This window comes from Schistocerca gregaria, chromosome 3 (genome assembly GCF_023897955.1).
Source record: "Schistocerca gregaria isolate iqSchGreg1 chromosome 3, iqSchGreg1.2, whole genome shotgun sequence".
Classification (NCBI taxonomy): Eukaryota; Metazoa; Arthropoda; class Insecta; order Orthoptera; family Acrididae; genus Schistocerca; species Schistocerca gregaria.
In genome coordinates, this window is record NC_064922.1 from 769,616,686 (window position 1) to 769,688,774 (window position 72,089).

The window sequence follows — 72,089 nt, forward strand, 5'->3', positions numbered from 1 at the left end:
AAAGGTGTTACTTCCATCACTTCACATTAAGTTGGGGCTGATGAAACAATTTGTAAAGGCATTGCCAAAAGAAGTGTTTCAGATAGCTTCGTGGACAGTTTCCTGGTTTATCCGAGACAACGCTAAGGGAAGGGATCTTTGTCGGACCAGACATTAGAAAACTAATGACAGATCCCAACTTTGTGGACAAAATGTAAACGAAAGAAAAGGCAGCATGGACATCTTTTAAATTAGTTATTACCAGTTTCCTAGGAAACAAAAGAGATCCAAACTACAAGACAATCGTTGTCATCTATGTAGATATATTAGGTAGTAAATACTCTGCAGGTAATCGTAATTTTATCATATTTCTTTCTTTATCATATTTCTTTTCTGCATACGTGCTGATGCGATCTGTGATAGTTTATACAAATGGAAGGAAAACTTTCTCTACTTCATTCTTTTTCATTAGATGCTTAGACCTTTTAGAATGCTGTGTCCTGCTTATCTCTTTTGTCAGAGTAGTCGTGTCTTCTGTAGGCCTTTCCTGAGTGACCGTGCTCGTCCTCCAAGTAGCCTGGTTCACAGACCCTTTTAGCTCGGTCCAACAATGTTTTGATCATTTCTGATTTTCTGCTTGGGATAGCGACTGGAATCTCTGTGAAGGTATCTATCTGACAGAACATTGAGGCATAAAGTCTACAGAAAGCCCATTCCCGTAGATAAATGCAGTCACAGAAATTCTAATTATAATAAATCAGCAGTAGCCACTCTCATAAAGGACACTAGCCATCTATTACAAGATATTGTGAATGTTCTTCATATATTACATAAAATGGACAAGGGACACGAAATGGGCATAAACGAAGAATTATTAATTTCAGTTCACAACACCGTACATCGTAACGTGCTACTAAATGATCATCTAGAAAGTAACAATATTAATTTCTCCAATACTTCTCCAATGTTGGATGCTTATTTTTTTAAATATATTGTCTTTAACAATAAAAAATTGTCGTCATCAGTTAATCAAATATCTAATGCGTGATACGACATAAATGCATCTAGACAGAAATCTGTTTCACCGTCACCGCATATTATTATGTCAATAATTGAAACTAGTGTATCTTAGCATTTAAGAATCTTTGGAACGATATCATACTTGTACGTGAAAGAGTTAAGTCGTGATCTGTTTGGCTCTGTGCAGTGCACCAAAAGAAATAATCTAAATATGCAAATCACTTAATGTGCACACTTAAATATTATACATCTGCCTGTGCAGGATTGTACTTTGACACTTAACCTCACCGACACACACAAGAGATGAAACTATTCGCGCTTCAGATTACTGTAATGCACATGAAATTAGATGATGGCAGCCTGTTGCTGAAACAGAACTTTTTACTAATTAAATATTAGTACAAAGTGACTGAAGCAGCAGAATGTTTTTTATAAATACGTTTTCTACTTGACTATAGACCAAAAAATATGCTTTTGTTGGTTACAACAAATGCTAAATGAAATAATTACTTATAAGGTGATTACACGTATCACATAATTCAAATACAAGTTAGTATCGCTTCTATAAACGTTTGTATCGACTACTACAATAATCAAATTTCTCTACACTCAGATACATTTTGGGCTAATTAAAATCCTTACTAGTTCAAAGACTCTGTCTTTTTCCATGCAGTTTTTCCCTCACACTGTAGAAAAAGTCTGTGGTGTGAGATAATTTTGTTGATGTGGGATACCACTCCTTATTTCGGTCTGTCAGATGATACTCTATCTGAATAGTTCTCTGTGTGACACAGTCACCCTTCGACAACACCACTGTAAAAGTACATGCATCGGAGATCTGACTTCAACTAATTAATATTTGTTCCCTAATTGAGAGGCTGAAGTTGACTTAACATAATAGATTCCTCAAACCTCAACTATCTCCCACATAAATTACTTTATAAAAGACTTTAGCCTCTGATTTCTACTGAAATTCAAGATGTTGAGTATGATTACACAGATTTATTACCATGAAGACAAGTGTGAAATACAATGAGTCAACGTAATAACACACAATTAAAGAGAACACGAAAATTGCTGCAGTGAAATTGACAAGAATGTGAAGTTATGGTGTCGTACACCACGGTTCTCGATTGGAATGTGGATAACGCAATCGCTCTATAATTCACAGGACTGACGAAGGTTGTGAGTGGCAAAGTACACACTAGTGCGCCATACGTTCGTTGAACAGCGACTGCTGCTGTTTGCAGGGACGACCGCTGCACGCGGTCAGCAACTCAGCTCCAACATTCCTACTGAGCCGGAGCAGCACGGTGCCTACGACTTAGCATCGGGAGTCTGCAACGCGGTGAACAGTGCGCCACAGCGATGATTCGACCGTCGTACCTGAGTCACCGCTGCTCGATGCCGGGCCCGAAGCTGCGCCTTCGAACTGGGCACGAAATTTTAAAGCTTCACGAGCCAAGACTCTCAGCCACAAACTTCGTACAGGTTTGCCTCCTGGCAACAAACTGAAAATCGACCCGAGGTGCTCTGCATCTAGCCCCAGTGTATGGTGGACCTTGCAGCTGCCACACAACAGTTACAATTCTGACAGCCTAATTACGACTCCTCTCACGTAGACAAATCGCAATTCATGTCCTCTCCTCACTGCCTGCAAAACGCAAACCCCGCCTTCACCTTACAATTTCCGCAGTGCGACTCCTTCTATTCTGCTCTGTTAAGTGTTTTTAAAATCCAAGTACTCCACGTGGAGCAGCTTCAAATTCCGCATTCCAGAAGTAAGGGGCCGTGAATTGTGTATTTTTAATGCACCGTACTGCCTTCGTCCAACAGAAAGGCAGATCCTCTTCAACCAATCTTCTCTCTATGTGAAGATGGTTCAAAATGGTTCAAATGGCTCTGAGCACTATGGGACTTAACATCTGTGGTCATCAGTCCCCTAGAACTTAGAACTACTTAAACCTAACCAACCTAAGGACATCACACACATCCATGCCCGAGGCAGAATTCGAACCTGCGACCGTATCGGTCACACGGTTCCAGAATGTAGCGCCTAGAACCGCACGGCCACACCGGCCGGCATGAAGATGGTATCTGTTCTTTCGGACATGTGCGGAAGAACAGATACCATCTTCATATAGTTAAGGCTAACCAGCCATTGACCTTCTTCTGTGCGGATGCACACGCATTTCCACGAACTCTTTCGGGACTCGGTCAGACTGTTTGCCGCGAGGAATGAATGTAATGGGCAGGGGCACTAAGAATGTAGTGTGTCGACATTAAGTTGGGAATGTGGGTTTCACGGCGAGCGTGCAAGTCGCACTATCCTGTGTACCCTTGGTGGCTCAGCTGGATAGAGCGTCTGCCCTGTTAGCAGGAGATCCTGGGTTCTAGTCCCGGTCGGGGCACAACTTCCCCGTCCATGTGTATCAACGCCTGTCGGCAGCTTAGGGTCTTCATTTAATTATCGTTTCATTCTTTCAATCTTCTCTCTATCTTGACATCAAACACACACACTCTTGTAAGCGCTTCAAAGTCGCAGTCAGTAAAATATCGCTTTTGAATTCATGAGGGAATAGCGGTGTGGTAGCCGGTGCACCTCTCAAAGAAAAAAATGCTGGAAACCTTGGAACGCCTGGGTGGCAGTAATCGATCCACGTCGACCCATTTCATGCAAGTGAAAATGTTTTATTTCAAGGCGGAAACGCCTTTCCCCGCAAGGCTCACAGAAAAAAGCGTCGTCTGGACGATCTATGGAAGCTACGGCGTGCTGTATCCTCTGCAAGGATCAATTACAAGTGCCCTGTGTTGACACGCTTCTGCAAAAGCGCCGTAGAAATTTTGACGCCGGAATCCTCACCAAACTGCCTCATGTCCCGCTAAGTCCGTGTCCCACGGGACACCAGTCTGCCTCCCTCTGCTAGGGCCTGTCTGTCATCTGCAGGAGTAAGTGATGACAGACTCTTCACCTGTAGCCCAGCACACCGGAGCTCAGCCCTTCGCATTTGCTAAATAGCTTGGTGTGAAGTGGCTGTTTAGCACCTCTTCCGGCTGCGGCAACCACGTCCAACAGCAGCCTTAACCGGGCATGAGGTAAACGCATTTCCAACACGAGCACAATTCCTTCACCTCAAAATACAGCACGCAAAACTACGTTATAACCAACACCAAGCCTAATCACTATCAATGCTTCATACTGTTCAGTGATTTGATCACTCCGTGTCCTTAATGTGACACGGGTATTCTGATCGGTCGTCGGTCCTAAACTGAGATCAGTTGAGAGAGAGGCGAGCCTTCAGTATGGAACCGCGCGACTGCTGCGGTCGCAGGTTCGAATCCTATTTAGGGCATGGATGTGTGTGATGTCCTTAGGTTAGTTAGGTTTAAGTAGTTCGACGTTCTAGGGGACTGATGATCTCAGACGATAAGTCCCACAGTGCTCAGAGCCATTTGAACGATTTAGAGGCAAGCCCAAAGGAGTTGCCACCTTTCAGCTGCAGCCGCCCTTTCGTGTCAGGCTGTTCTGGAGTCTGTTTTCAAATGTTTGCCCATGAGAGCCCAGAAAAAGCAACAGTTCCTCATGAGGGTGTGGTACGGCCAGACAGGGGGACACGGGAAACATATTTCTCAGTGATCACGATGGAATACGTGTCGCCCAGCTGAGTCTGTCCTGTATTGCGCAGCATTACAGTTTCAATGTACCTCGTTATTTGGCTGTAATGAACATTACTCAGTAAACCAAAATCATATTTGAGATTTGGTAGTTCTCAGCATAGGACCAACTAGCCTCTTTCCTGACCATGGCACCTCATGTATCAGAGGAGGCCTGCTTGGGGGACGAGCAATTGATCAGTCGCTCACTAGTGCGACACAAGAAAACGTGTGCTTGAAGTGTTGTGCGCATACGGAGAAGGAGAACACTTTGTGAATTGTCAATGTATGCCCTGTCTCTGACACATGCCACTCACTCCAGGCGTCAACTGCTCTGGTAACTGACAACGCGCCACACTGGGCTACTGTTATGTTTTTGACAGTGGCTACAACAATTTATGTTCACGGAAAGGTATCGCTTTCTCTTCTCACCGTGCTATTTGTTCAATTTCCTCTCTGTCATATTGAACACTACACTAGCTAGGTGCCTTCAGCGTACCTGACATGAATGACGAAGCTAAAAGTTCTCCGTGCAATGTCCACTCTACAAACAGACGCAGTAGAATTACGCTACTGACTGGATCGTCAGGTCGTACATCGCTCACTGCCACAGTGTATCACCTCACCAGCCCCTTTCCTCCAATGTCAACGTTCATTTGAGCTCAGCTGGGAAACCTTAATACGGACCATCTATAGAGTGTGTTTCCGCAAGAACGTGCAAAAGCGCAACATGACATAGAGAATGCTCCATTGAACAATTGGAGGCAGGGAACCTGGGGTCAGAGGAGCCAGGTTAAGAAGATACGGAACTCAACGTGTCTACCACTTTGTCTAGCATTACTGTTCCCCAGCTTATTTGCAACTAACATGCATACAAGTTTTCATGTACTGTGTTGTTTATTTACATGTACATTCTTTATTTCCAACAAAGAAACAAAGAGGACGAGCCTGATTACTAGGAAGTCTGAATGGCCTCCTCTACTTGAGGTGTGTGCGAGCAGTTCTACTTGAGTTGTTGCAGAACGCACTTTTGGCTGTTCGGGAGAAGATGTGAATACATCATGACGGTGCACCGCCTCACTTCAGTGTGGACGTCCACAACCATCTCAGTGCTGTATTTCCTGGTCGCTGGATTTGGAGGTTCTGATCTGAATTCCCATGATTATTTGTTATGGAGATATCTAAAGTCACTTGTCTATGAGACCCCAGTGGACAGGGACATGGAATTAGTTGTCAGAATTGTAGCTTCCTGTGGTGTGATTCCAAACACACCAGGGATATTTGTCAGGGTATCATGCTTGCATTGAAGTTGATGGGCGTCAGTTTCAGCGCATTTTGTAAGATACAGTACAAATGGGACTTTCAGTGTATCAATGATGGTATTTGCAATATACTGTAAAAATGTAAATAAAAAAGTACTGAGTAATGTGGTTTTATTCCTATTATCTCCTTAAGCTGGCTTCTCCGACTCCAGATTCCCTATCTCAAATTGTTCAGTGCGGCATCCCCTATGTCCTATTACATTTTTGCACGCTCTTGCGGAAACACCGTGTATAAACTCACAAGCGAGAGCATACAACGCTGCGTAGGCTACAGTCCACAATTGCTAATCATTCTCTTTCCTATTCCTCTCGCTGACCAAGTCGGTGTAGTGTTTGGACACTTGCCACTTACTCATGAGGACAACTGTTAAAATCCCGCACCGCCACCCATATTTAGTTTCGTGTAATTTTTCTAAATGGTTCTTCTCAGTCATCCTATAAATAAGCGACTTTTACGACTCTTTTTGGGAAAAAACTAGTCACGCAATCAATACCAATGTTTTGCACATTATTGATTCTTGGACAACACATTTCGATTTGTTTAAGAAATTCAGACATCATGAAGCCCTCCATACGACGAGTTAAAGTTGTTCTGGCCAAAATTAGGTGTCTCCACGACAGAAGTCTTGCAGTATACAAATTTATCTGAAATCAAAAAACAAACAAGTTCCTTAATCCATGGGATATTGCGCTCTGACTCCAAGTTTTCTGAAATTTTACAGAATAATTAAACGAGGGACGTTTGAAACAAAGTAGTAGTTTTATAGTGTGTTTTAGGTCACGTTTTTGCAACAAATAACGAATGAATTTAATTTAAAAAATAAACATATTACTCTTTGCAGACATGCCCAAGGAGTAATTCAATCAAATTTCATAAATATATCTTTATTAGTGAGTTCGAAATCATTCCTTCAACTTGAGACACTCCTCGGGCATGTATACAAGGAGTAATAGGGTAATTTTGTATTTTATTTTATTCATTAGTAATCGTAAAAAACACACGACGAAACCACGTCTTTGTTTTTTTTTTTTTTTTTTCAAATTTCCAGAATTGTGCTAGTGCTCTGTGTGCAATACCCTATAGATTAAGAAAATTGTTTGTTTTTTGATTTCAGATAATATTTGCAGACTGAATCTCTTTAAAAAATCAAAAAGTGTTGTCCAAGAATCAGTAAATAATATGCAAAAAGATTTATGTCGCTGATTGCTTCATTAGATAAAAAACTTTAGAATCGCTTACATTATAGAGAATGGACTCTTCAGGTGAATTACGAGAAGGGTACGTCAAAGGGCGTAGCCTAATTTGTCCCCAACCTTTCCCATATACCCGCTTTTACTCCAAATAATTTATCGTCGAGGGAAAGTTAGTCTAATCATTACTTACATTTAGAAATGGAACATAGAAAAACCGACATGTACTGGACCTTGAGCTCTACTGCATGTACTTAGGGTAGTAATCGAGTTTTAATTATGAAGCTGCGAACAAGAGAGGCACGTTGAGGTATTAGCCCTTCTCTGCATATTCACATTTCAATGTAACTCATTTTTCCTTGCGACGGCTGGCAGTCCCTTTAGTTGTAGAAATCTGCGATTTGACTGTTCAATAATATTTTCACTTTGAAAATCATATCGTCATTATGAAAAGCCTACCATGTAGTGGTTTATTGGTCCAAAGAACGAAGAAAGGACACGGTCTGCCGTAGCAGAAGTATACAGGGGCTCGGGAACACACAAAATTTGATAGCCCAGAGAAGCAGAATGCGTGACGTGAAATTTTATGAAAAGAGCCGAATCACACACATTCTATGACATAAGCTACAACTTATCCATCAACAAAACTTTGCTTCTTTCGGTGGGTACACACTGTCTTTCTGCAAAAGGTCAAGTGTTCTGATGTTTACTAGCGATTTTTCGTTATTAAAGGAAAACATTATTCAGTAAATGTCTCCATGTAACAAGAGAATCGTAAATAAACTGTCCTGTAATGTACCGTTTCATACTTCCCAGATTCTTTAGGAAACTAAATAATGACAAATATGAGACAATTTTTTTGTTAACGTCGATTGTTACGGCATTACGTACAGTCTCTATTGTAAAAACTTTGTCATATATCAACATTAGTGCAGTATTTGCACTCATCCGATATCATAAACCAAAACGAGAAGAAGTGTCGCGACTGTTAAGCTAGTGTGGAAAAACTCAAATTGGAGATTCACCGTAAGTCAATGTGTTCTGTGCGGTCTTGGAGTTTAGACTCCCTTTTTCTTTTGCAAAAAGACTGTTAGACGCGTCTGTCTGGGCAAGCAGGGAAATTGGCTCATGCCACAACTTGAGACCGACATGTGTGGATTCCTCTCCTAACAGGTTGGTGCTCCATCCCAATTTCTTCATAATGTTCATGAATCATTAAACAGTAAGTTGAGATACCGAAGGATCGGTCGTGGTGGGGTTGATCATGAGCAATTCATGTCATGATCTCTCGACTGACAGAAAATGATTTTTTATGTGGGATCAAGTGAAATATTCAATGTTTACGCCTCCTATGCCAACAGATCTATCAGAACTGCGATCTCGCATCAACAGTGCTTTTGAACAGCTTCAAAGGAACATGCTGCGTCGAACGTGGGAAGAACTTGATCATCGATATCTCCAGACTCGGTAGTGGGTCACATATAGAGCACTTGTAATATGTATGTGTACAAAACCCTGTGACAGATATCAGTAATATAGTTACAGCAAACCTGTGAAATCGATTCAATGTTTATTTTAAGTATTGCAGAAGAGAACGTGGCAATATGCACTGACGTAAAAAAAATCACACCAAGGTACATTAGTATAGATTAGATTAGATTAGCACTTGTTCCATAGATCATGAATACAACACTTCGTAATGATGTGGAACGTGTCAGGTTAATAAAAGGTGTGTCTACAAGATATTACATTAGACAAAATATTATGTGACAATATTTTTAATCTTTTTTTTGGGGGGGGGGTTGGGGAAATTACCCACTTACTATAACCAAAAATTCATCTAATTTGTAGAAGGAGTTGCCATTAAGAAATTCTTTTAATTTTCTTTTAAATGCTATATGGCTATCTGTCAGACTTTTGATGCTATTGCCGGCCGCTCTGGTCGTCGGTTGTAGGCGCTTCACTCTGGAACCGCGAGACCGCTACGGTCGCAGGTTCGAATCCGGCCTCGGGTGTGGATGTGTGTGATGTCCTTAGGTTAGTTAGGTTTAAGTAGTTCTAAGTTCTAGGATGACCACAGATGTTAAGTCCCAGAGTGCTCAGAGCCATTTGAACCATTTTTTTATGCCATTAGGTAAGTGACCGAAGACTTTCGTGGCAGCATAATTTACCCCCTTCTGAGCCAACGTTAGATTTAACCTTGAGTAGTGAAGATCAACCTTTCTCCTAGTGTTGTAGCCACGTACTCTGCTATTACTTTTGAATTCATTCGGATTGTTAATAACACATTTCATAAGTAAATATATGTATTGTGAGGCTACAGTAAAGATCTCTAGATCTTTAAATAAATGTCTGCAGGATGATCTTGGATGAGCTCCAGAAATTCTTCTGATTACACGCTTTTGAGCAATTAACACTCTTTTACTCAATGATGAGTTACCCCAGAATATGATGCCATACGAAAGCAGAGAATGAAAATAGGCGTGGTGGGCTAATTTACTGAGATGTATATCGCCAAAATTTGCAATGACCCTAATAGCACAAGTAGCTGGACTCGAACGTTTCAGCAGATTTTCAGTGTTTTTTTTTTTTTTTGTCATGTTCAGCCCCTCATCAATGCATACACCTAGAAATTTTGAATATTCTACCTTAGCTACCGATTTCTGATCGAAGTCTATATTTATTAATGGTGTCAATGCATTTACTCTGTGGAACTGTATGTACTGTGTTTGATATTTCGAGAATCCATTTCTGTAGGTTACATATCTAAGTGATTAACATTGAAAGACCTCGTGCTAATGTAAGCGCGAGATAAGCCACTGCAAAGGTAAATTGCTGGTACTTTAACATCAGGTATTACAGCCACAATGTTACATGCAAGCATGCAAACGGGGTTCCATTATGTTGTAGAGGTGATGGATGTCAGTTTGTGGGGTGGACTTCCACGGCTGCTGCACTTGTTCGGTCAATACAGGGACCGTTAATGCTGGTTGTGGATGACTCTGGAGTTGTCATCCGATGATATTCCACTTGTGCTCGACTGGGGACAGGTCTGGTAATCGATAATACCAAGAAAACATGTAGACACTCGGTAGAGCATGTTGGGTTACAACAGCGGTATGTGGCGAGCGTTATCCTGTTGGAAAACACCCCTAGACTCTGTTCATGAATGGAAGTACAACACGTTGAATCGCAAGATCTATGTACAAATTTTAGTCAGGAGATATGGAATAACGACAAGAGTGCTCCTGTTGTCATATAAAATCGCACTGTAAGTGTAGGTCTAGTGTTTCTAGCACAGACAAACGGGTTGAAGGGCCTCAACTGGCCTCCTTCTGGCCAACACAAGACCATCAATGGCAACGAGGCCGAACCACCTTTTGCCACAGAACAAAACAGAACTCGACATTGAACTCCAACGAGCTTTCGCTTGACTCCAATGACGTCGCTAACGGCGGTGGTTTTGGGTCAGTGGAATGCACGCTACAGGACGTCTGGCTCGGAGCTGTCGTTGAAATAGCCGATTTTTAACAGTTCTTTGTGTTACTGTAGTGCTGGACATGGAGGACTTTAAGAAAAATATACTCTCAAATTCAGAAAAAGTTGAAAGTGCAATAAATGTAAAGTGCGAAAGCAAGCAACATGTTTCAGTAGCTACTTGTGATAGCACGTCATCTTCAGACCTCTATGCGAAAAACGAATGGAGACATCCAGACACTGACACTCACAGAATACGTAATATATATGTTGATCTGGATACCGTGGACTTCTATTTATTCGATGTGTACACTCCAAACGCACAACAACAACTGACAAATGTTGACATCCACACGTTGGCGCACATAGAATAGGTACCGTATACATCGAGCAGGATACCATGGACTTATATTTATTCGACGTGTCACTCCAAACTCATGACATGTAACTACTGTTGACGTGCGATTGGAGTGTACATGTCGAATAAGTAGAATGTTTTACGTATACATTTGAAACCCACGACAACAACTGACAGTTTTTGACGTGCGTTTAGTAGAGTGTACACCTCGAATGAACAGAAATCCGTGGAATCCACTTGAATATAAATGGCACCGGTTCTACGTGCACCAATTTTTGGATGTCGTTTTTCGTAGAGCGGCCTGAAGATGACGCTAATGGTGAACACTGGTTGGTTAAACACTAAAATTGTTGTGAAGAATTACGGCTGTTGACATTTCTTCTACGAGTTACGTGAGTTGTGGGCCAGTTTGCCAACTTGCACCAGGAGCGTCTACAACGGCTCGATTCCACCTTTCCCAATGGAATCACAGCATGCATCGCGGCCAGAGAAGGGCCAACAACATACTCATACGTTGACTCAAACTGCAAAATTCTTTGCAGATTTGACCCGATTTTGTAATCGCTGAAATAATATCACATATCCTTTCAAACCGTTAAGTTTCATTTAGTTACCTCCCCCCTCCCCCCCCCCCCCCCCTCTCCGGGGTTTCCACTTTTTTTTTCTTTTTGCCAGGCAGTGCAGTTGTGAGCGAAAAGGAAGAGAAATAATTTTTTTTACGATGGTCGCTACTTAATCAGCTGGCTAAGCAAGGGAAATGGAAAATGGAGCAGATGCTATCGTAGACGTCCATAAATCGCTGCTATTTAATGGAGCGGCATGTTACGGTAAGTGAGACTGATTTGGTAGGCTCGCCGAGATCACCCAGATCTATTGAAATGCGTGCATCTCGCAGCCTCCGTGCGGTAGTCACGTTAATAAATAACATATGTATAATGCATCGGTGCACCTGCTGGGAAAGGCGCTCAGATCGCATCTCAGGAAGAGTCCTTTTATTCAGTCAATGTCGGCTTCGATGCATACGGATTCACTCAGTCGCCTGCTTCCGCACCACAATCACCCAAAGCAGCTATTTTTCACATTTCATAACAGTATCTTTCAGGAAATACAGGCTCTTCATGAATGTGCCCATACTGTACTCTCAGCCATAGTTCTACTGATTATCTCTTTCCGAGAACGATTCCCTTCCGGCATACGTAATGTTACCAGGCAGCGTTTATCATGCAGCCTTACTCAAGACTCGTTATTCGACCCATTTGTAAACTGTCACCGAACAGCTCGACGTAGCGAACCAAGCGACTGAAGCGGTGATGGTATATTCTCGATGTAGTGGAAGCTGCACATCATCTAGAAGCAGCTGTGCTCGATAATTGTAAACTCTGTCTTTGCATAAGAAAGAGGTGCGGATCGATAGGAATTTAATAGTTAGTTTTTTACATATGTGATTGTTTTTAGAAATTCTAATATGAAGGGTGATTTAGCTAACCTGTTCCCAAATATTTCCGGAACTACTGAAGATACATTTATTGTTTATAACGTTTACAATTTAAAACAGCACCCAGCCACAATCATCTACCGTTTTAAACTGTACATCTTATAACTCTACAGTAGCCACGGTTCTCAAGGCTGCTTTCGACAATATAGCTTGTCGTTGTTCTGCTTTGACCCTGATGGATTCTGAGAAACTCCTCACTAAACGACATAAAATCCTTTTCCATAGTTCTGTTAATAACAGAGGTACCGCTACCTACTTTGCTTATTCAGACAGAACTAACGAATGAATCAGAAAATGGTTCAAATGTCTCTGAGCACTATGGGACTTAACTTCTGAGGTCATCATCCCCTAGAACTTAGAACTACTTAAACCTAACTAAGCTAAGGACATCACACACATTCATACCCGAGGCAGGATTCGAACCTGCGACCGTAACGGTAGCGCGGTTCCAGACTGAAGCTCCTAGAACCGCTCGGCCACCCCAGCCGGCCTGAAGGAGTTACTCCCCAGTAAATAAGTATGGTTGCAGAGAGAGATACAATATAATAACCTCCGTAGCTGCACTATTGTTGTCTGTGTTACGTAAATTCTTTGTTACACACTGACCTTTTAAGCCGTTAATTATTGTTTGAATAATATTTACGGGTCTAAGGCGCTGCAGTCATGGACTGTGTGGCTGGTCCCGGCGGAGGTTCGAGTCCTCCCTCGGGCATGGATGTGTGTGTTTGTCCTTAGGATAACTTAGGTTAAGTAGTGTGTAAGCTTAGGGACTGATGACCTTAGCAGTGAAGTCCCATAAGGTTTCACACACATTTGAACATTTTTTTAAAAATATTTGCGGCAGATTTCTACCAGTCAGCGAGATACTCATAAGCAAGTCTGAGCCTCGTATTATTATCTATTATTTTTGTGTTCGTTGTGTATACTTCATGAAAACTTTTCTACAAAACACTTTCTTTTCCTGATTGCAAATTTTTTAAGTATTTTTGCTGTTATCTTACGGATGAAGCCCGAAAAATCATGTAATTAATTATATTTCACGTAATGGCTGCCAGTACACCATTAGGACAAAAGAATGGCAGATGGCCATGATGAAACTTGAATTCTAGATATAATTAATTATTTCCACTTAACTGTATTCATATAGATGGAGAAGTATGAAATGAGATTACAAGGACAAATACTTGTTAGACATAAGTTCTAAAAAACCTTACGTACAATTAACAGAATCGTGCGTTCAGAAGCAACCTCCCTGCCGCCGTTGGATAAGCAGCTGCCAGCAGAAAGTCGTATACTCCTAGCTCAATCATTTGTTACATAGTTTAATTTTTAATTTCTTTGCGTGTTTTTGGTACTTGCATTGTTTAATTCATAAATTTCGGGCGTATTATAGTATTTGAGAGTTGTAGCATCGCGTTTTAGTACCTGAATAGTGTAAAATCGCGTAGTCTCTTTCCGCCGCCAAGCAGTGTGTCAGCAGTGCGCAAGTAGCAGCATTACTGCATTTACTAGGCAGTCTTGTATTTTAATAACCGTTTAAATTTTGTGTCGATTTGTTTGTGCTCTCTGTAGATTAATTCAGACTTTCTTTGCACAAGAGTTTTTAGCATGGATAGGGACTGCAACTGCTGTGTTCGGATGCAGGCTGAGTTGGCATCCCTTCGCTCCCAGCTTCAGACAGTGTTGGCTACGGTCACACAGCTTGAGGCTGTTGCCAATGGGCATCACTGTGGGGTTCCGGATGGGGGTTTGTAGGGGACGGCCAGCTCGTCCCACGCAACCCCCGATCGGACTACGACTGTGGCTGCCCGGGATACTGCCCATATTGAGGCTGATCCCTCACCTGTGGTAGAGTGGGAGGTCGTCTCGAGGTGTGGCAGGGGGCTAAAGACATTCCGGAAGGCTGAACGGAAGGCCTCTCCAGTGTGTCTGACGAACCGGCTGATACTGATCTTCGGCCGGAGATGTCTGCTTGTCCTGTTCCAGAGGTTGCCCCTCAGTCTGCAAGATCCAGGCAGTCGCAGAGGGTGGGCTTACTGGTAGTTGGGAGCTCCAACGTCAGGCGCGTAATGGGGCCCCTTAGGGATATGGCACCAAGAGAAGAAAACCAATGTGCACTCCGTGTGCATACCGGGGGGAGTCATTCCAGATGTGGAAAGGGTCCTTCCGGATGCCATGAAGGGTACAGGGTGGACCCATCTGCAGGTGGTCGCTCATGTCGGCACCAATGATGAGTGTAGGTATGGATTGGAGGAAATCCTCTCCGGCGGCTATCTGATTTGGTGAAGACTGCCAGTCTCGCCAGCGGGATGAAAGCAGAACTCACCATATGCAGCATCGTCGACAGGACTGGCTGCGGACCTTTGGTACAGAGCCGAGTGGAGGGTCTGAATCAAAGGCTGAGACGGTTCTGCGACCGTGTGGGCTGCAGATTCCTCGACTTGCGCCATAGGGTGGTGGGGTTTCGGGTTCCGCTGGATAGGTCAGGAGTCCACTACACGCAGCAAGCGGCTACACGGTTAGCAGGGGTTGTGTGGCGCGGACTGGCGTTTTTTTTTAGGTTAGATGGCCTCGGGCAAGTGGAGAAAGGGCAACAGGCTCAAAGGGTGCGGGGCAAACTCAGGACATGCGGGGACCTAGCAGCAATCGGTATTGTAATTGTAAACAGTGGAAGGTGCGTTGGTAAAGTACCGGAACTTCAAGCGCTGATAGAAAGCACAGAAGCTGAAATCAATATTTATAGGTACAGAAAGCTGGCAGATGACAGACATAAATTAAGCCAAAATTTTTACAAAGGCACAGACGGTGCTTAGAAATGATAGATTGCATGCAACCGGTGGTGGCGTGTTTGTCGCTGTTAGTAGTACTTCATCCTGTAATGAAGTAGAAATTGATAGTTTCTGTGAAATATGGGTGGAGGTTACACTCAACAACCGAGCTAGGTTAATAATTAGCTTCTTTTACCGACCTCTCGACTAAGCAGCATTAGTGGCAGAAAAACTGAGAGAAAATTTGGAATACATTTCACATCAGTTTTCTCAGGATATTATAGTCTTAGGTGGAGATTTCAATTTACCAGATATAGACTGGGACACTCAGAAGTTTAGGAAGGGTGGTAGGGACAGAGCATTGAGTGACATTACCTCGAGCAATTAAACAGAGAACCGACTCGTGGAGATAACATCTTGGACCTACTGATAACAAACAGATCCGAACTTTTCGTCTCTGTAAGTGCAGAACGGGGAATCAGTGATCATAAGGCCGTTGCAGCATCCCTGAATTTCGAAGTTAATAGGAATATAAAAAAAGGTAGGAAGGTTTATCTGTTTAGCAAGAGTAATAGAAGGCAGATTCCAGACTACCTAACAGATCAAAAAAAAATTACTGTGCCGACACACACAATGTTGAGTGTTTATGGAAAAAGTTTACGGCAATTGTAAAATGCGTTTTAGACAGGTGCGTGCCGAGTAAAATTGTGAGGGACGGGAAAAACCACCGTGGGTCAACAACAAAGTTAGGAAACTACTGCGAAAGCAAAGAGAGCTTCACTCCAAGTTTAAACGGAGCCAAAACCTCTCAGACAAACAGAAGCTAAACGATGTCAAAGTTAGCGTAAGGGGGGCTATGCGTGAAGCGTTCAGTGAATTCGAAAGTAAAATTCTATGTACCGACTTGACAGAAAATCATAGGAAGTTCTGGTCTTACGTTAAATCAGTAAGTGGCTCGAAACAGCATATCCAGACACTCCGGGATGATGATGGCATTGAAACAGAGGATGACATGCGTAAAGCTGAAATACCAAACACCTTTTTCCAAAGCTGTTTCACAGAGAAGACCGCACTGCACTTCCTTCTCTAAATCCTCGCACAAACGAAAAAATGGTTGACATCGAAATGAGTGTCCAAGGAATAAGAAGCAACTGGAATCACTCAACAGAGGAAAGTCCACTGGACCTGACGGGATACCAATTCGATTCTATACAGAGTACGCTAAAGAACTTGCCCCCCTACTAACGGCCGTGTACCGCAAGTCTCTAGAGGAACGGAAGGTTCCAAATGATTGGAAAAGAGCACAGGTAGTCCCAGTCTTCAAGAAGGGTCGTCGAGCAGATGCGCAAAACTATAGACCTATATCTCTGACGTCGATCTGTCGGAGAATTTTAGAACATGTTTTTTGCTCGAGTATCATGTCGTTTTTGGAAACCTAGAATCTACTCTGTAGGAATCAACATGGATTCCGGAAACAGCGATAGTGTGAGTCCCAACTCGCTTTATTTGTTCATCAGACCCAGAAAATATTAGATACAGGCTCCCAGGTAGGTGCTATTTTTCATGACTTCCGGAAGGCGTTCGATACAGTTCCGCACTGTCGCCTGATAAACAAAGTAAGAGCCTATGGAATATCAGACCAGCTGTGTGGCTGGATTGAAGAGTTTTTAGCAAACAGACCACAGCAGGTTGTTATCAATGGAGAGACATCTACAGGCGTTAAAGTAACCTCTGGCATGCCACAGGGGAGTGTTATGGGACCATTGCTTTTCACAATATATATAAATGACCCAGTAGATAGTGTCGGAAGTTCCATGCGGCTTTTCGCGGATGATGCTGTAGTATAAAGAGAAGTTGCAGCATTAGAAAATTGTAACGAAATGCAGGAAGATCTGCAGCGGATAGGCACTTGGTGCAGGGAGTGGCAACTGATCCTTAACATAGACAAATGTAATGTATTGCGAATACATAGAAAGAAGGATCCTTTATTGTATGATTATATGATATCGGAACAAACACTGGTAGCAGTTACTTCTGTAAAATATCTGAGAGTATGCGTGCGGAACGATTTGAAGTGGAATGATCAAAAAAATTAATTGTTGCTAAGGCGGGTACCAGGTTGAGATTTGTTGGGGGAGTCCTTAGAAAATGTAGTCCATCAACAAAGGAGGTGGCTTACAAAACACTCGTTCCACCTATACTTGAGTATTGCTCATCAGTGTGGGATCCGTACCAGGTCGGGTTGACGGAGGAGATAGAGAAGATCCAAAGAAGAGCGGCGCGTTTCGTCACAGGGTTATTTGGTAACCGTGATAGCGTTACGGAGATGTTTAGCAAACTCAAGTGGCAGACTCTGCAAGAGAGGCGCTCTGCATCGCGGTGTACCTTGCTCTCCAGGTTTCGAGAGGGTGCGTTTCTGGATGAGGTATCGAACATATTGCTTCCCCCTACTTATACCTCCCGAGGAGATCACGAATGTAAAATTAGAGAGATCCGAGAGCGCACGGAGGCTTTCAGACAGTCGTTCTTCCCGCGAACCATACGCGACTGGAACAGAAAAGGGAGGTAATGACAGTGGCACGTAAAGTGCCCTCCGCCACACACCGTTGGATGGCTTGCGGAGTATAAATGTAGATGTAGACGTAGATGAACCTCCTACGAAAGCGTCTAGCAGGCTCGAGAGCTGACACCAGAGTGATCATTTTATTCATTCACGTCTTTAGGACACAATTATGTAGAAGTTTCATGACATTATGTACTCCTAGTCTTTCTTATTATTGGTATTTTTTACACAGAAATACATCTATTTTTAATAGTTTTGTGTTCAAAACACGTAAAGGTGGACAATGCCAAATTAAATACCTTTCAACCGTCAATTTTGAACCTTATTTTATTTGGCATCCAAAATAAGGTAGAGACCTGTCGGCTGAAAGGTATTTAACTTGACATCCCCTATCCCACGAGTACCGCGGCCACTTTTAAAAAGATGAGAAAAAGACTGAAAATGAACGAAAGGATAACGTTCTACGAATCGGGGCTTCGACTGTCAGGAGCTTGCACGTGGTAGGGAAACTAGAATATCTGAAAAGGGAAATGCAAAGGCTCAATCTAGATATAGTGAGGGTCAGTGAAGCGATGTCGAAATCTGACAAGGATTTCTGGTCAGATGAGTATAAGGTAATATCAACAGCAACAGAAAATGATTAACGGGAGTAGGATTCGTTATGAATAGGAAGGTAGGGCAGAGAGTTTGTTACTGTGAACAGTTCAGTGATAGGGTTGTTCTTATCAGAATCGACAGCAAACCAACACCGACGACGATAGTTCAGGTATATATGCTGACGTGACAAGCCGAAAATGAAGAGATAAATAAAGTGTATGAGGATATTGAAAGGGTAATACAGTACGTAAAGGGAGACGAAAAGCTAATGGGAGACTGGAATGCAGTTGTAGGGGAAGGAGTAGAAGAAACGGTTACAGGAGAATGTGGGCTTGGGACAAGGAATGAGAGAGGAGAAAGACTAATTGAGTTCTGTAACAAGTTTCAGCTAGTATTAGCGAATACTCTGTTCAAGAATCACAAGAGGAGGTGGTATACTTGGAAAAGACGGGCGTTACGGGAAGATTTCAGGTAGATTACATCATCGTCAGACAGAGATTCCGAAATCAGATACTGGATTGTAACGCGTACCCAGGATCAGATGTAACTCAGATCACAACATAGTAGTGATGAAGAGTACGCTGAAGTTTCAGACATTAATCAGGAAGAATCAATACGCAAAGAGGTGGTATACTGAAGTACTAAGGCATGACGAGATGCGCTTAAAGTTCTCTAAGAGTGTCGATACAGCAGTAAGGAATAGCTCAGCAGGCAGTAGAGTTGAAGAGGAATGGACATCTCTAAGAAGGGCATCACAGAAGTTGGAAGGAAAAACATAGGTACAAAGAAGATAACTGCGAAGAAACCATGGCTGACAGAAGAAATACTTCAGTTGATTGGTGAAAGCAGGAAGTACAAAAAGTTCTGGGAAACTCAGGAATACAGAAATACAAGTAGCTAAGGAATGAAATAAATGGTAAGTTCAGGGACGCTATGACGAAATGGCTGCATAATAAATGTGAAGCTATCTAAAAAGAAATGATGGTCGGAAGGACAGACTCAGCATACAGGAAAGTGTAAATAACCTTCCGTGACATTAAAAGCTACGTGACAACATTAAGAGTGCAACGGGAATTCCACTGCTAAATGCAGAGGAGAGCGCGGATAGGTGGAAAGCATACATTGAAAGCGTCTATGAGAGGGAAAATTTGTCTGATGTGACAGAAGAGGAAACAGGAGTCGATTTAGAAGAGATAGGGTTCAAATGGCTCTGAGCACTATGGCACAACATCTGAGGTCATCAGTCCCCTAGAACTTAGACCTACTTAAACCTAACTAACCTAAGGACATCACACACATCTATGCTCGAAGCAGGATTCGAACTAGCGACAGCAGTGGTCGCGCGGTTCCAGATTGGAGCTCCTAGACCGCTCGGCCACACCGGCCGGCAACAGATAGGAGATCCAGTATTATAATCAGAATTTAAAAGAGCTTTGGGGGACTTAAGATCAAATGAGGCAGAAGGGATGGAAAACATTTCATCAGAATTTTTAAAATCATTGGGGGAATGGCAACAAAATGGTTATTCACGTTGGTGTCTAGAATGTGTAAGTCTGTGGATACACCATCTGACTTTCGGAAAAATGTCATCCACACAATTCCGAAGATTTCAAGGGCTGACAAGTGCGAGAATTATCGAACAATCAGCTTAACAGCTCAGGTATCCAAATTAATGACTAGAATAATATACAGAAGAATGGAAAAGACAATTGAGGATGTGCTAGATGACGATCAGTCTGGCTTTACAAAAGGTAAAGGCACGAGAGAGGCAATTCTGACGTTGCTTTTGATCATGAAAACAAAAGAAAAAATCAAGACTCATTCGTAGGATTTATTGACCTGGAAAAAGCCTTCGATAATTTAAAATGGTGCAAAATGTTCGAAATTCTGAGAAAAACAGGGATAAACCATAGGGAGAGACGAGTATTACACAATATCTACAAGAGTCAGGAGGGAATAATAAGAGTGGACGACCAAGAACGAAGTGCTCGGATTAAAAAGGGTGCAAGACAAGGATGTAGTCTTTCACCCCTAGTGTTCAATTTCTACATCAAGGAAGCAATGATGGAAATAAAAGAAAGGTTCAGGAGTGGAATTAAAATTCAAGTTGAAACGATATCAGATATACGATTCGCTGATGACATTGCTATCCTGAGTGAAAGTGAAGAATAATTACATGATCTGCTGAACGGAATGAACAAACTAATGAGTATTGAATATGGATTGAGTGTAAATCGAAGATATACGAAAGAAATGAGAAGTAACAAAAATGAGAACAACGAGAAACTTAACATCAGAATTGTTGGTCACGAAGTTGATGAGATAAGGAATTCAGCTACCTAGGCAGTAAAATAGCCAATAACGGACGGAGCAAGGAGGACATCAAAAGCAGACTAGCAATGGCAAAAAGGGCATTCCTGGCCAAGAGAAGTCTACTAGTATCAAACATAGGCCTTTATTTGAGGAAGAAATTTCTGAGAACGTACGTCTGGAGTACTTCATTGTGTGATAGTGAAACATGGATTGGGATAACCGGGACAGAAGAGAATCGTAGCATTTGAGATGTGCTGCTACAGATGAATGTTGAAAATTATGTGGACTGACAAGGTAGGAAATGAGGAGGTTCTGCGGAGAATCGGAGAGGGAAGAAATATGTAAAAACACTGTTAAGGAGAAGGGTGTAGTGTTGTACGTTCTGTATTGTGTGTTGTACGTTACCGATTACGTATCACAGGCTTTTTCATCGTTGCGGAAGTATTTTCTCAGAAACAAATTAACTGGTGTAACAAACAGAATAACCGTAATTACGCCATAGAACATGATTCCCTCATGTCACAAAACTCAGAAGGTATTCCAGAACAACCTCTGAAATTTTATCGGTGACGTTCTACTTCATCCTGTATACTAATTTTTTGCTTCCAGTACCGTAGTTCTAAAAGAGACCGTAGTACGAGGCATATTCAGAAAGTAAATGTAATAGATTTTATATTTTTTTAGAAAAAACATAGCTGAAAAAATACAGGGTATCGTTGATACATTTGTTGACTATTTTTCTACATAACCGCTCTCTGCTTTACTGCACGTGGTGAGCCATGGCACCAGCTTCGTTACGCCTTCCTCGAAAAACTCTCCCGCCCGCTCGTTCCCTTCCCCACTTTCTGCACCTGCTCGTAGGTTTAAAATTTAATTACATTCATGTATCGGTTCAGGGAGGTCAAAAGATGATAATCTGGAGGTACGATGTCAAGAGAATAGGGGGAACGGGGGTGTCAAAACATCCCAACTAAATGAGTCCAAGAGTGTCTCGGAGGTTAGGCCGAGCGAGGAGGGTGTTGTCGTGCAACAAGCGCTCTCTTCTCGACAACATTACCCTCATTTTGTTTTGAATGATACTTCTGATGTTTTTATGGTCTCAAAATGTTGTTGTGTATTGATGGACTCTCCCCGAGGGAGAAATTCGACCAAAGTTTTGCCTTTTCCGTCCCAAAACACTGAGGCCACGATTTTTTTTATTTTGCCCGAAATTTTAGTTTTGATTTTTTTGACGGGAGAATGGTGTGATGCCACTGTGACGACTGTCTTTTTATCTCAACCGGTAATGAGCCACCCATGTTTCATCTCCAATCACAATAGAGCTTAGAAAATCCTCACCTTTCAATTCAAGTCCCTCAAGAGACTCACGGGCGCTACTGACCCGATTTCTCTTTTGCTGCCCTGTCAGCTGTTTAGGAACACATCTTACGCACAGTTTCCAGTATTCCAGCATTTCTGTGTGAGTCTCATATAAGAGAGTTCTCGAGAGCTGTGGAAACACAGCGTAAACCGTTTTGATTTGCGAAAACATTCAGTAGGGGTTATTCCTTCCGCTGGACACTACAGCATGATTTTACATGTACTTCCATGTTACTGCAACGCTCGCTGTGGGCAGAGGATCCCCCTCTACCACTCAGTGTTTCCAACAACAAAAAAAGAAAACCGTGCCACGTACATACAACGGATAAACTAAGTTTTCAAACGTTGTCAGTGGATAGAGCTACCTCTGCCGCTGCACGTCGATATACAGTTGGAAGCATTGAAAAATATTTGGTGGGCAATTGAAATGGGAATTTTGTAGGCTGTTTGTGTTCAAACTAAAAAACTAACTGCAATTCATTCCCATTAAGGGACGTTTACGGGTCGAGTGTAATGTCACAATAACAGGTGTTGCTTTGGTACTAGAAATATAACAAAGGCGGAACAAATCTGTGAACAAGCAGAATGGTCAACTGCGTGCACCTCAGCTGCCCAACGACTGCCGTATCGAAGCGTGATTCAACCCAAACTCACGTGGGAGAGATTGCACGCGAACTCAGTATGATAGTGTACCTTCTATTGTGCACAACACATTGGACTACAGCAAAAAGGTTTTCCTGATGAGTAGCCTCATAATTAATTGCGGATTTCAATACGTCTGCGGTATGTTATGGAAGGGCCTGAGTACCTGGCCAGCAGCTTTTAATGTGGCGGTCCCGAGTTTCCGAGAAAATTGGCGTTGAATTTTAATGTTTATCTCCTATACCTCTAACGTTAATCATGTTTCGACCAACCGGGTAAAGTGTAGAGGCTGAGGTTCAAGGCTACCATACTAGTGGGGTAAAGCAGACATCAAGATCGCGGATCCATGGTAGCTGCCATAGATGTGGCAACATCGCATTAACTTCATGATAGAAATTCAGGTTTTGGTATGAAAATAGGTCAGTTGGGTTACTTCCCTTCCCCATTCCCTCCACCACATCTCACAAGACAGAATCCAAAATGGCGACCAGGGGAAAAACGCGGGAAATTCGCTCACTCTGTGTCGAGCTGTTGGAATGGGAGGGCCATCCAACAGAAGGTTAATACAGCATGCATAAGAAATTGTTAAAACAGTTTGTTTAAGAATATTATTTCTTTATTTCTGAAATCATAATACAGACCAAAAATGACAATGGTGTTTAAACAATTTAGACAATGTTAAACAACTGAGGTCCTTTACCTCTACCCTGGTAGCGAAAGGAACAATATAATTACACTGCAACACACTAAGCTAAATGTTTCGGAAAAACTTTCTTGCGTGTGTTCCATCGACCAGAGTAGTATCCTGGGCTCACAGCTCTGGCATGCAGCAGCCACAGGACTGCACTAAGTGCTTCCTGTCGCATGAGTAGACATTTCAGCCTTACTCCTCACCAGCGTGCTTTCTTTCTTTATGCCACATGGATAACCCTTGGCACTGAACATGTACTCTTTCAGGAGCTGTTAAATCTGGTGTTTAAGCAATGCGCAGAATATCGTCATACACATATACTGAAGATGTCAGAAAACTCTACAAATGCTGATGTGCCACAGGAAACATTAATTAAACAGTTCACCTCATATACTGAACATATATCACAAAACGACTCCAAATATACTTGCCCAAAATACACTGTGAGAGTTGTAGTTGGAGCTGTGACCATCTTCAGACAATGGAATTAGATGAATATATACTTTCTAACCCCCCATGAGCCATGGACCTTGCCGTTGTTGGGGAGGCTTGCGTGCCTCAGCGATACAGATAGACGTACCGTAGGTACAACCACAACGGAGGGGTATCTGTTGAGGGGCCAGACAAACGTGTGGTTCCTGAAGAGGGGCAGCAGCCTTTTCAGTAGTTGCAAGGGCAACAGTCTGGATGTTTGACTGATCTGGCCTTGTAACAATAACCAAAACGGCCTTGCTGTGCTGGTACTGCGAACGGCTGAAAGCAAGGGGAAACTGCGGCCGTAATTTTTCCCGAGGGCATGCAGCTTTACTGTATGATTAAATGATGACGGCGTCCTCTTTGGTAAAATATTCCGGAGGTAAAATAGTCCCCCATTCGGATCTCCGGGCGGGGACTACTCAAGAGGGTGTCGTTATTAGGAGAAAGAAAACTGGCGTTCTACGGATCAGAAAGTGGAATGTCAGATCCCTTGATCGGGCAGGTAGGTTAGAAAATTTAAAAAGCGAAATGGATAGGTTGAAGTTAGATATAGTGGGAATTAGTGAAGTTCGGTGGCAGGAGGACAAGACCTCTGGTCAGGTGACTGAAGGGTTATAAACACAAAATCAAATAGGGGTAATGCAGGAGTAGGTTTAATAATGAATAAAACAAGAGGAATGCGGGTAAGCTACTACAAACAGCATAGTGAGCGCATTATTGTGGCCAAGATATATACGAAGCCCACACCTACTACAGTAGTAGAAGTTTATATGCCAACTAGATCTGCAGATGACGAAGAAATTGAAGAAATGTATGATGAAATAAAAGAAATTAATCAGATAGTGAAGGGAGATGAAAATTTAATAGTCGTGGGTGACTGGAATTCGTCAGTAGGAAAAGGGAGAGAAGGAACCCTAGTAGGTGAATATGGATTGGAGCTAAGAAATGAAAGAGGAAGCCGCCTGGTAGAATTTTGCACAGAGCACAACTTAATCGTAGCTAACACTTGGTTTAAGAGTCATGAAAGAAGGTTGTATACATTGAAGAACCCTGGAGATACTAAAAGGTATCAGATAGATTATATAATGGTAAGACAGAGCTTAGGAACCAGGTTTTAAATTGTAAGACATTTCCAGGGGCAGATGTGGACTTTGACCACAATCTATTAGTTATGACCTGTAGATTGAAACTGAAGAAACTGCGAAAAGGTGGAAATTTAAGGAGATGGGACCTGGATAAACTGAAAGAACCAGAGGTTGTACAGAGCTTCAGGGAGAGCATAAGGGAAAAATTGACAGTAAGGGGGAAAGAAATACAGTAGAAGAAGAATGGGTAGGTTTGAGGGATGAAGTAGTGAAGGCAGCAGAGGATCAAGTAGATAAAAAGACGAGGGCTAGTAGAAATCCTTGAATAACAGAAGAAATATTGAATTTAATTGATGAAAGAAGCATAAAAATGCAGTAAATGAAGTAGGCAAAAAGGAATACAAACGTCTCAAAAATGACAGGAAAATCAAAATGGCTAAGCAGGGATGGCTAGAGGACAAATGTATCTCACTAGGGGTAAGATAGATACTGCCTACAGGAAAATTAAAGAAACCTTTGGAGAAAAGAGAACCACTTGTATGAACATCAAGAGCTCAGATGGAAACCCAGTTCTAAGCAAAGAAGGGAAAGCAGAAAGGTGGAAGGAGTATATAGAGGGTCTATACAAGGGCGATGTACTTGAGGACAATATTATGGAAATGGAAGAGGATGTAGATGAAGACGAAGTGGGAGATACGATACTGCATGAAGAATTTGACAGAGCACTGAAAGACCTGAGTCGAAACAAGGACCCCGGAGTAGACAACATTCCATTGGAACTACTGACGGCCTTGGGAGAGCCAGTCCTGGCAAGACTCTACCATCTGGTGAGCAAGATGTATGAGACAGGCGAAATACCCCCAGACTTCAAGGAGAATATAATAATTCCAATCCCAAAGAAAGCAGGTGTTGACAGATGTGAAAATTACCGAACAATCAGTTTAATAAGCCACAGCTGCAAAATACTAACACGAATTCTTTACAGACGAATGGAAAAACTAGTAGAAGCATACCTCGGGGAAGATCAGTTTGGATTCCGTAGAAATGCTGGAACACGTGAGGCAATACTGACCTTATGACTTATCTTAGAAGAAAGATTAAGGAAAGGCAAATCGACGTTACTAGCATTTGTAGACTTAGAGAAAGCTTTTGACAATGTTGACTGGAATATTCTCTTTCAAATTCTAAAGGTGGCAGGGGTAAAATACAGGGAGCGAAAGGCTATTTACAATTTGTACAGAAACAGTTATAAGAGTCGAGGGGCATGAAAGGGAGGCAGTGGTTGCGAAGGGAGTGAGGCAGGGTTGTAGCCTATCTCCGATGTTATTCAATCTGTATATTGAACAAGCAGTAAAGGAAACAAAAGAAAATTTCGAAGTAGGTATTAAAATCCATGGAGCAGAAATAAAAACTTTGAGGTTCGCCGATGACATCGTAATTCTGTCAGAGACAGCAAAGTACTTGGAAGAGCAGTTGAATGGAATGGATAGTGTCTTGAAAGGAGGATATAAGATGAACATCAACAAAATCAAAACGAGGATAATGGAATGTAGTCGAATTAAGTCGGGTGCTGCTGAGGGAATTAGATTAGGAAATGAGACACTTAAAGTAGTAAAGGGGTTTTGCTATTTGAGGAGCAAAATAACTGATGATGGTCGAAGTAGAGAGCTTATAAAATGTAGACTGGCAATGGGAAGGAAAGCGTTTCTGAAGAAGAGAAATTTGTTAACATCGAGTATAGATTCAAGTGTCATGAAGTTGTTTCGGAAAGTATTTGTATGGAGTGTAGCCATGTATGGAAGTGAAACATGGACGATAAATAGTTTGGACAAGAAGAGAATAGAAGCTTTCGAAATGTGGCGCTACAGAAGAATGTTGAACATTAGGTGGGTAGATCACGTAACTAACGAGGAGGTATTGAATAGGATTGGGGAGAAGAGAAGTTTGTGGCACAACTTGACTAGAAGAAGGGATCGGCTGGTAGGACATGTCCTGAGGCATCAAGGGATCACAAATGTAGCATTGGAGAGCAGCGTGGAGGGTAAAAATCGTAGAGGGACACCAAGAGATGAATGCACTAAGCAGATTCAGAAGGAGGTAGGTTGCAGTAGGTACTGGAGATGAAGAAGCTTGCACAGGTCAGAGTACCATGGAGAGCTGCATCAAACCAGTCTCAGGACTGAAGACCACAACAACAACAACATACTTTCTAATGTCAAGGAGAAATCATTCGTCAGTAGTGAATTAATTTACTCATCTCGAAACCGATATCAGCTGCTATATCCGCTTATACACGACAAAAGGACGATATTGGGAAGTCTAAATAGGATGCCCACCACTTTTTGACTTTTATCTGCTTCTCTGAAGACACTGTCAACTAGAGAAAAATTTCTGAGTCCTACAGCTGCTGTGTTGTTGACCCCTTTTCTGAATCGCTGAGTTGGCTTAATTTTTATTTGCTACTGAGTCAAGGATGTTAAGGCTCTTGTTTCTTCGTTTCCTGGCTTTTCGAAGCACACTGATGCCGAAGCACAGACGGAAAAATCTGAACAATTACATATCTAAAAGTTCGTAACGTATTTCGAAATCCCAGACGAGAAAAATGGCTGGAATTTTCGGAGAATTTTCGATGTCCTACAACTGCTGCTCGGCAGATGCTCTAAAGCCACCATGGTAGGTGGGAGGCAGCATCCCACCTGTCTGAACAAGAAGACGCTGGTGTGCTTCGACTTGTCTCTGAACATTTGAATCAAGAAGACACCATGTGAGTCTGAGACGTCATAGAACTTTCCATAGACACCTTGCCCCATCTTGCTCGAACCAGTCTATAGAAGGTTCTACGCCCCACGCAAATTGACGTCTTGTGACTCAGGTATCGACTCTTACTGAATTTGCCCCCAAAAACTGCTGCTGCTGCCGATGGGGTTTCACTGACCACCATTTTCTGAAGATGGATATGTTACCAGAATTTAAATGGGAAATTATTTTGCACAGACTGGAAAACATTCGGCAGCCATATTTCACTGAGAATTAATCCCTACAGAAGTGGTCTACAGGTCATGAAATACGGAAAGCACTACCTCAATTACAATGCTCTGCTACTGTTGAGAAAAGGTTGAATTTCGCGGCATGAAACAGATCTCCAATCAGGCTATATCATCACAAACCACTGTACCATCATACCATATCGATGTAGTAAACACAATTCGTATCCTGCATCATACAAAATCGTCACTTTTGCATCCTGCACATAGCTATCGACCACCATACCCTCGTACATATACCGCGAAGACAGATAGATTCCAAAAACATAACCAGATGCACCGTATATAGTCACAGCACCAGGTATTTCCCGCGAAGTCGGTCGGTCATCTACCACTGCCAACAGATATGATGTAACTGCTCCCGCATACGCTGGCCTGATGTTGATCAGAGCTCCCTCCACAGGTAGTAGTCAGTCTCCCTACTCACGTGCAAAGGCTAGGCTGGTTCCCTCCTCCCCAGCACAAAGGCATCTGCTAACGGTACTGTTCTGGTCTGGCCTGCTTACTGCGTGGTTTCTGCAACAAGTTATCTCCAGAACTCTGTGATTACAAAAACATTTTCTTTCTGAGCCCCATCAAAAAGAAATGCTTTGTCAATTGCAAATTAACTTACCAACATCGAAACTGATCTAAGTTGCAGCATATGATTCTACACACTAAAAACCTGCATATTTATGACACTTTCATGCTGAAATCATTAGAGTTGCATATGAAAATTTCGGTCGTTTCATGTATTTTCACATGGTTTGCCAGAATATCATACCATTTACACAACTGTTCTTGATATCAACCGCATAGCAATATACTACCGATCCCTTACACAGTACAGTTCCAAAGATAAAGAAGGAACATTGTATCTGTAGAAGCCCAAAACACTAGCAATTTCATTATGTGGTGCATGCTGCAAAACACTGAGTAACGAGAAATTTACCTCATCTGCAAATATCTTTACGTGAAAACTCGAAAATAGAGGACACTGGTAGTTCCACTCAAATTTTTAACGTATACCAATGTCATTGACACAACACGTGCCAGATCATTCTCGTACCTAACAATGTCAACTAAGAGTTTAATACATATAATCATACGTGTTTCCCATCTCTAGAAAACCAGCACATGCCTCTTCCATCTGTTTTTTATTATCTAGATTCTAGATGGAACAATAGAAATGACAATCGATGTTCTCTTAACTAAATAAAGACAGGAAAAGTGCAGAATGGCAGCACAAGCACTCATCTGGTCGATTTACGGTGGAGGGCATAATTTTCCACTGCAAACACCCCCCCCCCCCCCCCCCCCAATATTGAATAACCTCAAATTTCCACATAAAAATTGGAGCATATCTGCAACACAGGCGATCACGAATGCTGCTGAACACATACTGTGTATTAGTTTGCTATTCACCAACCTGGAGGGTGACACATTTAGGTCAGGTGCACGTTTATACCCTCATCTCCAGCACGGGCAGCTCAATGATGGCTCAAACCTTAAGCCGGAATTGTTAATTCGTTCCGGCCCCTCCTACCTCCACCATGCGCCCCCCATACCAAACAGTGTCGTCCTACCACACCAGACACATATTTACCACTGTAATACAATGAAATATTGTGAATGGAGCCCCAATTTGGTGACATTCGACAATGAGTAAAATACTGGAAATAGCTCTTCCTGATGGCTGTGGCTCTGTGAAAATCAGTATCTATATTCTCCTTACGACTGGGCATAATTTTCCACATAACATCTGTCATCCTCCTTGCAGCTATGATTTCGTTGAAACTGCAGTTCTCCACGTCAAATCCGTACCTCCCTTATGATTGGACATGGTGATTTTCTTTGTACATGTTGGAACACTGACCACACTAACTTTACACCCCAACACATACCTTATAAGTATGCTGATCACAGCTAATCCATCATATATCCTCTACTAAGTGTAACATTTCACCTATAACTGTATGCTGGTGACATCAAACAATGCTGAGCGAAAATTCGCCATGGATGGACGTGCCTAATTTGTTTTTCTTGCGAGTGGTACCAGAGTGTCTTAGGAAGAGGCATGTAATCGTTTCATAAGAGACCAGCTCTTAAAAAACACGATTGCAGCTACTATGTTATTGTCACCCTGCATAACAAGCGGCCACGGTTGAACAGTTGTTCCAAAAGTGTCGGAAACGATACCCATGTTATAAACTATACAAGCTTTAATAAACTGAGGAATGGTATTGCCTTCGAATAAAGTGATCTTCCTGCAATTTATAATCAAGTGTCTCCATTCCACCACATACTTGCGTTGGAGTCTATGGAGATATCTTTTAATGATTACAGCCACTGATGAGTTACATTCCTGGCACTCTCATATCTCAAAACGAGTCACTTTTCTCGAAGCCATGTGCTGAGAACTCCATACAGCAAAACTCCAACAGGGTGTTAGAAAGTCACTCTGCATCTTGTAGCAACAGTGTAGTACCCTCCTACTTCTGATGAGCTGTAAATTAAATCGGTGACATTGTTGCAGGGAGAGTTGGTCAAAGACAATATGGCGGCATCTCTCCTACTTTATCCTAATAATGTACGAATGTTCTGTGACTCCCATCCAAACAAGGAAAGATGGCCAATCGTAATCACAAATTACACACTATGATTGAAGAGATAGAAACGTGTAGATAACCTAACTGCATCGGTACAGGACGCTGCCTCGTATACTTTGATGTATATGTTCGAGAATAAACAATGAATGGACGTACTGCACAGTCATCTATCTACATTTGCTGTCTAGTATATATTACTCGCAAAGGGGCAGAGAGGTAGTTTAGCAGAGACACAGAAACTGGGAGGCACGCTGCTGTGTCATTGGTCGATGCTGAAATTACGGAAAAACTAGTAAAAATGTTAAAATTGACCATACTGTCAGCTGTGGTGCTTATTATAGTACACTGTCCCATATCGACGGAGTCTTTTCCATCCCATCCGTCAACTCTCTTGCGAATGATAGTCTGTGGGACGTAGTCCTCCTACAGTATGGGCAATGAAATTCTACACTAGTGTATCCAAGAGACTTCAATCACTGGCCACCTGTTCGAGCGCACCAATACATATACGTTTAATGGGATTACCATTTATGGTCAATGCCAAGACTGAAACAGTATTTGTTTACCTTATAATGATTGACTGAGACCACTTGTTGGCGATGGAGAGAGTCTTGGTGGGAGGAACAGCTTCAAGGGTTGGGCAGCACTGAAACACTGATCTCATACACAACACCAATATGAGGAATGAATCGAAACAGAACACCAAGACATCTGCCGCCCCTGTCACTGTGGAAGATGAGGTTAAATGCAGAGTCGATCACTTTCGGACAGCTGTTTGGAAATGCTCCACAATGCTGCATTCTCTTCTAGTTTCCATTTTTGTGACATTTTTGTCAATAAGAAACACTGCCCCTGTCTTCTATTTCAATCATCCTGCGTTTTGTGGAAGCAGCAGTAGCATAGTTTACACCATGTGATGTCCAGCTTTCTATGAGAGCCAATGGATCGAAACATGTTGATGCAAATTTAGCACCTGACATGGACCTCGAAGTTACGGTAGAAAAACCAAATGTATGGCTATATACACATCTGTAGTCATGCACTGCTTGGATGTGTTACAGCAGAAAAACAATGTATCAAACAACAACACGGGCACCTTCTCTTGCGGTTGATAATCTGTGGCATTTAGTCCTCCTACAGTACGGGCAATGAAACCTTACACTGGAGTATGCAAGTAACTTTGATCGCCGGCCGCGGTGGCGTGCGGTTCTGGCGCTGCAGTCCGGAACCGCGGGACTGCTACGGCCACAGGTTCGAATCTTGCCTCGGGCATGGGTGTGTGTGATGTCCTTAGGTTACTTAGGTTTAAGTAGTTCTAAGCTCTAGGGGACTTATAACCTAATACGTTGAGTCCCATAGTGCTCAAAGCCATTTGAACCATTTTTGACTTTGATCACTGGCCACCTGCTCCAGTGCACCAATACATATACATTTAATCGTATCACCATTTATGGTCAATGCCAAGACGCAGACAGTATTTGTTTCATGGTACATTGGAAGAGAGAGATGCAGTAATATATCATCGAGTTCTCTACAAGGTGACATTAGTGGAGTTTTTATAGTTTGTAGTTTTCCTCTGTTGGGTAGTACAAAATAACGAGAATAAAGGGAAGTTTGGGTGACAGAGACGAATGCAGCCTGAGGGATGCAAATCTCCTTCGAACTACAGTACCTGTATGTAGTTTCGAAATCCACCACGGTGCAATAGCAAAATACGTATCCTTCTTTCAGTTCGAGTCTTCTTAATTTTCCCAATAAGAAACACTGCTCCTACTGTTTTTTCTATTACTTCATATTGCAGGAGAAAGCTTTGCATGCCACTGGCCTTAATATTATACACAGTTAGAAGAGTGGACAAAACATGGTCCTGTATCATTAACTTGGCTCACACTGCTTCTCCATGGGATGCAGAAGGTGGCAGACATAGCGTTGTCTCACTTTCACTCAGTTCCAACTTAAATTGAGACGATCACATGGGCAAAGCTGCATGGAGGGCAGGGCAGAAACTGAGAAAGAATTAGAAGATATAGAAGGGCTGTCTAAAACAATGCTGGAGTTTTGCTGTATGAGGTCAATAGCAGATAGGCTCCAAAAAGGTCACTCGTGTCGAGATATGAGAATGAGTAGCAGTAATTATTAGAAATTATCTCTACAGTGCGGGCTTTCAAATCACTACGCACCCTCCGACTCATAGTTGCAATATTAAAAGTTTTGTCTCGTTTCGTTGTCCAGGGGCTGGGATACATAGTTGCCGCTTTACAAGCCAAATACTGTTGAGTCTACAGTATACGGTAAGAATACACACATGAATCGAATGGTCGAAAGTAACACATAAATTTATTAATGAAAGACTGCAATTAAATAAAATCTACAGGTACTATCTTAACGACTTTAAATAATGAGTACGATAGTAAAACGACTTTTGAGAGTGAGATATATTTCTGCAAAACATTCATTGGTGTCCATGGTCCAGCAATTAAATAAAATACCCGTGGTCTAGGGGTAGCGTCTTTGATTCGTAATGAAGACGTGTTCGGTTCCGGGTTCGATCCCCGCCAATGACTAAATTTTGATAAATAGTCAGCATTGGCGGCCGAAGACTTCCGGCATAAGAAGTCAGCCTCATTCTGCCAACGGCCTTGTCAAAGAGGGCGGAGGAGCGGATAGAGGTTCAGGGCACTCTCTTGTCCTAGGGGTGGGAAATTGCCCCTAAAGGCGGAAGAATCAGCAATGATCAACGACATGAGGATGCAGAAGGCAATAGAAACCACTGCATTAAAGACATGTAACGTGTATCCACAGGACATGTGGCCTGTACTTGAAGAAGTGGCATGATGATCTCTCCATTGGCAAAAGATACCGGAATAGACCCCCATTCGGATCTCCGGGAGGGGACTGCCAAGGGGGAGGTTACCATGAGAAAAAGATTGAATAATCGACGAAAGGATAACGTTCTACGAGTCGGGGCGTGCAATATCAGAAGCTTGAATGTGGTAGGGAAACTAGAAAATCTGAAAAGGGAAATGCAAAGGCTCAATCTAGATATAGCAGGGGTCAGTGAAATGAAGTGGAAGGAAGACAAGGATTTCTGGTCAGATGAGTATCGGGTAATATCAACAGCAGCAGAAAATGGTATAACAGGTGTAGGATTCGTTATGAATAGGAAGGTAGGGCAGAGGGTGTGTTACTGTGAACAATTCAGTGACCGGGTTGTTCTAATCAGAATCGACGGCAGACCAACACCGACAACGATAGTTCAGGTATACATGCCGACGTCGCAAGCTGAAGATGAACAGATAGAGAAAGTGTATGAGGATATGGAAAGGGTAATGCAGTATGTAAAGGGGGACGAAAATCTAATAGTCATGGGCGACTGGAATGCAGTTGTAGGGTAAGGAGTAGAAGAAAAGGTTACAGGAGAATATGGGCTTGGGACAAGGAATGAAAGAGGAGAAAGACTAATTGAGTTCTGTAACAAGTTTCAGCTAGTAATAGCGAATACCTTGTTCAAGAATCACAAAGGCTTGGAAAAGGCCGGGAGATACGGGAAGATTTCAATTAGATTACATCATGGTCAGACAGAGAATCCGAAATCATATACTGGATTGTAAGGCGTACCCAGGAGCAGATATAGACTCAATCACAATATAGTAGTGATGAAGAGTAGGCTGAAGTTCAAGACATTAGTCAGGAAGAATCAATACGCAAAGAAGTGGGATACGGAAGTGCTAAGGAATGACGAGATACGTTTGAAGTTCTCTAACGCTATAGATACAGCAATAAGGAATAGCGCAGTAGGCATTACAGTTGAAGAGGAATGGACATCTCTAAAAGGGGTCATCACAGAATTTGGGAAGGAAAACATAGGTACAAAGAAGGTAGCTGCGAAGAAACCATGGGTAACAGAAGAAATACTTCAGTTGATTGATGAAAGGAGGAAGTACAAACATGTTCCGGGAAAATTAGGAATACAGAAATACAAGTCGCTGAGGAATGAAATAAATAGGAAGTGCAGGGAAGCTAAGACGAAATGGCTGCAGGTAAAATATGAAGACATCGAAAAAGATATGATTGTCGGAAGGACAGACTCAGCATACAGGAAAGTCAAAACAACCTTTGGTGACATGAAAAGCAACGGTGGTAACATTAAGAGTGAACGGGAATTCCACTGTTAAATGCAGAGGAGAGAGCAGATAGGTGGAAAGAATACATTGAAAGCCTCTATGAGGGTAAAGATTTGTCTGATGTGATAGAAGAAGAAACAGGAGTCGATTTAGAAGAGATAGGGGATCCAGTATTAGAATCGGAATTTAAAAGAACTTTGGAGGACTTATGGTCAAATAAGGCAGAAGGGATAGATAACATTCCATCACAATTTCTAAAATCATTAGGGGAAGTGGCAACAAAACGACTATTCACGTTGGTGTGTAGAATATATGAGTCTGGCGACATACCATCTGACTTTCGGAAAAGCATCACCCACACAATTCCGAAGACGGCAAGAGCTGACAAGTGCGAAAATTATCGCACAATCAGCTTAACATCTCGTGCATCGAAGCTGCTTACAAGAATAATATACAGAATAATGGAAAAGAAAATTGAGAATGCGCTAGGTGACGATCAGTTTGGCTTTAGGAAAAGTAAAGGCACGAGAGAGGCAATTCTGCCGTTACGGCTAATAATGGAAGGAAGGCTAAAGAAAAATCAAGACACGTTCATAGGGTTTGTCGACCTGGAAAAAGCGTTCGACAATATAAAATGGTGCAAGCTGTTCGAGATTCTGAAAAAAGTAGAGGTAAGCTATAGGGAGAGACGGGTCATATACAATATGTACAACAACCAAGAGGGAATAATAAGAGTGGACGATCAAGAACGAAGTGCTCGTATTAAGAAGGGTGTAGGACAAGACTGTAGCCTTTCGCCCCTACTCTTCAATCTGTACATCGAGGAAGCAATGATGGAAATAAAAGAAAGGTTCAGGAGTGGAATTAAAATACAAGGTGTAAGGATATCAATGATTCGATTCGCTGATGACATTGCTATCCTGAGTGAAAGTGAAGAAGAATTAAATGATGTGCTGAATGGAATGAACATTCTAATGAGTACACAGTATGGTTTGAGAATAAATCGGAGAAAGACGAAGGTAATGAGAAGTAGTAGAAATGAGAACAGCGAGAAACTTAACGTCAGGATGGAGGGTCAGTAAGTCAATGACGTTAAGGAATTCTGCTACCTAGGCAGTAAAATAACTAATGACGGACGGAGCAAGGAGGATATCAAAAGCAGACTCACTATGGCAAAAAAGGCTTTTCTAGCCAAGAGAAGTCTACTAATATCAAATACCGGCCTTAATTTGAGGAAGAAATTTCTGAGGATGTACGTCTGGAGTACAGCATTGTATGGTAGTGAAACATGGACTGTGGGAAAACCGGAACAGAAGAGAATAGAAGCATTTGAGATGTGGTGCTATAGACGAATGTTGAAAATTAGGTGGACTGATAGGATAAGGAATGAGGGGGTTCTACGCAGAATCGGAGAGGAAAGGAATATGTGGAAAACACTGATAAGGAGAAGGGACAGGATGATAGGACATCTGTTAAGACATGAGGGAATGACTTCCATGGTACTAGAGGGAGCTGTAGAGGGTAAAAACTGTAGAGAAAGACATAGATTGGAACACGTCAAGCAAATAATTGAGGACGTAGGTTGCAAGTGCTACTCTGAGATGAAGAGGTTGGCACAGGAAAGGAATTCGTGGCGGGCCGCATCAAACCAGCAGGCAGACTGATGAAAAAAAAAAAGTTGAATAACAGGCAAACAATAGATTCGTACAGGACGTAAAGAGTTATAAACAACAACACAGCTCGCGAGATATTCACTTCTAAACGCATTACTTCTTCACTGTAGAAGCCACGGAAATCTCACAAGTGCACAAATCGTCACTCTGAAGTATCTCGTATCTCTTGTGATCACGCGCCAACTGCTCCACTCCAAGCCTTTCCCGCGACTGTGCGTCCGTCGCGCCGTCGCGTCCCGGACTCTCCGTGTCCTGTGTGTCGTACTCTCCAGCACTGCCGCCCTGTGTCAAGCTCTAGAACTCGCTTCCCTCCAGTTTCCCCATTCGCGAGCGTTGTGATTGGCTAAAGCGCTCGCGCCATGTCTCCTAGCCAACGTACACTAAAAAACTTAATGAAACATATTCGAAATACTGGATTTACATTTAAATACTTGAAATTAAATAAATATTCCTACGGCTGGACCATAAACACGCTCTAACACACATTATTAAGTACATAAACAATGAAATAAACATATATCAAAAGAATAGAAGGAAAAGGTAGGCCAGGAGCCTAATGTCTCTGTGCTTTCTAAAACACAGTAAATAATTGTCCAGTTTCTTCATCAGTAGCATATATCGGATATTAACAAAGACATAGATGAATAAATTTATTGATAAGCATACTGCTACCGTTTTTTCGTGTAACTGTGGAGTACTTACGGCCTGACGCGATCTATAGTAATCGGCCACTTTGATCTCCAATAACTCATGGACTATTTAAGTTAAATGCCTGTAATTCATACCAATTTAGATTTACACTAATATCTTTCTATAGACACATAGATAGACGAAATCGGATGAACCGTTCACATTTTGGAAATTAGTTGCTACGTGTTACTTCTATAATTTACCGTCAGATACTAAACTTTAAACTAATAAAGATATTGAAAACCTTTTTACACCATCAGAATCGTCGTGCAAATAATAGAACTGTACATGTTTCTTTTTGAGGTATCACGATTCATCTGGCTACTATTAATTTCTATACGAACTGTGAAATGTCTGCCATGATGGTTTCACAAAGTCGGCCGTCTTTAGCACTCTCGGCATACAAGTCTCTTTCTTTGTCACAGCGTCACCCTGGAATTCCCAGCCACGCGGCTGGACCATGCGCTGGGGCTCTGGGGCTACCCCTCTCGTCCGGCTAACGTTCGCCACCAGGTTTTTGCTGCCGGGCCCCGGCTGGCCGAGCGGTCCGTGCGGCCACGCCAACTTAGAATATTTCCAGGACGCCACAATTTGCCCGTTACTTCATAACAGGATTCAGTGCAAGTGTGCGGTTGAATGAAGAGACCTGATTCCAAATTGCTGGATGACCACTTCATTCGTAAGCAATACCATACATCGATTTTTAAAGATTGTATAGTTTTTATCGTTAATATTGTTAGCAATACTTGTGTACGCCTGTAGAGCCAAGACCGCTTCTTACGCAGGGTGACAGTAACATAGTCGTTGTGATCGGGTTTTTAATAGCTGGTCGCCTATAAAACGATGACGTCTCTCTTTCTAAGTCACACTGGTACGACTATCAAGAAAAACAAATGAGGCATATTCGTCCATCGTGGATTTTTGCTCAGTATTATTTGATATAGCCACCATTCAGTTATTAGCAAAGTATTAGATTTAATAGGGGATGTGTGATAGATTTACTGTGATCAGCATGCTTATAAACTGCAAGTTGGTGCGTATTTTGTTACTGTGGTCAGCGTTCTGACATGTGCAAAGAAAGAGATATTTCTAATACTTTGCTCATTGTTGAAAGACACCAGATCGGTGCTCCATTCATAATATTTAATTGTAATTACAGTGATAATTATGTATCTGGTATCCTAGAAAGACACTGTTTGGCGTGTCATGGTGAAGGTAGGAGGCGCTGGAACAAATTAAAAATTCTGGCTTAAGGTATGAGGTGTCGCTGAGCTGCCTGAACTGGCGGTGCCGGTACAAACCTGCAGCTAACCTAACTGTGTCACCCTCTAGGAGGGTGAACAGCGAACTAACACCAAGTATGTGATTTGCAGCCTTCCGATTTTTGTGTGGACATTTAAGAAGATTCAATACGGCGAGCGTTTGCACTGGAAAATTATTCCCTCTCTTGTAAATTGACCGTTTGCTGTTTGTACTGCTATTTTACACTTTTCTCATCTTCATACCTATTGCTGCGACTATGTGTAGTGCATCCGGTTATATCTTTGGAATCTGTCTGTCTTCGCAGTGTATGTACGACTGTCTGGTGGTCGACAGCTGTGTGCGGGATGCAGAAGTGATGATTTTGAATGATGCAGGATACGAATTGTGTTTACTACATCGATATGGTATGATGGTACAGTGGTATGTGATGATATAGACTGACTGAAGTTCTCTTTCACGCCACAGAATTCAACCTTTTCTTGACAGTAGCAGAGCAGTGTAGGCGAGGGAGTGTTTTTGTCGATAGTTTCCGTATTTCATGACCTGTAGACCACTTTTGTAGAGTTTAATTGCCAGTGCAATATGGCTGCTCCATGTTTTGCCATTGAAATTCTACTAATTTATCCATCTGCAGAAACGGGTGGTCAGTGAACCCCACCGGTAGCTGCAGCAGTTTTCGGGGGCAAATTCAATAAGAGCTAATGAGAAGTTCCATGATGACTGAGTCACAAGACATCCTTTGTGTGAGGCGTAGAAGCTATAACTTGGTTCAAGCAAGATGAGGCAAGGTATCTGTGGAAAGTTCATGATGTCTCAGACTCACATGATGTCTTTTTTCTTCAAATGTTCAGAGACAAATCGAAGCAGACCAGCGTCTGGTTCAGACAGGTGGGGTGCTGCGTCCCACCTACCACTGTAGCGTAGAACATCTGCTGACCAGCAGTTGCAGGAGATCGAAAATTCTCCGAAAATTCCAGCCATTCTTCTCGTCTGTAGGACATACGTAATTGTTCTGATTTTCCCGTATGTGCTTAGACACCAGTGTCCTTCGAAAAGTGGGGAAAAGAAGAAATAAGAGCCTTAACATCTTTGACTTATCAGCAAATATAAATTAAGCCGACTCAGCTTTTCAGAAAAGGGGTGAACACCATAGTAGCTGTAGGACTGAGAAATTTTTCTCTAGTTGACAGTATCTTCAGAGAAGCAGATAAAACTCAAGATGTGATGGGCTTCCAATTTAGAGTACAGAGATATTTATTTAGACTTCCTAATATCGTCCTTTTGGCGTGTAAAATCGGATATAGCAGCCGATATCCGGTTTCGAGATGAGTAAATTAATTCACTACTGACGAATCATTTTTCATTGACATAGCTTAGAAAGTATATATTCATCTAGTTCCATGTCTGAAGATGGTCACAGCTCCAACTACAGCCCTCACAGTGTATTGTGGGCAAGTGTATTTCGAATAGTTTTGTGATATATATTCAGTATGTGAAGTGAACCGTTTTATTAATGTTTTCTGTTGCACATCTTCTGAAGCAACAGCATTTGTAGAGTTTTGTGACATCTTCAACATATGTGTATGACAATATTCTGCGCATTGCTTAAACACCAGATTTAACAGCTCCTGAAGCAGTACATGTTCAGTGCCAAGGGGTATCCATGTGGCATAAAGAAAGAAAGCACTCTGGTGAGGAGGAAAGCTGAAATATCTCCCCATGCGACAGGAAGTGCTTAGCGCAGCCCTGCGGCTGCCGCTTACTGGAGCTGTGAGCCCGGCATACTACTCTGGTGGACTGAGTCCACAGTGTAATTATGTGGTTCCTTTAGTTATCAGAATAAAAGGAAACAATTGTTTAACATTGTCTAAATTGTTTAGACACCAGGATCAATTTCGTGGTGTATTGAGATTTCTGAATTTAATAAAGAGTATTGTTAAACAAACTGTTGAAACTATTTATTTTGCACTCTGTATTAGCCTACAGTCGTGTGATCCTCTCTTTCCAGCAGCTTGACAGAGACTGAGCGTATTTCTGGCCATTTTTTCCTTGGGTTTCCTTATTGTATCAAGTTATCAGAGGAGAGGGGGAGGTGAGGTGGAGGATTAAAGGCGCCCTCTGGTGGTGTTGTTGTGAACTAAGTCAGCTGGTCCCCAGACTTCAAGGTGAGCGCAGGAAATTTGAGATTCCTGCCATTAAATCTGAATTTCTCGCCATTTTTTGAATCTCCCCCATTGTTTTTTTTAAAATTTACCACCATTTCCAGGGGTGGCAATGGGTGGAGTTGAGTTAGTGGAGATAGTCCAATTGGCCTATTTTCCAGCTCAAATTTGAATTTCCATTCATGATGTGAGTGTGAAGTTGGCACATCTATGGCCACCATTTTGGATTCGCCATCTTGAATAATTCTGGCAATAATGCAGAGTGGGGCCATACCTGCTTTACCCCACTACTTACCACGCTAGCAGTACTTGTTCAAATTCTGCCTCTGTATTTTTGCTCAACTTGACCATACAGAGTATCATTAAATAGTTTGTGGCATGCAAAATTATTCGAAAGTAGCCATTTTCCCAGTAGTACTTTCATTTATAAATAAATCATTACAGCAAACTTTCTTCAGATGTGCAGTCCGTTTGTTACAGAACAGATTACGGAATTGGCTTATTGGTATCGCTTGCATAACTTTCTGTGCTAGACTAGAATACCGCTTGGTATTTGTTGTAGAAACAACCGAAACACAAATAAATAGAACAATACGCACATTTAATGAACTCTGTTGCCTTGCAGATACACGGAGTTTTCGGAATCAAGATAGGAAAACACAGTTCGTTTGAATTCAAAAACACTGTTCTTCGATCAACATCGATGGAGTCATGTGTAACTAACCATTTCTGTGAAAGAGGTACACTAAACTGATGCTAAGTCAAAGAAAGTATTTTTATGCAATCTTCCCAGGGAGCGATTTTTCTGTTAGTCCTTAGCAAGTCGGGAGCATTACGCTTTTTCCGTGATAATTTTGACCTGCCAGCAAAATAAACATCAAGGGATGGTAAAGTGAAGCACAAGTGTGAGGGATGATTTTTACTGTGCAGGTGCACAATTTTATTTCGCCTGCAGAGATCTGTCTGAACAGTATGCTCTCCCCATGATTCAATAATGTAAAAGTAGTACACGGAGAAGATTTGAACCGGTACTCTCAGCGTGGTAGCTGCGAACCTTAGGGGCTGTGCTACGCTCGCCTATTCGAAACACGATTAACGTTAGAGGTACAGCAGGTACATATGAAACTTCATCATCGATTTTCTCTCAAACTAGGGGCCGTCATTTGAAGCAAGCCAGTTACGCAGGACAGGTCTTTCTACAACACACATAAGACACACTGAAATCCGTGATTAAGATGTCTGGCGGTCTCCTAGTCAGTCTCCAGTGTTTAATGCGGTATCAGGCGGGGGTTGTTCCACTCTTACACTTACACCCTATGGTCACAGACGGCGAAACGTGCCTGTATAATGTGACACCAGAGACAGAGAACGCGTGTCATGAAGATACACCTTGCTCCCCCCCCCCTCTCTTCTTTCCTTCCTGTACCCTCCACCCCCTCAACCGTAGGGCGCTTCAAACAATGTCATCCAAAAAGAAAAGAGTTATGGTCACTGCATTTTGGGACAGCATGCGCTTCTGGCTGATTTCTTGGCCAACGAAGAATCCGTGAATGTTGCCAGTTATTGTGCCACGCCGAACGTTTGCAGAAGACGATTCCGAAGAAACGACCAGATTGATTTCGCAAGGTGTCGTGGCGCTGCTCGACATGCCCGGCCATGTAAGGCCTTAATTACAAGTGATTCGGCCCGGTTTTTCTTAAGGGCTGTACTATAACACTGTCCATACAACTCACATTTCTCACCAAGCGATTTTCATGTCTTGGGACCGTTAAAGAACACCCTGGCCGATCGACACTTCAGAACCGAAGCAAACGCTCAGGAGATTGTTTTTAAGTGTCTCCTAGACGATCTTTTAATGTCGCTTCCGACAGATTTGTTTAAGTGTCTCCTAGACGGTCTTTTAATGCCGCTTCCGACAGATTTCTTTACCCATAGAAAATGTGCTTGGATAACCGTTAATACTATGTGGAAAAGTGATATATAAGAGTGTCTTAATAGCTTTAACCGCCCGCCTATGCAGCTCAGTGGTCATCTATGCAAAGGACCCAGGTTCGAATCTCGATAATGCCACCGATTTTTCCTTGGCTGGGTGACTCTTATCTCACGACGCCAACCGAGGAGCTGCTTGAGTGAGACGTAGCGGCTCCAAGGTGTGGGGAGCTGGCAACGATCGGAAGAACTGTGTGCTGTATACTGCAGCCAAGTGTCACCGTTGGCTGAGAATGACACGGCGTTCAGTCGACTCCAAAAGGCCTCTCTGGGCCAGAACGCGGAATCCGGAGCGTAGCAGCTTTGTGCATTAACTCTGTGTATCTTTTAATTTCCTGGAAAAATCTTTTCCCGCCGAGAAATTGTTTACTTTATTCTTCGAAGTCTTCAACCAACAAACTGCATTTCAATTGCTTCTGACTTCTCTGCGATCTGGAAATTGAAAATAAACTGTTTCCCGCTTTTATGTCCCACCATGAGCGTACAGCGCTTGTCGCGAAGTGACGCAAGCTGTAAAAAACAAAAACAGATGATTTTCCGTTTTTTATGTCTGTGTGGAAATCAAGCTTATAGCATGCAAATGTTTCTTCACGGATCGCATGGCACAGCTGATATGAATAATATCGCTACAACAGAGTTGAAAATGGTTGACACTGAGCTCAATGACTCATACCCAAATCAATCCTGATGTAAGACATTTGAGCGTCAGACACTCATTATCTGCTCAGTATCTCTCATTTTGTTGAATGTGCACGCAACGGAGACTCGTGATAACGATATAACACCGTATAAATGAGCCTGGTAATATTTATTATTTAAGGGTCACCTGATCATGAGGCAGCTGTAGGAATTCAGTGGTCACAAAATGTATCTCGAGATTGGGGTACAAAGTTTTATTTTTCTAATCAAATGAATAACTGACAGCAACAGTAAAGAACAATGTTCTCGCGAAAATGCAGTAAATTGCAGCAAAATGACGGTAACCACTGGAGACTCGCACATCACTCGAAGACTGTCGTGTGAAAAAGACTTCCACATCAGAGCAGCTCTCAATTGCAAGAGAAATGAGACTCATATTACATACGAGAAATTAGGCACAGAAGATGTACATTTAATATGATCACGGCCTATGTTCGACAACAACATGTAATAGTAACTCACAGATGGTAGCTGGCACCAGTAGTAGCGGACGGTGCATACGGCATGTCGGTTGGGAAGGCCAAAATCAGTGCAGTTGTTGTCGTTTAATGCGAAAACGGAGCGATTTATCTGACATCCGAAACGGCGTAATCATTGGCATCCAGGAAAGGGTGGAAGCATTTCCGAAACGGCTAAGTTAGTAAACTGTTCGCGTGCCACCGTAGCTAAAGTACAGGGTGATCAAAAAGTCAGTGTAAATTGGGAAACTGAAGAAATCACGGAATAATGTAGATACAGAGGTACAAATTGTCACACATGTTTGGAATGATGTGGTGTTTTGTTAGAAGCAAAGAAATACAAAAGTTCAAAAAATGTCCGACAGATGGCGCTTCATCTGATCAGAATTCCAGTAATTAGCATAACAAAGTAAGACAAAGCAAAGATGATGTTCTTTACAGGAAATGCTCAATATGTCCACCATCATTCCTCAACAATAGCTGTAGTCGTGGATAATGTCCGGAGTTACGGTGAGGCATTGACGTCGGATGTTGTCTTTTAGCATCCCTAGAGATGTTGGTCGATCACGATACATTTGCGACTTTAGGTAGCCCCAAAGCCAATAGTCGCACGGGCTGAGTTCTGGGGACCTGGGAGCCCAAGCATGACGAAAGTGGCGGCTGAGCACAGGATCATCACCAAACTACGCGCGCAAGAGATATTTCACGCGTCTAGCAATGTGGGGTGGAGCACCCTGCATAAACATCGTCCGTTCTAGCAGGTGTTTAGCAGCCAGGCTGGGGATGATGCGGTAATGTAACATGTCGGCGTACCTCTCACCCGTCACAGTGGCAGTTTTGCTGTCCAGCGCGATCTGTCGGACATTTTGTGAACTTTGTTTTTTTTTTCTTTTGGTTCTAATAAAACCCCATGTCATTCCAAGCGTGTGTGTCAATTTTTACCTCTCTATCTACATTATTCCGTGGTTTATTAAGTTTTCAAATTTATACTGACTTTTTGATCACCCCGTATAACGTGGGTGACAAAATGGCGCTATCCAAAATTGATGCAGAGGTAACAGTGGTGAGCCACAAGCCATAGATGACAGGGGTGAACGACAGGGACTGAGATGCGTACCGGCGAATAGACGTGGAACATTTGAGCAACTGGTCGACCAGATGAGACAAGGGACTACCAGCAGTGTCTCCTCATCGACTGTTCAATTAACGTTGCTGCGTAAGTGTCTCCGCTACAGGTGTCTGATTCATGCAACCATGTTGACTTCCGTTCATCGGCGACGAAGGCTGGAATTTGCGTGTCAGTACTGCAATTGTACGTCCACTGAATGGCAGCAAGCCGGCCGGAGTGACCGAGCGGTTCAAGGTGCTACAGTCTGGAGCCGCGCGACCGCTACGGTCGCAGGTTCGAATCCTGCCTCGGGCATGGATGTGTGTGATGTCCTTAGGTTACTTAGGTTTAAGTAGTTCTAAGTTCTAGGGGACTGATGACCTCAGAAGTTAAGTCCCATAGTGCTCAGAGCCATTTTGAATGACAGGAGGTGGCCTTTTCAGACGAATCATATTTTCTGCTCTGTCAGACACATCGCCTTTGGCTTGTACGGGCTTTCAACAACCGCCGGAAGGACCATGGGTTAAGAAGGGAGCATTATGGCCTGGGGAATATATTCGTGGTTTTCCCTGAGTCTTCTCGTCATTCTAGAAGACACAGGGGATCGACAGAAGCATCCATCTATCCATGGTGACCTTGTCCATCCCTACATGCAGAATTTCCTCAGCTCGATGGTATCCACCAGTAGGACAATGCAACGTGCGTGGATTGGGGAGCACCAGGACGAGTTTACCGTATTCCCCTGGCTACCAACCCCCCCCCCCCCCCCCCCCAAGATTTAAACCGAATCGAGAGTCTGTGGGGGCACCTCTATCAGGCTGTTCGTGCCATGGAACCTCATCCAAGAAACCTTGCGCAGCCGGCCACGGCACTGTAGTTGGCATGGTTCAGCATACCTGTCGCTCCCTTGCAGAACTTTTTTCCTACAACTCGGTACTGTAAAAGGTGGCTATTCAGGGTTTTGACAGGTGGTCCACTTTCTAAGTGGATTGTGCTAGAGTGTGAGTGAAACTCGCATCTGCTAAGTGCAGCAGGTAGATACCATGCGGTACAGATGAGTGTGTATGGGGTACTAACAACAGGAATTGTAACGGCGGTTCGACTTTCCCCGGCCGCAACGGTGACGGGACTGCGTCCTGGCGGTACATGAATTCAGTCGCGTCACGCGAGGTGGCGCAGGCAGGCCTTGACCGAGCCGGGAGGCCGCAGATGTCCTGGCACAGCCTCAGTATTTTATACTGGCCAGATGGTGCCGCTCGATCAATGTGAGCCGCCTCTACTAAATGCCCGACACCCTGGTCATCTTGGTTTCTTTCGATCTCACTGCAAGAAAAACATTGTGGCTGTTTGTCACCATGCTAGACGTTATATCCATACTGGTTCTCCATTTTGGCCCCATTCTGCGCTCATGTTATGGTACCTATGTGACGTCCTGGAATGCCACATGTGTAAATCAAACTGTCACATTGTCCCAGGATTAATTTCACAGGTTCATAAAATCAGTGAGTTTCCTATAGTTTCCCTTGAGTCTCTCCCGCTTTGGAGTTGGCGTACTTCATAGATTATACTAAGCAACATGAACTTTTCGTGAAAGATGCATTATAAGCATGGTTTGGTAAAAGGCTTTGTGATCGAGACAAAAGGTTGGCACCGCACAAAATATACTCTCATGTGTTGATGGACTGAGACTATGGAAAAACGAGGAGAGGGAATCAATGCCTTTTACAATTACCATGGTTTTGAGGATACCGTAAAATTACGTAAATGATTGTCATTTTTGCGTGGTTAATGTTGAAAGTCGTGCAGAAAGTAAGAAGGATACAAGATACTCTGACATTTGTTCCACCTCACAACCAGTTACGCATGGTAAATATCTCCCTGTTCCAATTAGAAGGATATAAGATACCCTAACATTTCTTCTTCTTTACAACAAGTTACACATTTCCAATTACAGATACTATTCCTGAAGACCAGCAACAGGAGAGCAGCTCAGAAAATGAATGTGATGGTGGTGATGATCACGAGCGGGAAGAAGATTCTGCGCCAGCATTGTTTAGCCAAAACGAACTAAAAGATTAAGTTGTGATTTCAATATGAGAACAGATGCCGTCGAATTGCTTGGGTCTAGACCGAAATAAACACCTTACATTACGCTGAGTATTATTCTCTTGGTACACGAACAGACAAAAGGAACTGGCAAAATTCTTTAAAGACCTGACGGTTTTTTATTGTTTGAGGGTTTATTGGATTTTTGAACATCGGCTGTGATTTAAAAGGGGAAAAAGAGCAAGAGATGCTATTGGACTGTTAAGAATACAAGGGAAAGGAATACTGACAAAGAGAAATTTATGCAGTTTTTTATTAGTTCGGAAAAAGCTTTCAAGAATGGGCCAAGCTGACGGATACTTTGAAGTGTAAAGGAATATAATGAAAGCAGAGGAAAGGTACAGAAGCTATATTTACAACAGAAGGTGGGAATAAGGATGGGAAACGAGACGTCGGGAGGTAGCCGCATTGGAGGGAGCGTTAGAAAAGGTTGTTGCTTCTCGTCTTTATCGTTCAACTTACACTTCGAATAGATTATTGCCAAAGACTTAGATAGAAAAAAGAAATTTGTATTGGTGAAGAGAGAGTGGGGTATATAAGATTTTTTGGTGGCATTCTATTAGTGGCGGAAAGTGAACGACCTGTTGATAAAATGGTAAAAGATCTGAATGATGCTTGTACGGAATATGGGATGAGAATCAATACGACAAAAAAAGTATAGTGACCACCAAAGGAAGGAGCCTGGCAAATGTTAAGGTACGACAAGTTATTACCATCCAAATAAGATTATTTAAATATCTTGTAAGTAGGGTCACTGATGGCTGGAGATGTCATCAAGAAGCAAAAATTCGTATCGATATAGCAAACGAGACATTCAATAGAAAGAGGAGATTATTATGCCGCAAACTAGATAAATATTTCAGGAAAAGACTTGACAAGTCTTTTGTCTACAGTGTGGCACTCTGTGTGGCTGAAACATGGAAATCGAAACGACAGGAAGAAGAAAAGCTAGAAGCTTCTCAGACGTAGATGTGGAGGAGAATGGAGTGGATTAGCTGGAAGGAAAGAGTGAGGAACGAAAGAATATCGGCAAGAAGGCAGGATAGTTGCAGGTTATAAGAGAAGGGAATAAGAGCTTGATGGGACATTCAATGAAACGGCAGCGCTTGTTAACAGAACTTTGGAAGGTCTAGTTTTTTCGAGGAGACTGAGAGAAAGGATACAGAAAGATAGGCGACATAAAGGGAAGTGGGATTAGAGAACGTGAACAGGACGGCAGAAGATAGGAGAAGATTGAGAGCTACCATGTGAAAACTTGCCTTTGGGGAGAACACTGATGACGATGATGCAAACCATTGGAGGATCTTTATAGGATCATCAAATTGTAGCCTGAAAGCTGTACTTTTACATAATGGAAATTTGTTTGGCTTAATACCTGTTGCTTACACAGTTGACGTGCGAAAATCTAAATACTGTGTTGACATATGTGAACTATGAAAAACGTTCCTGAAATAGTTGGCATTCTATTTGATCAACAGTCTGGCTACACAAAAATGACTTCTTTCAAGTGAGAGTCGGACAGCCGAGCCAAAGACAAGCAGTGGAACGTAACTAACTGGCCGAAAAAAAATCCTCTAACACAGTTCACAGAATATAATAAATGCAATTTTGTCACATGATGACATGATGGAGACCGTGGCTGTTGTTTGAAGACAAATGTTGACGGTGTTAGGACAGCAACCAGCCACAACCAAGGAGATGGAGAAGAGCTACCTGGGAAGGTGGTACGCAAATTTGTGGCTGGTTGCTGTCCTAACACCATCAACATATAACAAATGAACCAACTCTTCAACGAAGCTAGATTCTGCTATCTCCTCTTCACGTAACCCTTGGATTATTGAAACGGTTTCCTAAAGCACTTCGAAAGAGGATGACTGCTTTCTGTACTTGGTAGCAGTATTTCCAAAAATATCTTTTGAGAATGTTACAGACGCGATCTTTGTGAGGCCAAAGATCAGAAATTTAATGAAAGGTAGTTTATTTGAAAGTACAATGAATTCGCTGGTAAAAGGAAGGCTCATATTATGGGCTGCAACAAACATCCGAATTATAAAAAACCCTCGTTAAAACAGTCAAAACAATGTAAAGTTTCATGAAATTAGGATGAAACATGAGATTTAAGCTCCATTTTCTACATTCACTTATTGCTCTTTACCTGTGAACTTTGTTGATGTCATTCAAAAACAAAGATAATGCTTCCACGAGGACATCAAGGAGATGGAGAAGAGCTGCCAGGGAAGGTGGCATGCAAACATGACAGTTGGCTACTGTTTTATGCTAATGAGAGACAATCAAGAAAGAGAAGTTTCGCTCATTCAGAAAGAACGCGATTTAGTTAAATTAGAAAAGAAAAATTTAATTTTCATGCATTTGTTGTAACAGTGATTTAGCATTTTTAAGTGGACGTCCATTGTCTACTCTAATTCAGTGTGTATTTATTCTATACAAGATTATGAAATAAATAATTTATGTTTAATGCAATTAAAATACTCCCCATTAGAAAAAAAATTGTTTCTGGCAAATCTTCAAATGTGATTTGTATAAAAATCCGACATAACACATAAAAACCAAAACCAGATTTCAAATAAAAACGATAACACTTTAAATATCACCTTACAGTCATAAAACATCGTTCCAAAAGCTTTAAGACAGCATAGAGTTTTTTTACTAGATAACCTTTAACATTTTTTCGCATTGTTGCCTGTGATCTTTCTGTACCTTCTTCTGTAACACTTGCCACCTGCAGTGGGTATTTAATGTGGTTGTCGGTCTAGGTTTCTGTGGTGCGGGAGCTAGCTTCCTCTTTTGCTTGCTTGTTCACCTGCACATTTGCTCGATTACAGGGACTACATATTGGAAACATGTTATATAGAATGTTTCAATCGAATTGCTTTATACTCTATCCTCCTGAAATATTCACAATTCCTCCAAATTGCATTGCACATACACGGAGACTTCATAAAGTAAATCTGTAAGCTTTCTATGTAATCTCTCTGTATATGAAATATTGAATGTAAAATCAAATTTTAAAAAAATCGAAAAAAAGCATTACGGATTGGTTGGATATTGATCATTTTACTCATTTTATCACCAAAGTATATCTGTATTTCAATACTCAAAGCTGAAAAACAAAACAAAGAAGTGATCAAAAATGCAGTTTAAATACTCGTATGTTCCATCTCTAGAGAAACTACTGCATGTCAATAGTATTCTGATTTATGTTTTCCTTCTCTGTCTAGTATCATTACACAGTAGTGAGAAACGTTTCATTCAGTGGCGCAGCCTATGTACAAAGATGTCTCATAAATCTGGAATATAGGCATAGTAGCCAAATTCGAAGACAGAAAAGTGCGTAGTTAGTTCGAAAAAAGGGTACATACTCCAGGATAACACTCTCGTATGTCATACATAGCAAAGTAAAAAAAAAAATCACAAAACATCATAAGGAATGTAATGTCAGAAATATATGCCATAGCAGTAACGATTCAAGGTAGTTTTCGCGACGATCATATCTGAGCAAAACAAAAATATCACTATTCGACAAATGATTTGATATGTGTTACGTGATGCAGTTCTTTACTCTTTTTCGTATGTACTGTTTCCACATCTACTGCGTTATCATGTGGTACTCTACGAATTCTGTAAGGTTCATTGTACAGCAAGAAAAACTTATGACTTGTATGCTTATTTTTGTGTGACAATGGATAAGATTTCACAACTACTTTCTGACCAATGTATAGCTCTTCGATATTTTCTTTAGCGTTTTGCAACTTCTTAAAGAAGTACGTAAACAACGTCTGTCATCATGAAAGAATTCAGACGGAGAAAGTGTTTCGTCGTCCGTCAAAAAGCTTAAGAGGCTCACGTGCTCATCTGGTCTTGAAATCCATCTTCAAATTTCAGAATAACTGACTTGCCTTAGGTTCTAAGATTATCGCAATATCATTAAAGTTTAAAATTGTTTGAAAAGTCTGCTTATAATAATACTTCTGTCGACGACAGTAATATGGTTAAGAAACTTTATCGGTTAAAAACAGTCTTGGTTGCAATTTTAGTTTTTTATTTTTCAACGACGCGTTTCGCTTTATTTAGGCACCTTCAGGTTATCTTAATTTGGTATTTCTTAGAAGAATCCTTTAGTCAGTGTAGCCAAAGGGCATCGTCTATTATATCAGGCCAACATCGCCTTCGTTAAAATCAGTAAAAACTTTTCTAGATGGTTAAGAAACTCATAAGAAATTTATGGCCTTGACATGTGCAAGCCAAACAAGTTTGTTGTACGCATCAACACCTCTGCCTGAAATAGTACCTTCTTTTTTGATTTTTTAAAAAAAGTTATGTAGGACAGTCTGTCGTCTTTGTATATCTGTTGAATGCAATTTCACTATTCACTGATATGCTGCTACCTGAGTCTAGAACTGCAGAGAAAGTGATGTTACCTAATGGAACATGTATCACAGGATTTCCGATAGCATTTTGTGTGCTACCTGTTTTGTAATAAGATTTCTCTTATATTTTCAAAAGGTGCGAAATTTATTGTGTTCGCAGCAACGTTTTCAGTCCTGGCTATAATGTTATCGGCTATTGGCACTGCGAGTCATCGCTGTCTGTTATTTTCACGCCACTGATTGTTGGCAGGGTTAGGCGATCTTAACTCTATCTCAACGCGTCGATGTGAGTTTTTCCTGCTTGAGTTTTGTTAATGATGGCTATGTTGTTTTCTTTTATTATTTGATAATGTTGCCCGTTTTAGTAACTGTCTCTGTAATGTTTTACCATGTGTTCTGTTGGGTTTGATCTTTTAGAACTGTACCCGTTGGAATATGAGTTGTGTCTGTAGTTACTCTGATAGTGCCTGTGCCCGTTTTCATAGTGTCTGTTCTGTCATTTACTTTGATCATCTTCATCACTACGGAAAAGGCTTCTGTCGCAATAAATTGTTTCGGTCTCGCCAGTGTGAATCATGTGGATGAGGCCTGTTTTGTCGTATGTAACTGTCTCTGCTATGATGAGTTTCGCCAGAGCATATGCCATTAGTATGTTCGTATGGCGGAAATGAACGCCGCGAGCCACGATTTCTGTTGTGTTTTCTGGTGATACGGTTGTTGTTGTCCAGTTTCAGTTCTTGTAGCAAACCTTGCAAAGTTTTCAGATCGTTCTTGTATCTTTCTGCTAGTATTACATGTCGCAAATGTAAAGGCAATTTAGTAAAGAAAATGCGTATCATCTTAGACACACTGTACGGGTTTGTGCGATATTGGTTCCTACGTAACATCACAAAACATCTGACTGGGCTAGAAAACTCGAACTGATCTACATTTTTCGTCATTTTTATAATATGCCTTGCGATCCTGAGTAGCTACCGACTATAACCCAGAGAGCAAAAACCTGGTAAAAATTAACTTTGTTTTGACAATTTATGATTACGGATCGCATCTTCAGGGCTGGCTTGCTTTCGAGATATCCACACGTAAATTCCAGTTTGTAACCTAAAGACCAATTTATTGGTAGCGAAAAGAATCGATCCAACCAAGTTTGGGGGTGGATATTGCTACTAAAGTATCGAAAAAGTTTGAGTTTACGGGCGGTGGGAAATGGCTTGTAATCGAAATTGTCGTTTCGGAAACAGTCGGAATGTTCTCTACTGCGCCTGATGGGTGGCTAACTATCATGTCTTTGTAAAAAATATTGTGCCCAGGGAAAGTCAAAAATAAGATATTTTCATACCAAGTTGCAGATCGTGGGTGTGAGTGTCTTCTGTTCAATATACGTGAGGTGTTCTCGCTTATTGTTGGTCTTTTTTCTGTTGTTGACCGAATTCAGTCTGATTTTCCTTAAAGTTTTTAAGTGTCTGATATTCTGTTGTGTCTGAAAGTTGTACACGATGAGTGATTTCAGAATCATTGCTGTGTTTGTCGACAAGTTTGCCATCTTTGTCGTCAAATCTTCGAATTTATTTGTTAACGTACAAAGTTATTCTTTTTGTTCGTCATTGTCCAGTTTTAATGCGTCTACCTGTTAACTAAGTGCTTCAATGGTGATATTAAGCTGATCGTGTGATTCTGTGAGCTACGAGACTACTGCGCTCGGTACAGTGGTATCTAATTTTGAGAGGAGCTCTTCTTTGTCGTTCTGTTGTGTACTTTTTAAATTATTTTGTTGAGTTTCAAGGCTGTGTAGCCTAAACTGTAGATTCGTAATAGTAGGTTGTAAGTCATCTCTAATCTCTTGTCGGATTTCTGCAGAAAAGCTTTGCTGTTTTCCCTCAAGTTGCTGAACGTATGATCTGTGTTCATCTTTCGTGCTTTTGATATCTTTCCTTTTTTTGGTTCTGCTTTTTATTCTAACGTTTTCTGAAATTGTTCACTGATTCCGTCCTGCAAATTACGTGTTTTATTGAAGTGTTTTACTTGTGTCTCGCTCGGTTTCATACACATTTAGTAGCAACTCGAACGGATTACTGAGTTCTGCATTCATGTTTACTAGATTTACAACAACTAAGAGGGTATTGTCAGTAACTGATGTTGGCTCGTGTACTATTTGATTAATAGACACCGAAGCAAAAGCCGAATCGACTGTTTCAGTAAGTGGTTGTTACGACATTGCGCATGGATGAGACCGCTTGGCGCCTATCGATTGGTGTTCTCAAATTTATTGTTCAATGTTGGATATATTTTCTGTTGCGTTCATTGACAAAGAATTCACCTGCGTTAGAAAGTTATTTGCATTCTCTCAAATCTCAAACAAATCATTTATGTGCTTGTTCTGTGTCAGTAATTAGTTAGTCATTACTTTGTGATGTAATTTGTGACCGAGTAGTTCCACAAAATACGTTGTTGCCAGCCATTGTGTTGAAATGTAAAACCTGAATTACCAAACAAAATTTGTATTGTAGCTACGCGAAGTGAATTTTTGGTTAAATAACTGAAAGTAATAAAATCTTTTATGCAGCTGAAATATCTGCGAAAAATCTAGGTAACTCCGAAATATTTCACAAGAGTTGTACTAATGTCTGCCTACGTAATAAAGATATTCTCACGCAGTATTTCGTAAAAAAAAAAAAAAAAATAAAAATAAAAATAAAAAAAATCACAGTAAATCAGACATAATAGAGAATGAAATTACAATAGCTGAAAGAGAAAGTACAAATGTTAGTACATATACTCGTAGCCATGATTTGCTTTCGAGAACGTGTGCTGCAATTATATACGCGCAGCGCTAATTTGTTTTCAGGAACCAATGTTGTAATGTGGTCACATAATTAAAAAAAATTAAAAAAAATAAAGAAAATAGAGGGCTGTCCTTGGCGAGTAGGGTCGACACGTATAAGATTTCTATATAATTTGTCTGTAGAGGACATAGTGAATATTATTTTTCAAAAACTTTCTACTCAACTAATGTGTCCTTAAGATAACGCATTCAGCTACTGAGAAATACTGACTTTTGGTTGGCCTTGCATTGAGCTTGTGAACAGTGCTCTGAAACAAAACTTAAATCAAATTGAAAAGGTGAATGTGAGATAGTGAATATGAGTCTATTAACTGTTGACGATTACATTCACTGTCCACTGTAAATTAATCTGCTTACGTAGTACAACACCTGAAAATTCTGACTACGCACTGTTTACTCACAAGAATGCTAAGTGAGATCTGCCTCGAAAGAAAAGTAACTTACCTCTTAACCACCATGCTGTTTGAAATGTTCATATGTGGGTGAATTCATAAGGGACCAAACTGCTGAGGTCATCGGTCCCTAGACTTAAAAACTACTTAAACTAACTTATGCTAAGAACAACACACACAAACCCATGCCCGAGGGAGGACTCGAACCTCATGCTGTATTGTGTCCGGCGTACGTACGTGCTCGAAAGCAAGTTGAAATCAGCAAATGCAGCAGCTAAAGAAAAATAATCTACTCACCACTAAATTTTTCTTTGTTTGTCAAGAACAATCTGCGGTTGCTTGTGGCTAGAGGTGCAATGCTCACACGAAAAAATATTTAAAACTTCACCAAGAATGATAGAAGAGGCTTCGAAAACTAAACTGTGATTACTATCAAAATAGACTGTGCGACGTAAGAAGACTCTAACAATTACGAAATACACTCACTACAAAAATTATAGACATTCAATCTTTATTTGTGACTTAATGAAAACAAAGAGATGAAGATAACTTTATAAATGAATACTATTAGTTAGTATGGGACAGAGATTTTCTTCCATTAATAGTTCTGACAAACAAACATTTCATTCTTACGTGTACATTGTTTACTTTTAAATATTCCTTTAAAGTTCTTATCCAGCTATATAGCCAAGATAATATCTTTACAAACAAGTTTTCATATCCATAATAAAGTTGACCAGATAATTTCTCCCAGCTTCTCAAATAACAGAGCTCCTTCTGTAAAATTCAACTGCCCGCTCTCACGTCCTTAATAAGAATACACTAGAACGCACAGTTTACTAGAGAGCAAGCGTACCACAGACTGCATTAAACACAGAGTCTTATCCACTATTCATGCAGCGCGCTCATGCATCTTTGCCCAGTCCACTAAATGTGAAATATTTACAATGACAGAAAACGTATGAAAACCTTACACGTTATTATGGCAGGCCAACTGACTTTTATTAAGTGCTGCGCTACACTTCTGAGTGAGACAGACACATGGCACTATTTTTAATCGCAGTTACCAGGCCTCTGTAAATAACAGTCGCTCAGTTCTTCGACGACAGAAATCCCCGCCTTTGTCACGGAGCAATTGGAGAACCACTGTATGAACGCCCTCATTGTCGGAAAATCTGCGATTGCTGCGAATCAGTTTCTCGACTGCCTGATGGCGGCGGCCTTCCTTCCTTCCCCACCACCATCACTCTCGTCCCTGTCACCTTGGTTACACTGTCAGCGCCATTTCACTACCGCTGGCCGCGACACTGCAGTTGGTCTATACAGCTCCAGAACTGCATGGCGACTCCTTGCGTGTGCAGTTTTTAGGTTTAGCCCTCAGGAACCGTATTGCCTGCGTACTTCAGCTTTGAAGCGCATTTCTAGGTGCCGCGGAATTTCATATACACGTTCTGATGCACCTGTTTTGCGCAACATACAAGAACTGACTGCAGGCAACGCGCACGAGTAATACCCTCTTCCGACGTAATGGTCCTACAGTGACGCAACATACTCTTATGTAACTTACTTTCTGAAGTCTTTGCGTACCGTAGACCGTTTTGAAGAGGAGGGTGCAGTTTTGCTGCCTCTGAATTAGAGCAGACAGACAAAGAACATGCAGTGAAGTCATTTACACTTGGCAAAAAGGCTTTCTATCAACAAAAAAAATTGCTAGCATCCGTAAATCTTAGCCCGGAAACGAGAGTGGCTGTAAATAACAAGCATCAGAGAAGACAGAAACGAGACGATCAGCAACAACGCCAGGAATGAAGAACTACATCAAACCAACAACTGTGGTCTACCTAAAAGTGAGCAGATGTCTGAATTACTGGAAGGGCCTGTAAGTCTATACAAAATTAATTTGGGGGATCTGGAAATTTCGCATCTCCTGAGCAATTTATTATTGGTACGTCATTCTCCAGAACTACCAGGCTGTAGACTTTCACTTCTTCAGTTGGATTTACATCTTGATGCTGGTCCCTACGTCGTAACCACTTACGAGTGATTGACATACAGTGATTGACATACTCTCGTGTGCGACTACGTGAGACGTTCCAGGATTTTACAGTTGGCGTATAGCTTTGATAGACTACATTGAGAACAATCTAACAATCTAGATGTGACAATTATAACAAGTCTAACATGAAAGTGTAGAGTAGCGGTTCCCAACCTGAGGTTAATTACTCGCTGACAGATAAAATGTGTAAAAGCAAAAGTGTTCGTTTTTGTTTCGGTCACGGTTACTGTTTTCACTATTTCATAAGACAGTAATACTGATTACACAAGTTACCAATAATAGTATTCTTTTTCCAAATACTAGCATTGATATGTGACGCCATGTGGTGGAGGTTACAGTTTGTAATACAAATGTATGAACAACATCTTTATCACATAGTCCATCCACTACACTCAGAATTACTATTTTGTACCATGCATCTGTGTTATTAAAATTGAAACATAAAAGTTACACAAAGCACACTGAAAGACCTAAGTCGAAACAAGGGCCCAGAAGTAGACGATATTCCGTCAGAACTACCGATAGCCTTAGGAGGATCAGCCACGACAAAACTCTTCCACCCGATGTGCAAGACGTATGAGACAAGCGAAATACTATTAGACTTCAAGAAGAATACAATAATTACAATTCCAAAGAAACTATCATTACAATAAGTTGTGGTTGCAAAGTTGGAAAACACTAACACGGATTCTTTACAGAAGACTGGGAAAACTGGTAGAAGCAGACGTAAGGGAAGATCAGTTTTGACTCCAGAGAAATCTAGGAACAAGCGAGGCAATACTGACCCTACGACTTAACGTGGAAAATGTCAAGAAAAGACGAACCGACGTTTAAAACGTTTGCAGACTTCGAGAAAGCTTTTAACAGTGTTGACTGGTATGCTCTCTGAAATTCTGAAGGTATCAGGGATAAAAATCAGGGAGCGAAAGGCTAGTCACAATTTGTACAGAAACCGGACGACAGTTGTCAGTGTCGAATGGCATGAAACTTAAGCAGTGGTTAAAAAGGTAGTGAGACCGAGTTGTAGCCTATCCCCGATGTTCTCGCTGTTATTCAATCTGTACATTGAGCGAGTAGTAAAGGAAACGAATGAAAAATTCGGAGAAGTAATTAAAATCCAGTAAGAAGAAATAAAAACTATGAGGATTGCTGACTACATTGTAATTCTATAAGAGACGGCAAAGGACAAGTAGTACGGAATACACAGTGTCTTGAAAGGAGGATATAAGATGAGCATTACCAAAAGCAAGACCAAGATAATGGAATATAGTCGAATTACATCAGGTGAAGGTGAAGAAATTAGATTAGGAAACGAACCACTTAAAGTAGTCGATGAGTTTTGCTATTTGGGCAGCAAATTAACTGATGATGGCCGAATTAGAGAAGATATAAATTGTAGAATGGCAACAACAAGAAAAGCGTTTCTAACGAAGAGAAACTTTCTAACGTCGAAAATAGATTTAAGTGTCAAGAAGTCTTTTCTGAAAGTGTTTATATGAAGTGCAGCCATATATGGAAGTGAAACACGGACAATAAATGGCTTGGACAAGAAGAGAATAGAAGCTTTTGAAACGCGGTACTACAGAAGAATGCTCAAGATTAGATATAGATAGACCACATACCTAACGAGGAGGGAATAGATTTAGGGGAGACACGAGAAGAATCGTAGAGGTAAACCAAAAATGAATACAGTAAGCAGATTCAGAAGGCTTTGGTAGTTATTCGGGGATGAAGAGGCTTGCACACGAGAGAGTAACCAATCGCACCTGCACCAAACCACACTTCGAACTGATGGTCACAACAGAAACATCATTACTCTTGGGGGAACGTCTCATGGAAATGCCTTCTCCGAATTGTAGGTAATTCCCATAATTGACCATAAATTGCTTCGTTATTGACTTCACAACAGGCCAACGAACTAAAACAGCAAAAGACATAACTACACTCCTGGAAATTGAAATAAGAACATCGTGAATTCATTGTCCCAGGAAGGGGAAACTTTATTGACACATTCCTGGGGTCAGATACATCACATGATCACACTCACAGAACCACAGGCACATAGACACAGGCAACAGAGCATGCACAATGTCGGCACTAGTACAGTGTATATCCACCTTTCGCAGCAATGCAGGCTGCTATTCTCCCATGTAGACGATCGTAGAGATGCTGGATGTAGTCCTGTGGAACGGCTTGCTATGCCATTTCCACCTGGCGCCTCAGTTGGACCAGCGTTCGTGCTGGACGTGCAGACCGCGTGAGACGACGCTTCATCCAGTCCCAAACATGCTCAATGGGGGACAGATCCGGAGATCTTGCTGTCCAGGGTAGTTGACTTACACCTCCTAGAGCACGTTGGGTGGCACGGGATACATGCGGACGTGCATTGTCCTGTTGGAACAGCAAGTTCCCTTGCCGGTCTAGGAATGGTAGAACGATGGGTTCGATGACGGTTTGGATGTACCGTGCACTATTCAGTGTCCCCTCGACGATCACCAGAGGTGTACGGCCAGTGTAGGAGATCGCTCCCCACACCATGATGCCGGGTGTTGGCCCTGTGTGCTTCGGTCGTATGCAGTCCTGATTGTGGCGCTCAACTGCACGGCACGAAACACGCATACGACCATCATTGGCACCAAGGCAGAAGCGACTCTCATCGCTGAAGACGACACGTCTCCATTCGTCCCTCCATTCACACCTGTCGCGACACCACTGGAGGCGGGCTGCACGATGTTGGGGCGTGAGCGGTAGACGGCCTAACGGTGTGCGGGACCGTGGCCCAGCTTCATGAGGACGGCTGCGAATGGTCCTCGCCGATACCCCAGGAGCAACAGTGTCCCTAATTTGCTGGGAAGTGGCGTTGCGGTCCCCTACGGCACTGCGTAGGATCCTACGGTCTTGGCGTGCATCCGTGCGTCGCTGCGGTCCGGTCCCAGGTCGACAGGCACGTGCACCTTCCGCCGACCACTGGCGACAACATCGATGTACTGTGGAGACCTCACGCCCCACGTGTTGAGCAATTCGGCGGTACGTCCACCCGGCCTCCCGCATGCCCACTATACGCCCTCGCTCAAAGTCCGTCAACTGCACATACGGTTCACGTCCACGCTGTCGCGGCATGCTACCAGTGTTAAAGACTGCGATGGAGCTCCATATGCCACGGCAAACTGGCTGACACTGACGGCGGCGGTGCACAAATGCTGCGCAGCTAGCGCCATTCGACGGCCAACACCGCGGTTCCTGGTGTGTCCGCTGTGCCGTGCGTGTGATCATTGCTTGTACAGCCCTCTCGCAGTGTCCGGAGCAAGTATGGTGGGTATGACACACCGGTGTCAATGTGTTCTTTTTTCCATTTCCAGGAGTGTATGTAACGGCTACTACACTGATGTAGAGTCTACACAGTAGTATTGCTATTAATATTAATTCTTCTTGTTCTTGTGCTATACACCTTTTCCGGCACCGGGAGCAATGTCGAGACACTGGAGCGGTGTTTCCGTTCCTAACGACCAGGCGTAAGAGTAGGTTGGTACCGGAAACTGTATTGGTCGGTCCCTAAAGTTGCAGCTTTGTATTAAGAGGTCGAATGGTTATGCATTACCAATTATTTATATCAATATTAAGCTCATGGCAGTGTTCAGAACAAGGCTCTGACAGCCTGAAGTCTTCCAATTTGTGTGAGCTCAGAAATAAGGACTCCAGTAATCAAACGATGTGTAAACGATAAGTGTAGTGCGCATACTTTTAACTTGGTTGCTATTAAATGGGAGTGCAGAGTGTGGGTGAAGCAAGTGTGTCGCTAGGGGGACAAATGGTGCAGAGGAGCCATGTTTCGTAACAAGTGGCTAATCTCGACGTCGATAGCACTCGAGAAACATCGAGAATTGCTTCGGCACTTTATAAGGAAAGGTTTTTAGAAATCAGTAGTACCAGTTGTCTCACTGACTCATTTGCTCGTCGTTTAACAAAGCACCTAGAAATATCATTTATATTTCGTCGTGTAAAAAAATAAAATTCGAAGAAAATTGTTTACCATTCTGATGGTTAGTAAGGCGCTAATGTTGGTGAAAGTGGTCGGAAGAAGAGGCGAGGGGCGGGAGGGGGGGGGGGGGAGACGTTACATACCAATATGTCATTACACTTAGAGGTAACAGTCTCGTTAAGGTTAGGAACCACTAGCTTATAGCAAAGGTATTGCAGAAATATGCCATGTCGGGTGAACACTTCATGTTTGTGTCGTTGCACGCTTCCGTCAATTTGCTCCTAATGTACTACTGAAGCATTCTTACAGGCTAAATCTTCGAGTGTCGAGTTTATTGGATGAATCATGCATTTTCGTATACTTTCTGTGGCCTGTGATGTAGCCCAATCCTACTCCGACATACTCAGACACTGACGCCGCACATCAGAGAAGGTTCACGCAGTGGCACGAAACAGCTCATTAGCTGTTTCGAGCCATAAGAACAACGCTTCTGAAGTGGCTCTTCATTGTAAGCTGTCTTGCCTACGCACTTCATCGTAAGAAGCGGAGTACCCCTTTTTTTGCCCGGGTCGGTAGGCGGGCGGCGGTAGCCCGCGCTATTTATAACGCTGGGGGGGCTCGGCCCGCGGCCATTATCGCTGTCTCACTGAGATTACGGCCGAGCTGCCGCCGCGGAAATCCGACGCGAGGCTCTGACGGGGCGGGGCGTTGCACCGCGTCCCGTCCCTCGGCAGCTGTCGAAGTAGCAACCGTTTGACGAGGTCGCGAGGCACGATCCAACAAAAATCACTTAAACATAAAAACTTTTTAATATAACATTTTTAAAACGGACTAAAAAGTATAAAAGATTGTAGTTATCTCACATTGTGAGAATGTGAACGATCTCTATGTCAGTGTGAAAAAACTTCCAAAATAGAAGTGTTATTGTCCAGGTAGTAGTCGATACATATCCTAATTACTGGTTTCAGCAAAGTTGTATTGCCATCTTCAAATCATGGGACATGTGATTTATAAAGTCGAACCTCTCGTAAATTGCCATCCGGCCACTGAAAATATGGAAGTAAACTTACAGAAAGGACACTCCCAAGCAACACTAGGTACACTAAAATAAAATCCATAATTGTATCATCAAGATACAGAGGTGTCAAGTACATCAGACAAACCACATCCCCTGCTGTCAGATGTGTGTACACTATGTGACCAAATGTATCCGCACATCCCCAAAAACGTACGTTTTTCATATTAAGTACATTGTGCTGCCACCTACTGCCCCATACTCCGTATCAGCGACCTCAGTAGTCATTAGACATCGTGAGAGAGCAGAATGCGGCTCTCTGCGGAACTCACAAACTGCGAACGTGGTCAGGTGATTATCACTTTTGTCACACGTCTCTACGCGTGGTTTCCACATTCCTAGATCCACTGTTTCCGATGTGATAGTGAAGTGGAAAAGTGAAGGGACATCTACAGCACAAAAGCGTACAGGTCGACCTCGTCTGTTGACTGACAGAGACCGCCAACAGTTGAAGAGGGTCGTCATGTGTAATAGGCAGACATCAGGGGTGAGAGAACTTGGATTTCATGGTCGAGAGGCTGCTCATAAGCCACACATCACGCCAGTAAATGCCAAACGACGCCGCGCTTGGTGTAAGGAGCGTAAACATTGGACTATTGAACAGTGGAAAACGTTGTGTGGAGTGAGGAATTACGGTACACAATGTGGCGATCCGATGGCAGGGCGCGGGTGTGGCGAATGTCAGCGTCTGTATGTCAAATTCGGAGGCGGTGGTGTTGTGGTGTGGTCGTGTTTTGCATGGAGTGGGCTTGCACCCCTTGTTGTTTTGCGTGGCACAATCACAGCACAGACCTACATTGATGTTTTAAGCACATTCTTGCTTCCCACTGTTGAAGAGCAATTCGGGGAAGGCGATTGCATCTTTCAACACGACTGAGCACCTGTTCATAATGCACGGCCTGTGGTGGAGTGGTTACACGACAATAACATCCTTGTAATGGGTGGCCTACACTGAGTCCTGACCTGAATCCTATACAGTATCTTCGTGATGTTTTGGAACGCCGATTTCATGCCCGGCCTCTTGGACCGACATCGATACCTCTCCTTAGTGCAGCACTCCGTGAAGAATGGGCTGCCATTCCCCAAGAAACCTTCTAGCTGACTGAAATTATGCCTGCGAGAGTGGAAGCTGTCATCAAGGCTAAGGGTGGGCCAACACCACATTGAATTCCAGCTTTACCAATGGAGGGTGCCACGAACTTGTAAGTCAGTTTCAGCCAGGTTTCCGGATAATTTTGATCACATACTGTATGCTGATCACCAGCTCCGTACAGAGCAGCAGGAGATGTGTTCTGTCTTATGTATTGCCTTGTCTCGCCTTGCTGATACAGTTGTGGCTTTTATTTGGTGCACTCAGTGTTGCATGAGAGTGTCTCTTCTGCGAGTGGACCTCCATGTTTTCAGTGGCTGAATGGCAGTGTGCCACACAAGGGCTTTACAATTCATGTATTCCATGATCTGATAACGGCAATACGGCTCTGCTGAAACTAGTAATAAGGACAGACATCAACTGCGTTCTGGGCCATGAAACTTCTACTTTGGAAGCATTTTTACGTAAAATAATTTCCCCTACTGTCATGCAGATTCCTGACCACATACACGTAGATCGGAAAATTAGTCATTGTGAATTATTAATAGCTATGAAGACACTAGTAACAGTCATAACAAAAAAAAGTGGGCTGAATCCAACAGATAACAATTGTGAGATGAAATTTTCACGCATCAATTATGTATTACATGCTACCTCACGATTTTAGTTATAAACCTTGTGTATGGGGTTAGAAATTCGTATGGGGCTAGGGGAAATTATTTTATACTTTTAGACCGTTTTAAAAATGTGTTATATTAAAGAAAAGTTTCTTTTAAATGATTATTTTCTGTCTTTTAGCCTTGTATGTGTGAAATTTTTCATTTTGAGGAAATTGTATGGGAGACATGTATTAATAAAATAAAGTAGCATACATACTAAACCTAAGAGCGACGTAATACTGCATTGTCATCCAGTCCTGAGCTATGTAGAAAGTTCCAAATGTGTGGCTCGTTGGGAAATGATAGTGTTACATAAAGTTCCCTCCGCCACACACCAAGCAAGAGAGCAGGTTAAGATTGCATTGTTATCCAGTTATGAAGTATGTTGAAAGTTTCAAGAGTCTTCCTTATAAACGATGTACCCTCTGCCAGACACAAGACAAGAAAGTGAGTTAATATTGAATTGTCATCTAGTTTTGAGATATGTTGATAGTTTCCAGTCTTTAGGTCATTGGAAAGTTAACATCAATTGCCAAATACGTACCAAACAAACAGTTAAGGAAGCGACTTTAAAAAAGTGTAAAATGAAGGAAGATAGAAACACGCACGTACAGTTTCACAAGGCGATGTACAGTTTCTTCCTTACTAGCAGTCTATTCTGATCTCTTACGTGTGATAGCACTCAGGCAGGCAAAGGTGTTGGCGATGAAGTTTTTCGTGGGTAACGGAAAAGAAGTCATCTACATCTACGTCTATATGATTCAAACACTGAGAAGTGCGTGGGAGGAGGAACTTCCCACTGTACAACACATATGTCTTCCCGCTCCATTCGCGTACTTTTCATATTTACAGTTTCCTTTTACCTTTTACAACCATTCAGTTGGCCTTCCAGGCGACAGTCAGCCTCACCCCTTTATTTAACTAGCATGTCTACTGTTATTTGCATTTTCCAGTGTTAATATGCGGTACCGTAGTTACCCTAAAGTTGTTGAAAGACAAGGCGCCTAGAGGAAGGCCTTAAAAAAAAAACTGACACAAAAAAATCACCTACCGTGAGATCTGGGGACGAAGGAGCAATGCGACATCTGTTAAGTGCCTTACGGCTGATCCGTCTTTGAGGCAGCACATCACATTATCAGAAAAGCTCTTACGGACAGTTACCAATGTGGTATTGCTCCGTCCTGCTTAAAAATTAAATTTCCGGAACATTCTATATTCGTTACAGAGAAACAGCTGTCAGACTGTAAACCAAACGAATGCTCACAGAAGGTGTTAAGCTAGTCCAAAGGATCAATTTCAAAGGTGATTTTCATAATTTCAACTTCCGACTTCAATGCACTTTCTAATTTGAAACATCCCTTTGGAAAAATTTAAAAATGACAGAGTTGGAAAACCTCTTGCGTTATTTGATTTTCAAACAGTTGCGCAAAACTGGACGTGCTCAGACATTTCTCTCTTTACTTATTCTGATCATCACTAAACTGACACCCAATATATTTTAGCGCAACGCAATCTGACTTTCAATAATCCTTACAAAAGAGTGGCCGTGACTAACAATAACCTATACCTTTCGTGAATCACTCACCTCACAAAAATCTTCGTTACTGGAACTACTGCAATACAGCGAGCGCCACTACTGCCAGCTAAATAAAAGATTCAAACTACTGATGGCACGAACTACCGATAGGCATAGTTAGCAAATGAAAGATTCATCCTAGATGAATTCGTATGTCTCATTTTCGATTTTTTGTAGCTTTGGTGAGATTTTAGTTTCATTAAGCTTTTTCTAATTCGTCGCTACGCAAACTCCCTCATTTCAGCGGTTGTCCTGATAATTCCATTTTATTGCCTGATTGAAAAAATTCGAATGTTTTTTGCGTGTATTTTGGCCACAGTGGTCTATTTTGAGGTTGCCATCTTGAAGAATTTAATCGCCTGTTCTTAAATTTTTATCTGTGGTTGTCTCAGTAACTCACGTAATCGATCGTTTGTACTCGAAATGTGACGTCGTGGGTCAAAGCTGACAGGCAGAATCGGATCTTGCTCCATTTCCCAATGAAATAAAATTTTAAAATGTTTTTCTTATCATTACATAATCATCTCGGGGGTTAAGTCGCCGCTTCAGCAGAATTTAATCGTTTCATTATCAGATCACAATCAGTTTCGTGGCACTGAAAAATCGCATCCTCAGGCGACAAGTAACTAAGTCACAAGAAATTCGTGGATCTGAACACGGAACCCAACATTCGTTTTCAGACGAAACTAATGCCTTGATTAGACACAACAAATACGAAGGCGTGCAATAAGTAATGCAGCACTTTTATTTCTCGGCCAACTACTGTTGCAGAGATGTGGAATTTGTTATGGGACGATTTGGAATACTCCCCCTTCGGTCCCTATAGTTTCATGATGTTCCGATAGATGGCACATTATTTAGTGTACTTTGGTTTTTCTAAAAGGCTTAAGGGAAGTGACAGGATGATTTCTTAAAGAAAAATGTGGTCAGTATCGTACCCCAATGATAGCATGTGCACGTCTCCAATGGATTTACCGTCTTTTCGCCCCCTTTCCTTCAAATTCGTGTTTCCCATAGTCTGCTCTTCTGGCTGTTGTGTCTCCACAGTGGTAAACATTAAGTTCTTTAGTTTTTTTTCCATTTGTATGATGTATGGCTCTGATGCGAGTGACCGCCAGAGTTCTAGAAAATCATTGACCTCCTAGTATATCGTAAGTCGTAAAGAGTCAGTTTGTGTGAGACAGAAGAGTCTCGGACCTCGATAGAATATGTACGCCATAAACGGCACTTGGTCTAGTATACTGAGGTTGTAAAACTTGAGGGATACCTTCTAAGCTCGTTTAGGGCTCCTTTTGTCCGGCGTAGTCCAGCAACTCGACGTGACATGGACTAAACAAGTCGTTGGAAGTCCCCTTCAGAAATACTGCGGCATGCTCCCCTATATTTGTCCATAACTGCTAAAGCGTTGTCAGTGCAGGACGTTGTGAACCAGCTGACTTCTCAATAATGTCCCATAAATTTTAAATGGGATTCATGTCGGGTGATCTGGTTGGCCAGATCATTCGCTAGAAATTTGTAGAATGTTCTTCAAACCAGTAAGGAACAATTGTGACGCAGTCACAAGGCGCATTCTCATCCAGAAGAATTCCATAATTGTTTGGGAACATATAATAATTCCAATCCCAAAGGAAACAGGTGTTGACAGATGTGAAAATTAACGAACAATTAGTTAATAAGCCACAGCTGCAAAATACTAAAGCGAATTCTTTACAGACGAATGGGAAAGCTGGTAGAAGCTGACCTCGGGGAAGGTCAGTTTGGATTCCGTAGAAATCCTGGAACACGTAAAGCAATACTGACCTTACGACTTATCTTAGAAGAAAGATTAAGGAAAGGCAAACCTACGTTTCTAGCATTTGTAGACTTAGAGAAAGTTTTTGACAATGTTGACTGGAATACTCTCTTTCAAATTCTAAAGGTGGCAGGGGTAAAAAACAGGGAGCGAAAGGCTATTTACAATTTGTATAGAAACCAGGTGGCAGTTATAAGAGTCGATGGGCATGAAAGGGAAGCAGCGGTTGGGAAGGGAGTAAGACAGGGTTGGAGCCTCTCTCCGATGTTATTCAATCTGTATATTGAGCAAGCAGTGAAGGAAACAACAGAAAAATTCGGAGTAGGTATTAAAATCCATGGAGAAGAATTAAAAACTTTGAGGTTCGCCGATGACATTGTCATTCTCTCAGAGACAGCAAAGGATTTCGAAAAGCAGTTTAACGGAGTGGATAAGGTCTTGAAAGGAGGATATAAGATGAACATCAACAAAAGCAAAACGAGGATAATGGAATGTAGTCGAATTAAGTCGGGTGCTGCTGAGGGAATTAGATTAGAAAATGAGACACTTAAAGTAGTAAAAGAGTTTTGCCATTTGGGGAGCAAAATAACTGATGATGGTCGAAGTAGAGAGGATATAAAATGTAGACTGGCAATGGCAAGGAAAGCGTTTCTGAAGAAGAGAAAATCGTTAACATCGAGTATAGATTTAAGTGTCTGGAAGTCATTTCTGAAAGTATTTGTATGAAGTGTGGCCATGTATGGAAGTGAAACATGGATGATAAATAATTTGGACAAGAAGAGAATAGAAGCTTTCGAAATGTCGTGCTACAGAAGAATGCTGAAGATTAGATGGGTAGATCACATAAGTATTAAGGAAGTATTGAATAGGATAGGGGAGAAGAGACGTTTGTGGCACAACTTGACCAGAAGAAGGGATCGGTTGGTAGGACATGTTCTGAGGCATCAAGGGACCACCAATTTAGGACAGAGTAGCACGGAGAGCTGTATAACACCAGTCTCAGGACTGAAGACGTGTGGCGACACCTGTAAGACACCGCTAGCCCACGCCTCTCGCGGTGTGCGTTTAACCCCATTTAAAATGACGCGCCAAGCGCGCGCCCAGCGGCTGTACGATTAATTAAATAATCACAGTTAAAATCTCTGGTCCAGAGGGACGTGAAGAGGCTGTGGTCCAGAGAGAGAGTAGAGTCAGTCGAGTCTTGTTCAGTCTTAAGAGTCAGTCGAGCTAGAAAGTGTCTTGTGAAACGATCATTCTGTGGAATATTATTAGTGTGATGATTTCTTTTATATGTGTTGTGTTGTCTTCTTCGATGAAAAAAAAATATAGGTAAAATAAATTTTTGTGATGTCCATCAATAAGTTCATTCCAGTAAAAATAGAACCACTTCCCTTCACCTTTATTCACCCTTTTTTCTTTCTTTCCTTACAAACAAAAAAAAAAACAAAAAATTACCACCCCCCCTTTTTTTTTTAATTCCGGACATCACACTGGCGACCGTTTACAGGACGCCAATCTTCGGATTTTACTGGAATGAACTTAACAAGGGCAAATTAAAGTAAAATCATACGTGTAGTAATATTTATTGTCTTGTACATTGGCTAAAAACTGTAATTTTCTCTTTCATGCCCAATATGAAAACGAGAGCTAACGTTGTTTCAAGATTAACAAGATTTCTGCAAGCTTCAACGCAGCGCGGTGAGTAGTGCAAAAGCATTTGTTCTGCTATGCCATTGTCCAGCGTGCGCCTCCCGCCTATTCTAACTTTTACTCCCATTTCCCATGCCTTTCCCTAAACAAGAATCATACCCTTTGTCAATGGAATTTCTATTATTGTAACATTGAAATTCAACAGTAAGATATGCAGAAGTCATTGTTATGAGTCAATCCTGTTTGTTACGTCATGTCACCACTTTCAGATTAGCTACGCGAATACGGTTACAACCACAATAATAATTCAGACATTTTTGGAAATTCTATCAAGTAATAGTTATTACCGTCTAACTATTTAAATTTTATTTATCTTTTGTACTTTGCAAGCCATCGCCATTCTGGGTGTACTATTTGTATATTTCACGTTTGTTAATTATTGGCAAAAATGGAACAACAGCAACAGCAAACTGATAACGGTGATGCTACTGTATCATCAGCATCCCCTTTCCTAGGCTTTTCCAGCCCAGAATCTATGGAATTTACTGCAGGTGTATCACATCAAATAATACTAAGTAACGAAAGTAATTCATCAGGTGACACACCCAATAATCCTGACCCTATGGAAAACGATAGTAGACGTGTCCAACTAGGGATTTCCCACTCCGATCCTAATTTGCACAACTCTAGTGAAAGGAACAATGATCCAAACATTGATCCGAATCAGTACGGAATTTTAATACAACTTCTTACGCGAAGTATGGATAGCATCCTTAATGAAAGGTTTGATAAACTAGACACTAGATTTGATAAACAGGAGCAGAGTACAAAAGAATTAAACAGCAAAATCGATCAATTGTCTTCTAAGGTAACATCTACTCTGGAAAAACAGGCTAACCAAATCTCGGAACTTAATTCAAAAACGACACAATTGACCGAAAGTTTCAACGAATTGTCATGTCGTGTAAACACTCACGAAAATTCCTTTGTTAAATATCAAACAGTGACAAATTCCGAAATGCTGTCATGTAAAACCAAGTTGGATCAGGTCACGAACGCTCAGGCTCAGGTCAAGGATCTAGTTCAGAATTTCGTGCAAAATCAAACCACCTCACAAAATAAAATTTCGATGGATATCGAAGGTATTACTCAACAAGTTAGCGTAGTATGCTTAGAACAATTAGAAATGAAAGAAAAAATTTCCCATTTGGAGGAAAAAACAGAATCGCTTTCTTTAGAGTGTAACGCAAACATTGCAGAAAAATTGGTGCACGAATATGGTATTTGCAACAAGCTCATTGAGCAAAGGGTAGAAACCGCTACAAAAGAGATTTTACACCAGGCCATGTCGCAGGTGCAAACCGAGACCAACACTTTAAAAAACCAAATTTCTCAGTTATTAACTCCCGATTCTAACATAGTTACTGTTCCGCCTACAACCCCACTCACAACGAGTTCACCGCCTAATTTCACTGAGAAGTTTGTTCCACAGTCTAACAGCGAATCACTTGCGAGCGAAAAACATCAAACAGAGCCGCTCTCAGTGATCACACAAAACAGTAATTCTCAACCACCCTTGTGCCATGAAGTTTCACCAGGGAACAATAGTTCAGGCCCTATAGTGCCTGCCGGTATTGTTGACGGTAACATGATTAAACATGCCTATTTTCCAACATTCAGTTCCGATGATACCCAAGCGGTGCACCCGATTGTTTTTATTAGGTCTTTTGACGGAATGTTTCCGCACAACTGGTCAGATGCGGAAAAGATTTTTTTTGTAAGTAATCTGTTGAGGGGGCGAGCATCCAGATGGGGAGCTGAAATAAGAAGGCAAAATTTAACTTTCAAGCAATTTGAAGAGGCTTTTCTGCAGGAATTCTGGTCAGAACATGAGCAAAAACAACTTCGACGTGAAGTTCACAATCCCGAACCATACAACCCTCGTAAAGAAACTTTGCGTCAATATTTTGAAAGATACCTGGACAAAACACTTTATTGGTCAAAACCGGCCGATCTTGCCGATGTGATTAACACCTTAAAAAGTCATTTACCCCTGCATTACCGGACACAATTAATTGGTGTTCCGGAAACTAACAACAAGAAATTTCTAGATTATTTGAATGAAGTAGACCTTGTGTTTAGAGGAGATTCAGGGAACACTCCACATATTTATAATGCTAATTCCAACTCTCGCCAAAACAATTGCCATAATTTCAATCAAAATAACAACAGCGGTAACATGTGGAATGCAAACCCGCTTCCTCAAAATCAGGGGCAAAAATCACAACAGCCCAACTTCACACAATATTCGCAGCAATCTTGCGATCCCCGATTCCAAAATTCCAACAATTACAACAGTTTTGGTAATGGTCAATTTTACCGAAAAAGTAATAGTAATGGCAACAGACGCAATGGTAGTTTCAACAACAATCAGTACTCCAGAGGCAACAACAACCGTAACCGAAACAACAACAATCAAAACAGACGTCAGGATGGAAGATACAACCCTGGTTATTTTGAGACAAATTCGCCATATCAGCAGAATAATTCAAATTGTCAAAATTCTAGAGTCAGTTATCCACCCCCGCAGTGGGGAAACCCGAACTATACACCACACAACTACAATTATATGTTTCCGAATGCACGACACTTTGTACCAACAAACAATGCTAATAATCAAGACTGCGATAATCAAACTCCACCGAATACCAAACATGTCCATGAACAAAGGATAAATATTATTGAGGTAAGTGATGACCAAAATGCGTCGCCTAATAACGCGGCGGAAAACATGAGCAGACCGGCGTAAGCGCCCAACCCCCGGTCGAGAACGTGAGCACGGGCGCAAATAATCTTGCAAATTGTTTTTTGAGATTCCAAGACGGACACACTATGGAACATGACCTTCTTGCCGAGAATAATAAGTCTAGTAATAACGACAAAGTAAAGGTAACGGTTCAGGCAACTGCTGTTTTATCGTTAGAGAAATCCATTGTAGAAGTGTTATTCGACACTGGAGCGTCAGCAAGCGTGATTTCTAGTTCCCTGTACTTGGATCTAGATAAAGGTTCTAAACTTCCGACGTTTCCAGTGCAGAACTGCCGAATCATCGGTGCCACTGGAAACAAATCAAAAAATGTCAAATTACAAGCTCTTCTAACTTTTGTTGTTTCCAACGTGCATGTTCGTTATCATTTCCTTGTTGTGGATAATTTAACAGTTCCATGTCTTTTCGGCATCGATTTCTTAAATCAGTATCGAGCAGTGATTGACTTAGGGAATGGTATCTGTCAATTGACGGTTGAAAAGCAAAGAATTTTGATACCTTTATCTAAAACAATTAATAACAACAATTCTTATCGGGACGTACGTCACTTGAAAGTACAATCTGTGCCCATCACTAATTTTTCTATGACAAACAATTGCAATTCTTCTTACAATGCTGATAGTAAAACTCTGTGGGAAAAGTGTGCCGAAGCCTACCATCTAACTGATTTGCAAAAACAGAATCTGTTTCACCTTCTTCAACAATTTTCAGTAGTCTTTCAAGATAAACCTGGTATCATACGTGGGTATGTGTACAAGATGGATGTCAAACCCCACCTAACATTTTGTCGTACACACTACAATATACCGTGGTCTAAAAAACCAGCGGCTATGCAGGAAATTAACAGAATGCTACGTTGGAAAATCAT